At 34.0% G+C, this 72,089-nt stretch overlaps 5 protein-coding genes across 9 annotated transcripts; 2 read left to right on the forward strand and 3 right to left on the reverse strand.

Annotated features, from left to right (window-relative positions):
* The first annotated feature begins 6,540 nt into the window (after positions 1–6,540).
* LOC118062741 (ankyrin repeat-containing protein At5g02620) lies at positions 6,541–9,880 on the forward strand. Of its 2 annotated transcripts, none has more exons than XM_035076579.2 (4): positions 6,541–6,851; positions 7,156–7,732; positions 7,831–8,240; positions 8,648–9,880. In XM_035076579.2, exons 2-4 carry the CDS (start codon positions 7,393–7,395, stop codon positions 9,524–9,526), a joined length of 1,629 nt encoding a protein of 542 aa, XP_034932470.1. In that variant the 5' UTR covers positions 6,541–6,851; positions 7,156–7,392; the 3' UTR covers positions 9,527–9,880. The 2 variants fall into 2 exon arrangements, with proteins under 2 accessions (XP_034932470.1, XP_034932479.1); XM_035076588.2 differs by lacking the exon at positions 6,541–6,851 and adding an exon at positions 6,865–7,022.
* A 3,816-nt stretch (positions 9,881–13,696) lies between these two features.
* Positions 13,697–16,043, reverse strand: LOC118062752 (probable membrane-associated kinase regulator 4). The gene has a single exon (XM_035076598.2). It carries the CDS (start codon positions 15,101–15,103, stop codon positions 13,982–13,984), a length of 1,122 nt encoding a protein of 373 aa, XP_034932489.1. The 5' UTR covers positions 15,104–16,043; the 3' UTR covers positions 13,697–13,981.
* Positions 16,044–17,251: 1,208 nt separating this feature from the next.
* Positions 17,252–26,798, reverse strand: LOC118062761 (uncharacterized). Of its 2 annotated transcripts, none has more exons than XM_035076616.2 (19): positions 26,514–26,798; positions 26,170–26,385; positions 25,798–25,887; positions 25,480–25,532; positions 25,153–25,249; positions 24,086–24,159; positions 22,943–23,060; positions 22,598–22,708; positions 21,267–21,343; positions 20,626–20,692; positions 19,768–19,833; positions 19,346–19,453; positions 19,072–19,202; positions 18,808–18,874; positions 18,611–18,675; positions 18,442–18,535; positions 18,123–18,193; positions 17,655–18,036; positions 17,252–17,557 (listed from the first exon to the last, which is right to left on the reverse strand). In XM_035076616.2, exons 1-18 carry the CDS (start codon positions 26,538–26,540, stop codon positions 17,661–17,663), a joined length of 1,908 nt encoding a protein of 635 aa, XP_034932507.1. In that variant the 5' UTR covers positions 26,541–26,798; the 3' UTR covers positions 17,252–17,557; positions 17,655–17,660. The 2 variants fall into 2 exon arrangements, with proteins under 2 accessions (XP_034932507.1, XP_034932499.1); XM_035076608.2 differs by having other exon boundaries at positions 26,470–26,798.
* A 1,312-nt stretch (positions 26,799–28,110) lies between these two features.
* Positions 28,111–36,111, reverse strand: LOC118062778 (phosphatidate phosphatase PAH1). Of its 3 annotated transcripts, XM_035076635.2 has the most exons (12): positions 35,892–36,093; positions 33,949–35,439; positions 33,814–33,918; positions 33,112–33,698; positions 32,934–33,007; positions 30,718–30,802; positions 29,919–30,005; positions 29,638–29,710; positions 28,982–29,025; positions 28,750–28,878; positions 28,552–28,650; positions 28,111–28,386 (listed from the first exon to the last, which is right to left on the reverse strand). In XM_035076635.2, exons 2-12 carry the CDS (start codon positions 35,267–35,269, stop codon positions 28,330–28,332), a joined length of 2,661 nt encoding a protein of 886 aa, XP_034932526.1. In that variant the 5' UTR covers positions 35,270–35,439; positions 35,892–36,093; the 3' UTR covers positions 28,111–28,329. The 3 variants fall into 3 exon arrangements, with proteins under 3 accessions (XP_034932526.1, XP_034932515.1, XP_073261395.1); XM_035076624.2 differs by having other exon boundaries at positions 33,814–35,439; XM_073405294.1 differs by lacking the exons at positions 28,111–28,386; positions 28,552–28,650; positions 28,750–28,878; positions 28,982–29,025 and adding an exon at positions 29,053–29,569 and having other exon boundaries at positions 33,814–35,439; positions 35,892–36,111.
* A 27,047-nt stretch (positions 36,112–63,158) lies between these two features.
* LOC118062798 (protein CANDIDATE G-PROTEIN COUPLED RECEPTOR 7) lies at positions 63,159–64,984 on the forward strand. The gene has a single exon (XM_035076644.2). The coding sequence runs from the start codon at positions 63,308–63,310 to the stop codon at positions 64,631–64,633; it is 1,326 nt and encodes a 441-aa protein (XP_034932535.1). The 5' UTR covers positions 63,159–63,307; the 3' UTR covers positions 64,634–64,984.
* Positions 64,985–72,089: the final 7,105 nt, after the last annotated feature.

The raw sequence follows: 72,089 nt of genomic DNA on the forward strand, positions 1-72,089 counted from the left end.
TTGTCGATAACTTGGTACCAATAAAAATAGAGGAGACTCTGCTGAAATTTTTTTAAAAAAAGTTCCATAATTTTAGACATATCATTCAATAGTTGACATTAGTAAAGAAATGTTTGAGATTTCATGATATTATATTTGAGGATGTTACATTTTTTTTTTCCAATGCATACCATATCTTAGATGCAAGGATTATTACTGTAGTAAAAAATAGTTTTTTAATGGAAGTGACGACCAAAATGAAATACGAACTTCTTAGATACAGTTAATGTAAAGAATAGTTTTTTATTGATTGAAAACATAAATTAATATATAATTATTTTTGCATCTCTAACGACTTCAATTAGGTTAGAACATGTCATGTTACTATGATTTAAGACAAATTAATTCTATTTTAGGAATATATTAAGAAATGGTAAGGTATATACCAAAAAAATATTATAATAATTAGAATATAAGACATTAAATTACATTTTATGATGTAGTTAAGAAGTTTTTATTTTATCAATATTTTTTGTTCATCTTTTTTACTTCTGATTGTGTGATTGTAATTATATAGGCTAGTTAACAACTATGTTGAGCTTTGGTTTTTTTTTTTTATATATATAGAAAAAATATATATTTTTCTGAGGATGATGAACCAATTGTTCGTAAGATTTGGGAAGATAAAACTAGAAATGCTTTGAACCAGCAGTTGACATGAGCTCGTAAAAGAGCTATGTCTGATAGAAATACCACAAATATTATGGATTGCATTAATAAAGGTCCAATTTGGATACACAATGACAATTGGAATCAAATGATTAAAGAAATTTGGTTCACCCCAGAATTTCAAAGGAGATCAAAATCTACAAGAAATAATCGGCTAACTGAAACAGACGGTAAATTAAGCACTCATTCTGGAGGTACGGTGTCATTTGCATCATATCGAGCTAGCATGGTGAGGATTGTTTATATTTGTTATAATGGACTTCAAATTTTTATATTTATATCTTCTAATATTTTTTGTTTGTTGATAGCAAGAAAAAGCAGGTGGAAAAGAACCTTTATAGGATGATGTATTTTCAGTGTTGCATTAGAGTGCCAAGCAACCTAAAACATTCATAGATAACAAGTCTAAAAAAGTTGTTGTAGGTATTTTTTTTTAATGTAATTTAATATTATTTAAAATTTAAATGAATTTATTATTATATTTAATTGTATTGTAGGAGAATTACAAAAAAGAGATAATTTCAAGATATGGAGCTGATCGGGAAAATCATCCTTCATTTGATGGAGCAGCTTGGTGTGTGGCTATAAGAAGAGTTACAAAGGGTAGAATATATGATGCACCTGGTATGCTAAAATCCATGGTTAGTACGAGTGCTTCATCACAATCCTATACGATGGAGTCAACACCTTCTAGCTCATCAATTTAGGCATTGAAAGAGCGAATAAAGGAAAAAGATGGTCATATTTTTATCATTACAGCAGGAGATGACCTCAATTAAAAAATTTCTTAGTAATATGAGATACTAAGCTTGGGCATCAAATATGGACCAAGGTATGTCGGCACCTATGGCTTCATCTATGCCGTCACATGTGGCTCCACAGATGACGACACCTATGTATCTCCCGTCTAATCTAGTGTATCGACCTAGACCTCGACCACTATATACCGATCCCACCTTATGATAGTCAACATTGTTTTGGTTTGTTTCCACCACCACCCCAATCACCACTTTTATGATAGAACATATTTATTAAATTGTGACTTATCTATTTTGATGTAAGTTTTAATGAGATTTAAAAATTTATTATAAAATTTATTTTTATTTGCATTGTTATTTTTTATAAAAATATTTTATAGTATTAATTTATGTTCTTTATATATATTTATCTATAATTTTTTAAATATCTGTTGCTGATTTATATAATCAGCAACTGAATTTTAGCAACGAATAATCTGTTACTAAAAAATCAGCAATGGATAATCCGTTGTTAAAAAATTAGCATCTATTATTTGCATATGAAATTATCCGTTGCTAATTTCGTTGATGTGTTTTATCAGCAACATATTTTAATATTATCTGCAACAAACTTGTTAGTTGCTAATAGGCTTTTTTTTTTTGTAGTGACTGAAAATGTTTATATTTTTATTTTCTAATGAAACTAGAGTCCCATTAAAATTCATTTTATAACTTCACAAAACAACTGTGAAAGGTCAAGTATTTTTTTTTTAATCTTCTCATTTATTTGTTTTAAAATTAAGATATTTTTTCTTGTGGTCTGAAAACCCTCCGATGTTTAAGTTAAAACTGATGGTGTAGATAAGGAACCCGAGGACGTTTTCCTGTCTGTGTTTGCATAGCAAAGCTTAAACAAGATGAAGTTTTTTTACAACGAAGAAGATCACCCAAGGGCGAGTCCGTTTACCCTGGGAGTTCAAAGCAGTTTATGCAACTTAAAATCTATAAGAGCGTGGCTGTACAAAGATACGATAGTTAATGTGCTTGCCACAGAGAGGATATGTGTAGATTTCATAAACATCCCGAATCCATGGATTTAATAAAGAAGAACCCAGATTTCATACGTTCGTCGTCAGCAGTACGCTATACAAGGGATGATATATATATATATACCAGATGGTATTATGAACAGAATGCAGGAGCTTGGAACACTGCTCCGGCAGCCTGGTTCACGTTTCTTTCTCTGGTATCTTGTGCTGTGGCACCTCTCTAGCTATGTGTTGCCAAGAACTGAAGCAAGTTCGTATACAAAGTGTTACCTCTGTCATTTTAATCCTCAACAACTGTGTGTTAGGTTTTGCTTCCTAAAACCTAAAACTAACAAACAAGGTGGTTTTTTCTTAGCTTCGGAAAGGTATTTGACAGGGGAGTCTTCCATATGAAAGCTGCGATTTCTTGAGAAGTTCAAATCCGTAGATTACTGACTAAAGCTGAGGGCCATCAACAAGAAGGCAGCTAGCGTCAATCATGCACGAGCACGACAGGGTCGATGGAGTGTTTAAACTAATGGCATCGATCGGCATCCAAGTCAATGGCCATGAAAAAAAATAACCAACGAAAAAGCAATAACGGACGGTAGTGGTTAAGCCGTCCACATCTTGAAAAGGAGGGACCGTTTGATTAATTCGTTCTCGAGTGTGCCATTCGAAACACGAAGGGAGGCCTGCGTTATCTCGATAGCACTCTTTCGCAAAATCCAAAACTTAGTGCCTCCTGGTTTTTAATAATTTATTGCTCAAAACTACAACGTCGGTATGCTCACTTTTTTGTATTCATGAATAGTTTTAAACCCGGTCTCTTGTCCGACAGATCAACTCGAGACTCCAAACTGAATTATACTAAATTTTTAAAAAATAAAAAATGAGAAAAAATTTAAGTTGATTTGTGGTTATAACTCGTTAATTATTTATTTTTTTTAACAAAAATAATGTCATTTTGTTTTATATATAAAAAATTAAAAAATTAGACATCGATTTAGGATGACTTGATAGTTCCTACTTTGATATATCTTGCTTGTTTTTATATAATTTTTTTTTTATTTTTTTATGATTTAATGTCTTGTACGCTTTACAATCACGTTATTTTCATTTAAGTTTAAATTTTTATTTCAAATATTGAACCTTATTTAATGTAATAAATATTTTAAGTTATGAATTATTTTATTAGTTTTAGAATATTTGAAAGATTATAAAATTACAGTGAATTATATATATATATATATATACAAACAAAAATATTTTGTTTTGGGATATGTATGTCCGTGTCACGAACCTGAGATTTTGATAACCTTTTAAATATTTTTGTTTATTAAATACAATATTATTCTGGAATGAATTTTCTTTTAAAATTCAGATTTAAAATTTATTGGTTAAAATGAATTTCGACCGAATCATTTAATTGGAAATACCACAAGAAAGGGTAGCATAATTTAATTGGAAATACTTGATTAACTCTACTCGAACCTTTGAACATAATTAAGAGTTACATGTTTGATCTAATAAAAACAACATTGCGATTATTCTAATTTATATATAAACACACACCAGGTTACTCCCAATTCTGAAATTGATATTGATGTTCTGTATTGTTTTTCTTTCTTTATTTTATTATTATTATTTTTTAGATAGAAGCCCCATGGTCGGTCAACAACAAGAACTAGAAATTCAGGAAACATAATTAGTTGTTTGAAAAAGAAAATTAAGGCCTTTATCGGTTATAAGCAGAAACGACGAAACAAGAAAGAGAACGTCCGAAAAGCAACTATGAGCAGAAATTAGAAACTTGAAAGAATATTAACAGAAGTTTATATAATTATTAATTTTAAGGATTATAAAGTTAGTTAACGTATATATAAATTGATTTTTTTATATAATTATTAATTTTAAAATTTATGGGATTAATCGAGGTGCATATAAATTGATTCAAATATTTATATTAATAATAAAAAAATAAAAAAATAACCCTAAAGAATAGTTTAATAGATTAGAATTTGAGTTTGCTTTTTAATAATTACAAGTTTGAATTTTTTTGGATTTATTGGAGATTTATATAATTATTAATTTAAAATTTTATAAAATTAGTTAAGATATATGTAAATTGATTTAAATATTTATATTAATTAAAAAAAATCAAGAATGTTTTTTATTTTTTTGTTTTTTCTCCTTTTTGGTGAGAACATGTTGCCAACTTGCCACATGTTTTTTGATGAACAAAAAGACGATGGAGAAAGTTTAGTAAAATGGCATGTGAGTCACACAATTGAAGACAAGTGCGTACGTCCACGCGGCGCAGCATCTTTTCGGACATACACGTCTAATGAAGATTTCTTCTGATTTCAAATTTGCATCATTCGCTGAAGCCCAAACGCGTGTACGCACACACGCGGTTTCTCGAAATTGTTAATGGGAAACAAACTCTTAATTATCAGCTGTGATTTTCGTCCGTGATAATGATGGCGATGGCTTTTTTAAAAATATATTAAGATAATATTTTTTATTTTTCAAGTTTTTCAAAACTATTTAAAAATATACAAAGTTTAATTAATTTTTTTTTTAAATAAAGTTTTAAAAAAGAACTAACTGGAAGAGCTGGGTAGCAGTATTTTGTCACCACCGTTGCATCCGCCAAAGAACCAGCCATCGCCATGGAACCCACCTCCTCAGTGCGGCCGCCATGAGCCATTGACCCAACTTTAGGCTCGCTCAGTCAACTACTAATCTTAAGTGTGTTCGGTATTGAGGTAGCTGTTATGGTTATGATTTGAAAAAAATTATTTTATAAAAATTATTTTTAGTTGCGATTGGTTTGAAAAAATAGATGTTTGGTTAAAACTGTGGTTGAAATTGAGGTTGAAGAAAAAATAGTTTTAATGTGTTTGGTTAAGAATGCTTTTTGAAATTAAGGTTATAAAATAATTTTAAAAAAATATATATTAATATTGATGATTTTTAATTTAAATTTTATGGATTTAACTATTGCTATTACATCATGAAATAAATCACACTTAAAAAATTACTTTAACAAAAAACTATCTACAATTTCATTACGTACAAAATTCATCCGACAAGAACTATAAAATTAGATAAAATATTATCAAGAATAAAATTAAGATTACACTACAAGTAAATTTAATTCACCTTAAACTAATTTTTTAAAAAATATTGTTCACGTGAATAGTGCGAATGAAATCAATTAACTATACTAGTTTAAAAAAAAACACATGTTCAGCCAACAGTGGAGGCATGCTCCACTGTTCACTGAACAGTGGATGCATGCCTTCACTGTTTAAAAAAAAAAAACTGTTTGGTGAATGGTGGAGGTATTCTTCATTATTCTCTGAACAGTAACTTGCCATGTAAAAAACAGCAATTTATTACTTTTTATTTTTTTTTGTGTTTCAAACGCAATAAATTAAGAGACCCACATATAGTAAATAACTTTTTTTATTTAACCAAATACCGAGTAAACACGACCTTTACCTTATAGCCAAACGGGCTCTTATCGCCCTGCTTTCTAGTGGTCGCCGCAGTAATTATACAGTGCAGATGCAATTGCTCTCGACTTTTTCCGAGTTTTTGAGCGGTGAAGGAAAACTACTTTCAATGGGGCCCAGTCTTCGTCATCAACGACCCAGAAAAGCCATTCTTCTTTCATTTGGGTTTGCGTGATTGCTTTTCTTGTGGATCTCTCAGTTTACAAAAAAAAAAAAAAGGAAAAAAAAAAAAAAAAAAAAGAAAAAGAAAAAGAAAAAGAAGAGAATCTGATGGTTGTGATTGGTGCTGGGAACTTCATGTAGATGATAAATTTTTATCATGCACAGGCCTTACATCCCCACGTGTGGTGTTGGATTTAGGAGCATGGCCCACGTTTTTAACGGTTGGCATCAGTTTTGTAGAAAAATAAAAAAGTAATCGCTATATAACGACTCCCCAGCACTCCTCAAAAGACTTTAAGTGAGGGGAAAGTCAGCGGGGGAAAAAAGAGAGATGCATGAGGAAAAAGATTTAAAAAGACCAAAAATATTATTTTAAAATAAAAACAATAAAAAAATATCAAAATTGTCAAAAGCTGGATTTGAACACAAGAATGATATCCAAACTCCTCATAGTTTTTCCATTTTATTCTGTCCGGTCTTGTGCAGCAAAAAGAAGAGCATTTTGTTTTTCTAGTGTAGCCGCGTTATAAAAACAGGGTTGCTTGCACAGCCTGCACACCCGCCAACACCCTCTTGTCAATACCAGTAACTATCAACCTCTATTTTTAAAGAATTGTCGTTCTCCAAGTTTCTAAATCTTTACCTCGTCATCGCAAAGAAGATCGCTTTGTGTTTTCTGAATCCATTTTAAGGTGGGGTTTCTCAGTTTTTTTGTTCTTTCTAGAACACAAGAGTCAGAGAAACACTTTGTTTTTCAAAGCTCTGATAAGTTGTTTTTGGACCTTCTGAGTTGAACTGAAACCTTCCCATTTTTCTTTAGTTTTAGCAAGTTTCAAACTGGCAACAAGTTTTCAAAATCCAAGGTCCTTGTCTCTAGTTCATTTTTAATTTTCATGATTGCTCATGATGATAAACTATTGAAGTAGACAAGAGTTTGAATATGAACATGTATTTCAAGTGGACTCTTGGTTTAATATTGCTAAAATTTTGGTGCAGAATATTTCAAGAACATGATATGGATATCAAGCAATGAAGCTTGTAGCCGAGCCTTCCCACGTGCAAGCCCTTTCTGATCATCATTCTCGATCACACATACTGGTTGCCATGATTATTGATCTTCTTCATTCTTGAAAATTCGGGGCTTTGATCCTCAGATTTAAAGTCTAGAAGAAGGAACAAAGGGGTTTCTTGTTTTTGTTTCCCTTTAATTTTCGAATAATTCTTTTTTATGAAATGGAACCTCCGGCGAGGCAGCAAATCTTCCGGCAGAAGAAGATGACTAAACAGTTGACAGGAAAACGGGATGACACGCCGTTACATGCGGTGGTGAGAGATGGAAATTTGGAGTTAGTTATGGAAATGATTGCTGATAATCTTGGCGAAGCTGCAGAGATGACCCTGTTGTTGTCGAAACAGAACCAATCAGGAGAAACTGCTTTGTATGTTGCTTCAGATTGTGGTCATGTTTGCATAGTGAAGGAGCTGATTAAGTACTATGACACCGGTTTAGCTGGTCTTAAAGCAAGAAATGGTTATGATGCTTTTCACATAGCTGCCAAGCAAGGTGATCTGGGTAAGCACCGTTTTCAATTCTTGAAATTCCTTGCTAGAATTGATAATTGGAGTGGGATTAACGTCGGGTTAATTGTGTGCTCTGTTACTGTAATGCAGAAATTGTGGAAGTTCTTATGGAGGTCAACCCTGATCTTTCATTGACCTTTGATTCGTCAAATACCACTGCTCTGCACTCGGCTGCATCACAAGGGCATGTTGAAGTAGTGAATTTCCTGTTAGAGAAGTGCAGTGGCCTTGCTTTGATAGCTAAAAGTAATGGTAAAACTGCCTTGCATTCAGTGGCAAGGAATGGGCATTTAGAGATTTTGAAAGCCCTTTTGAGTAAAGAACCTGGACTTGCGAATAAGATTGATAAGAAAGGCCAGACGGCTCTCCATATGGCAGTTAAAGGGCAGAACGTGGAGCTCGTGGAGGAGCTGATCATGTCAGATCCTAGTTTGATGAACATGGTTGATCACAAAGGCAACAGTGCTTTGCATATTGCTAGCCGTAAGGGTAGAGATCAGGTATTCTAATTTACTTTCCATTCCTTTTAATACTATGAAGCCTTTCTTTTCCTGTTGCTTTGGTTACCAAATGTGAACTCAAGCTCATGGTCTGTTCGAGGAGAAATTGAGAATGATTTATAGCGACGTAGAAAAATGCTCTTTTATCTTTCCGAGGGAATAGTTTCTTCTGGTTCTTTGGCTTTTAGCTGCGTCTCAACTTGAGACCAATGTTTTACTTTATTTAGTACCAGTATCTATGTTCCAGACCTGATATCTTCTGCAATAAAAATGAATCAGCCTTTTTGTGATGTTACTGAATCTATATTTAGAGCAGAAGTCATCGTCATCTACCAAAGTTGCCAAAGGATCCTATCCTCTTTACAGAGTTGGGAAGTCTATGACGTTGGCGTTGCTGTTATTTGCAGATTGTTAGGAAGCTGCTTGACCAAAAGGGAATTGACAAAACAATTGTTAACAGATCCAGAGAAAGTGCTTTTGATACCGCTGAGAAAACTGGGCACTCAGGAATCGCCTCCGTATTACAAGAGCATGGAGTCTTATCTGCCAAATCCATGAAGACGAGTACAACTAACACAGCCAACCGAGAACTAAAGCAAACTGTGAGCGACATAAAGCATGAGGTTCACAACCAGCTAGAGACCACACGGCAAACACGAAAACGTGTTCAAGGTATAGCCAAGAGGCTCAACAAAGTGCACGCGGTAGGTCTCAACAATGCAATTAACTCAACCACAGTTGTAGCTGTCCTTATTGCCACTGTTGCGTTTGCTGCCATCTTCCAACTCCCTGGCCAGTTTGCTGATGACCCAGGTAATCTCGCTCCTGGACAATCTGCTGGAGAAGCAAGAATCGCTACCCAACCTGAGTTCATGATTTTCATCATATTTGACTCAATTGCTCTCTTTATATCAGTGGCTGTAGTGGTTGTTCAAACCTCTATTGTAGTTATAGAGAGAAAGGCAAAAAAACAACTAATGTCAGTGATCAACAAGCTAATGTGGCTGGCCTGTGTGATGATTTCAGTTGCATTTCTCGCACTGTCATATATTGTTGTGGGACATCATCAGAGGTGGCTGGCATATAGTGTAACAGCCATAGGGACAGTGATCATGGTAACAACAATTGGGACGATGAGTTATTGGGTAATTGCACAGAGAATTCAGACTTCCAGATTACGGAGCATACGGAGGTCGTCAATAAGCAGATCGCGGTCAGAGACATTGTCATTCATGGAAGAATCAGAGATTTTGGAAAATGACTATAAGAAACTCTATGCAATCTGAGACTCTGTCCTCTCTTTTTTAGGTCTTACATATAGATACTGTATTTTCCTCCTTGTATATATACTTTTTTTACTTGATTTCAGCCTTTCTCGCTGTCCACTGAAAGCAGGGAGCTGATAGATCTTCTGAAGATTTTGAAAGAAGAAGAGGGTGGTAACTTCTTCGTTTTGAAGTTTAGTTAATAAGAAACTAGTTAGTTGGTAAATGACCTCTGTACATTTTCCTGTGTCATTTTATCTTTCTTACATTCAAAAATCAACTCTGACTCAGAGATTGCTAAGAAGCTTTGGTACCTGCGGATGAACTAATGTAACCTCGTATGATATCGCCAACAATGGTTTGCTCTTTGGGACATTTACCATCTGTTCTAGCTCTAAACTTTCTGTGTGAGGTTTTTTATTCGCTAGCCACAGCACCATCCCTTACCTCTAGCTCTAAACTTTCGCCGTCATGTTATCAGTTGCTCTCTTCAAGCATTACCACCCAATTCAATGCCACGAGAAAACTATAGGAGGCTCATTGCCCCCATTTCACTCTCAGAAAACTACGAGGAAAACAAACCACAGGTTGTCCTATCTTAAGCCTGGATGTGATAAGTGAATTTGTTTCTGTGGTCAAATATTTTTCTTCATTTTTATGTACCAGGACTGGAGGGGATTCTGGTCAATGCTAAACAGTTGCTGACGGCGAGCCCTCATTTTTCTTTTGATTACTAAACAGATTCAGCCATCCTCACTTCCTGGTCTGTCACAAGGGCATCCTGCTGTTGAGATCAGATCAGACACCTTACATAAGCAGCAGAGCTGTCAAGTGATGTTCTGATTCTTGTTCTTTCCTCAGATTTTGCTACATCTGTATAATCCCTCGTACATTTCCAAGCCTATGCTACTCTTTGCGGTGAATAGTTACCGAAAGCTTTTGCTCAAATCATCTAAATGCAGTGGCCTCAAGGATGCCGGGAAATTCATACCAAACTCAAAGAACTAGTTTAAGATTTGTATAAAGCCTTGTTAAATATGAAAGCATGATTTGGAAAAGAATGGATTTCAAAACTGGAAGGTTGCTTGACATGAACTTCCTCCATGATAAAATCGTTTAAGATTCAATTTTAACCTCTATCTGAATGAGCTTAGTACTTTCAAAACAAGCAAATGCAAATACCATATAAATAGACTCTAATCTAGCAATATTCGGTGCATAGCTCCCATCCCTGTTGTCGTTAGTGGAGTCACTCCCCCATCACAGTCATCAACTCCTTAAGTGAGCTTTCCTCCTCAAATTCATCCATCAAGCCACTATTTTCCAACTTCTCCTAGTCTGAACTATCATCATCATTAGAAGTGATAGAGCTGTAATCTTTATCATCCAAAGTGGTAGCTTTTATTGCCTTTTTTTTCAAATCTCTTCTTCTTGTCATTCTTCCACATCTTCTTGGTAATGTGTCGATGACACTTAACATGACTCGATTTCTTAATCTTTAAGCAAATCATAGCATCCATTTGCTTCCGTCGCCCTTCTCGCTTCTTTCTTCTTTGAAGTCTTTTCTATTCCCGTGCTTCTTTTCTTCTTCTCCTTCAAGAACTTAGTAAATTTCCAGGTTATCAATGCAGTATCTTCATCATCATCACTGATACTATCATTATTCTTTTTAATACTTAAAGAGGATTTCAAAGCAGTGGTATTTTTCTTGGTAGATCATCACACACTTCAAGTTCCATGACCCTCCCTTCATGACCTATGAGTGAATTGTGTATGCATCTCCCTTATGCCTTCACTTGATTTCATCTCAAGCAATCCATACTCTCTAGTGAGATATGTCAATCTAGAACCCTTAACTTGACTAGTTCCTTTATGTGTGACCTCAAGTAACCCCGAGTCATCTTGCAATTTTGTGCCCTCGTAAACTCCATACTAGGCAAAGCATAAAAGAAGGCATTCATTTCCTTTGCATTACAATTATACGTCCCCTTTTTGCCAATCATTCCAATCGCTAATTGGTTTAGGGCAGTGTTTCCTTCTAAACTGGTCGTGGTAGGTCTAGCATAACTGTTCTCTGCAATGTCTTCAAGACTCAAGAAAAGTACTCATCCTAACCTTTCAATATGCATCATTTATCTCATAAAAAAAGTGCTTTTAAGTAGGGGTGTTTAAAAAAACCGAGTAACCGAAAAAACTGAGAAAATCAATGGAAAATTAACCGAAAAAACCGAATCGATATGAAAAACCGATTAAATCGATTACTAAAACAAGAAATCTTTCCGGTTCAGTTTTACCACTGAAACCGATGAACCGAACCGGTTTACCCATAAAATAAAGTTATAAACAAACTAGTATAAATAGTACAGTAAGTAAACCTAAACCTAAATGAGATTACAATTTATTTTTGAAGCCGCCGCCCACACCAACAAAAGTCTTATCTTCTTCTTCCTTTCCCCTTTAATTTTTATTTTCTCTGCCTCTTGCCCCCGCATCTGTCTCTTCTCTAGCCGATCAGTAAGTAAATAACTCACACATCCGCATCCATCTAGTATACTTGCAGCCGTAAACAAACCTGAATAAAATCTTCACGTGCAGCAGAAAAAGTAAAAGAGGTAAAGTTTACTGTTTATCAATACTTGGGTATCTTCTTCTTTTATATATATATAAGAGCCATCTGCAAAAATAGCCCTCCTTGACCCTCGAGAACTTGTTGTTTGAAACAGTCCTTTTAAAGAAGCAATTGGGGACCGTGTCATGTAGATTTGACAGTTCAACTATCATCAATGCTCATCTCAACTGGAATAAATTTCTTTGAAGCCTTGGCACTAGCCCTAGTTTGTAATGGCCCTTGTTCTTGAATGCTAAAAATTAAGGCTAAAGGATATGATTAGAAATGAAAATAGGGTCGCTTAGTGTATAATTATCATACAAGATTAAGCCAAATATTTTGTATTTCTTCTTTTTTATTTGATCAACCCTCTGTTTCTACTCGGCTATCATCCAACAAATTTGAAGTTTTCTCTTGTGAAGAACTAGGCACTCAATCTTAGACCATGAAAACAGTGTAAGCCAATATTATTTCAATTTCAATGGAGTACGCTCTGTTTAATGTAAGGCTAAGCCAATTAAAAAAAACAAAAAAAAAAACCCATATATGATAGGATTAGGTTTCTCGGTTTTTTCCTAAAAAAACCGGATTTAGAAAAAAATCGGATTTAACCGAACCGGACTTGTTTGGTTTGAACCGGTTTTCGGTCCGGTTCGGTTAATTTTTTACAAAAATACTGTAATTCGGTTCGGTTGGTTTTTTAAGCCTAAACCGAACCGAACTGAACCGTGAACACCCCTAGCTTTAAGTGTCATGATATTAACTCCTAAGTAGTTAAACCAGAAATAAGAGCCTTTGCTCTGCTGCCACATCGAGCTTCTCAAAATGCTCCATTGAATCTCCTTTAAAATTGTTGAGGTTAGTATAATAAATCCTCGCAGAATGAATATCTTCTTACACGGCAGTGTGGTAGCGGTTGCTTTTCAAATAGTTTTTCGTGCTGAAATACATGCAAATGATGTTTTTTTATTTTTTAAAAATTATTTTTGACATCAGCACATCAAAACGATCTAAAAAGTACAAACCGAACTCAATTTTAGCAAAAAAAAAAAAACATTTTTAAAATTTGATGAAACGCAGGTACAAACGCAATGCGTCAATGAAGAGCACACATATCTCACTTTCTTAAAGCAGATTCAAGCCTTCTGTGATTACAAGTTATATTATTGAAACTAAATTGTTGTGACAACTTCAACCATCAGGTTTATGAAACTCATGTAGGATGTATTCACTGAATGATTGTCATTTTCTGGGAAGAATATTTAGTGAAATGAGCGTTTCAAAATACCCTTTCCCTCTCTCTTTGTCCCTCGATTAGGTGATCAACTTTATCAATATCACCTAGGGATCATGACCCCATAAATTGGCTTCATTGGAGTAGAATTCAAGGTGGTTTGGCTCATTGCAAGCCTTAGTGCATAATTCCAAAAAGCCCACGGCAATTCATCATTAGGAAGAATGCCTTTAGAGAAGCATCTCACTTTTAGCTCAAGCCCACGCAAGGCCAGCTCAATCAAAAGGAAAGAGTGGAGAAGAAAAATCCTCAAGCCTAATTAGATTGCAAATCTTGGATTCATCTCACTCTAGATAATTTCATAATTCATGCAAGTACAATGAAACTAGAGATCAGGCCTGGAATATTGATTTTAAAAGTAAATCCTCTATTAAAGATGGGGGGGTCATATTGTTCTTTCCAACGGGAACTACAGTGGATGATCTACATTAAAAAAAAAAAAAAAAAAAACAATTGAAAAACCTGATAATCACACTGCTATAACCGAGACCCACTTTGAAAAGTTCAACTTGACATGAGATATGGCATCTCAATGACCCCCTCTTATTGTGAATTTTAAGGACTTCTAAACTAATTATGTGCTGCGTAGCCTAGGCGTCTCTTGATCCCCACGAGCTGCAATTACTGAAGCAGACAATGAACAGACTCCAACTTCACTTGAACTCTTTCTTGAACTAAACAACTGATGTGACCTTTTACAATGAGCAATTGCTTCCGTAATTGAACTCTCAAACTCTGAATTTGAACTGCCACTTCTCTTGAGCAACTGTAAGTCACAGAACCCATTTGAACTAAATGAAAAGGATGAAGATGAAGAAGACAAACCAGATGAAGATGTGGATGAAGATGAAAAGGATGAAGACTTGGTTGCAGAATGCCATTGAATTGCCCCAGAGAAAGACCTCCTTTGGCAACGAAAACCATCTTCAGCCATCTCTTTCTCAAAGCTTCTCTTGAGAGTGTTTGATATCCTGCATCTGTCATTATCAATATTCCCAAAAGGACTCTTCTTCGGTACTTTCATGTACTTATTCAAACAGTCTTGGCCGTTTGAAACAGTTTCATCTTCTGCATTGCATGCCGCTTTAGCACAGGACTCGTCTGTGCAACCAGACTTTTTAAACAAAGACTTTAGATATGCTCTTGAAGCCTTGAGTTTGAGACCAAGCGAGGATTGCTTTAGCTTCTTAGTCCAAGACTTCTTTTGATGATCTCCGAGGAAACAGTTAGCTTCAGGTGGCCATTCAAAGAAATATTCATCTGGGTTTAGTTCACTACTAACCCTGCAAGATTCTGATGGAGAGATATTGCAAGATTCCAATGGGGTATTGATGTCAGTGGAAGGTGCAGTGGAGCTAGTGGTGAAGGGAAGGACATGGTTTTCTTCAAAGGCTGATTCTTTTTTACTGTTTAAGGTGGTGGTGGTGGGGTTTTGGAGGAGCTTTTGAACCATTAGCAAGCGAGGAGGGAGATGAAGAGGGAGGAGTTTTCCCTTGTAGAAGAGTTCATCAGCTGGGGACGTTGTGGCTTCTCTACCATGAGAAACTGAAGACATTTGGAACTCAAACTCTCTGCTCTGTGGTGAAGAGCTATTGGAGTAACAAATGAAGTTCGAAGTGGAGCTCAATTCCATTTCAATGCAGTCATCATCTGCATGAATACACGAAGATTGGTTTGTGGCCATTTCATGTAGCATACTGTCTAAGAACTCTTTGTGTCTGTGTTTTTGAGTGAAAGATGCTTATGGGGAGGTGAGCTTGGTGGGGGAAGAAAGGGGGCAGAGCATACTTTAAAGTGCGGATGGTGCCAAGTTAGAAAATAAAATTTTATAGCAAGGAATTGTCAGGTTTTCTTCTTTTTTTATTTTTCCTCTTAGAGTATCTTGAATGGTTCCAAATAAGAAAATGCAGAAAAGATTTTGGATTTTTACTTTAATAGCTGATTGCATTGATGCTCCTCTTTCGTCGTCAAAATTTATGTGGATCGTATGCGGTTATTCTTCCTCTTTAGGGAGAGGGGGGGGGGGTCAAAGATGGTAGCTCTTTACTGGGAAAAATAAAGGTTACCTTGTATAAATTACACATTGTTGGTCCTTTATACTCGATTTCTACATTAAAATCACAGTATTTCATCTTTGTAATGTTTATACTATGGTGTTAATTATGGAGGGCAATGTTTCTGCATCTTATCCCTTAGCTTGCCAACTTTTTTTCTTCTTTTTGGCCTGATAGAAGTAGAACAAAAGCATGAGTTCATATTCTATGATGGAAGTGACCAGTTTATTTTGACATTTAGTGAGCTTAGGTAGAGCTTGTACAATCTTGTCAAATTGCAATAATGCGTGGAGTGTAGCTGAGTGGATGGCCATGCTGGAGCACCCCATGTATGTTCTTTTTAGCCATTCATGCATGAATCATCGACTGCTGTTAGTGGTACAGAGGGTGAGAATCTACCGCTACAGGAGAAGATGTTGACAGTGGCCTTGTTTTTGTCTGAGAAAATGGTGCTGTGCTGACTAGAAACAGCAAATAGATCAAGACCCAGATGGAATCTTTGAAGTACAACTCTCGCATTATGTTTTGCGTTTTGGTCAGGATGGTGTATCTACTTGGGAATCCTCAATGGATTACGAACGCACTCCTTCATTCACAGAAACCCTATACTATTATTATTATTATTATATTTATGGATGCTCTGGTGAATTTAAAGATTTCTCAATTAATTTTATGATATTTTAAAATTAGTAATTATATAAGTTTTAAGTGGTTTTTAAAGTATATAACACTTAAAATGATAATTTTTGAAAAAGTAAATTTAAAACTTAATAAGTTATACTATATCTTATAAGGTTACTACTACTACTATTATTGTTATAATATATGTATATAAATTTGAGATCTCTTGTAACAAAATATGATACATAACAAGGGGCTAGTAATCACTTCTTTTTCTTTTTCTTTTTTCTTTTTTAATGTGATGTCAAGTTAATTAATTTATATGCATATCAATTAATTTTATACATCATGAAGTAAACAAGTATAAAAATCTCTAATAATACTGAAAAAAACTCAAACTCATGACTATAAAAAACTCAATATTTAACCTGCAAGCTGGTAGGTTTCTTCAGCGAGCTTGCTTGTAAGACAAAAGCAACTCTCTCCTTGAATTCTAAATTATAGCAGCAAACTTCCATGTCAACCCTCTTTTTTTCTTTTCTTTTTGAAGTTAATATCCAAGCTTTTCCTCGATCACTTTTTAATTAAACCTTTCAGATACTATATTTCCTCAACCACGTGATGCTCCTCTGACCACCACATTCAAAGTTGTGTGGGCACATGTTCGCTCGCCCACCTTTTCTGAAAGTGGCTCTTTCACAGTGATGAGACTTAGCTGTGAGGTGCAAATGTCATGATTGGTTAGCTGCAAATCAAAGATAAAGCCCAGTGGCCTGTCACTTTTGGACACTGCCTTCCCAACTGGATTTTAAGGTGCCACTCAATTCCTCCTCTTTTGGGCAACAGACCCTCTTATTGTACCGTTAAAATTTCAATCCATCATGATTCAGGAGATCCTCCTGCCAATGATTGTACCGTAAAACAAAGTGCAGTGAATCTCAAGGTCCACTTCCAGCCACCATCAACAGCCCCATTACTCGCCGGACTAGGCTGCAATGGCTGGCCATCCGCCTCTTTTTGAGGACCCTTGCGTCTCCCCGTATATCAGCAGGAACAGGAGGTTGCAACTTCCAATAACCCAATTTTCCCAATATCAGCAGGAACATAATGTTTTTTAAAAAATAAAAAAACAAAAACATGATTGTGAAGTCCAAACGGTGTAAAATTAATTAAAATACTCGGAAAGGGCATTCATATTAATAATAATAATAATAAATAAATAACAGATGTTTTTCTTTACCAGGGTCGCTAAATTACATAGCCTTAGCAGAGTGTCCTCCACTGTAAAAAGAAGGAAAGAATCGTACGGATATTTCAGTGTCATGATTACATTTGTTTAGGGTATCTACTATCTACATTTCGGCATCAAAGGGAGGATTTACATTCTTCCGGTGTGATATTTCAGTGCCTGCTCTCAATTAACTCGAATCAGCAGAGTGTCATCAGACATTCAGAAGTCATATAGCACTCCCTTCCTATTAAAAAGGAAAAACAAGATTTCATTATCCAAAGTATATCAAATGATACCTTGTTATAAAATTATGATACTGAAGAAATCCACTTGACAGTAACCTCGGTCTATTCCTTGCTGGTCAGCTGCTTGGGATTTACTTCCTTTTCAAGCTCATCGAATTCCCACTCACCGATGTCCTCTGTTGCGTATCCTTCCTCGTCCTTCCCGAGATCGGAACCTAACTTTTCCAGGTCTGCCTGTGTGACTACATTTCCTCTCTTAACAGGGGGTGGTCCGCTTCCATTTGCTTCTTTCTTTCCTGGAGCCTCAAATGTCTGTTTGGAAGAAGAGGATGGATCTACACGGGGGCTATCACTGGACTGTGAGTGTGATTGTTGCGTCGGATTCTCAACTTCCAGGACTGGTCTCTGGATGGATTTAATTTCCTCTTCCATTTTTTCCACAGCACTAAATAGCTCTTTGACCCTGTCGTCGTTTTTCCTGAAGTGTACGTACCATTTCCCATTTTAAGTGGTTGATCAATGCATCGAATGAGGGAGCATGTGTAAAGAGAAAGGTTACTGCACCTGTATACGCCTTCATAGTTGGTATAAAACTGCTTTTTCATCGCATCCACTGCATTTGTGATGGTCAAAATCTGGCAGGACAAAGAATGGCATGGCTTTAATTAGATGAAACTTCAGTAGATCGGGAACAACGCAGGGAAGGAGATCAATCTAGCAAGAAGAAATGCTAGAATGGAGAGAGGATTTTGAGGACAATAAATGTGGGAAAACAGTATTTATATGAACTAGAAAATAGGGAAATAAAACTGAGCATTTGATATTGAAACATAGAAGGAGTTTGTCAGATATTATCAAAGCAAACCCATAAAAACATCCATACCTTGGATTCAAGCTCCAGAAATCCCTCTTCAAGATTTTTTCTATGGTTTATTGCTTTTGACCCTTCATCCTTTATGATAGGTGCTATTTCTGACCTGTTGCAGAATAACAGTTTGAGACTTCTCTGAACTAAGTGATAAAAATTCCAAAGAATCATCATAGCATAATACCCTTGAGAAGAATGCAAGTCTGCCACAAGCCCTTTCATACGGATGACTGAAGGCCCCAACTGTTCCTGATGAGAGGTTCAATTTTTGCATGTCAACAACAATGTTTAAAACCAATTTCACAGCTAAATAGATTTAATGGAAATTATAAAACTATAGTTGAAGAAGTCATACAGGAGCAATGAATATATTAACAATACCTTGTAAGCAGAGAGGAGATGAACACTCAAATTCACAAAATGATCACCATATCTCTCCAAGTCGCCACTTCAACATGCATGTGCAGAAAATAATCAACAAGAAACAAATGACAAAAAGATTTGACACAACAGTATGGGCACTTTAGTAATACGGGAAAAAAATAGGAAAAACTAATCAGATCTTTTTGTTTTGAAATGCGTCTATCCTACAAAAGCATAAGTATCAATCTCAATAGCAAATCAGTAGAGAGAATTTATACATACTTGACCTGATTCTCCTTCTGCTCTGTGTCTGTAGTCTGGAGAACCCAGGTAGCATCTAGAAAATTAATCCAAGAATTAACAACATCTGCCTCTGCCCGACAGGACGTAATCGACTTTGCTAGCTCATCTTCCTACGATTACAAAACATGCTCAATATGATATAATAAGAAGATTCCTCATAGGCTCTGTAATTTTCTTCTGGGAAACTCAAGTAGTTTAAAAGTTCTATCATGTACAAAATATGGTTCTTCTGACAAGGGAAGATCAGCTATACCTTGGCTTTCAGGTGCATCAGAATCTGATTGCTGGCTTCATCAAAGTTCTCTCTCTCTTCCCTGGCATTGTGAATACGTGCCCGTGATGAATTCAATGAGGTATTGACCTACAATAAATGCCAGAAACGGTTAGAATCCCAGAAAAAATAGGATAGAGATCCTACAGAGTTGACGTCACAGTGTGAACCAATTCTCCCATTGACATTACCAATTCAACTTCACAGTTTAAACACACATAAGCAAGAATACAAGTTACGTATCCATGCTGAAGAAAGCACATCAGATAATCATGAATATGAAAGGTAAACTGCAACAGGGAATAAATGAGACTCCACTGAATAATTCCAGGAATGATGATATCATCCAGAACTGCATGACATTTTTATTAATAGACTAGCAAAAATATTCAGATGAAGGATACCTTCTTTAATTCAGCTTCAAGTTCACCTTTTTGCTTTTCCATTTCTCTAATCTCCACTGACAATTCCTAGAAAAATGCAATGTGACATGTTTAATAATATTCCTGGCAACAAAATAAATCAAACAATGACAAACTTTGTCCCAAGACATAGGCCATGCAAAACTTCATGAGAGATCATAAAATTCCTCAACAATATGAAAAGAAAAAGAAAAAAGAAAATCAGAATATTGTATATCAGAACTTTTCTCAGATATGGAATAATTGGATATCTTGTTTTACTATATTTTCTTGCTAAGAATATAACTCTTAAAACTGAAAGCAGGATTGTTGAAATGGAGATGCACAACTGTGAGTGCTATACAATCAAAAGTCCGTCTGAAATTGAACTTTTAAAAATTGAAATTAGGCTGCTTAAGCTCATGGTAGTAAATGTTGGACAGTGAAGGAGCACATGCCCAAAAAATCAGTCTAGCTCTGTTGAAAATAATAAGATCCATATCAAAATAAAGAATGAAGGGTTCCATAGAAAAGTGGAGGGATTGGAGGAGGCAACCATGGAGGTAAATAGAGGAATTGTTACATCTAAGACGAAGAATAATTGGATTGAGGGGACAAGGGAAACCATAAACAGTGAGAGCCAAAGAAGTAAAAGAACGGATCTAGAATCACTCCTGCATTGTCCTGAACAAAACGGAGGCAAGGATTCATGTTTCAAATTCCAGTGCCATGATGCGTAATAGTAATCTAATTTTTTTTTCTCTAGGATGACAGCTACTTAAGTTGAAAAGTTTTAAAGATTTGCTATCAATTTTCTTCATTTTAATAAAAAGTGACATTATTTCCTTGGAGGAAAGGTACCTTCTCAAGCTGACTAATCTCATCACCTTTAGCCACACGAAAGTTGAGTGCGTCTTCTTTTTGTGTCCTGCATAAACATTGAGAAAGAAATAAAAAATGAAAAAAATTAAAGTAATAAACAATAGCAATAGGAAATTCCGGGAAGGTTAGAACCAAAGCATCAGAGAAAAGCCAATTATTATTTATTTTCAAACTATCCATGTTCCTTTCAATTGTCAATAAGCATATTAGTAATGCACTGGCCAATACCCCGAAAAATAAATCATTCTAGATGTTCCATAACTAACCATGAAAAAGAATACTATAGGAAAATAAACATGATGAAAATGCAATACAGGACAGCACTTTAATTATACATTGCATATTGACTTAACAGCATGTTAAAATCCATGAAGAGTTCATTTTTTCAGCAATAAGCAAACGTCCACTCACGGTCACAGTTGTGGGGAACACTTTCTATAAATTTAGAACCCAAGGCACCCAACTTTGCAGAGTGACAGTTCTTGTCCATCCTCCCCCTCCCCACAAAAGAAGCAGTAAAAGTAGATGCAAATACACAAAATGCAGAAACATAGATTACATCCCATTTGCCCACACATGCATGAACATACTAAAAAAAAATTCTGAGATGCTAAATGAACCTTTGTTCTAAAATGCGCTTTTCAGCTTTTGAGGTCGAGTTAAGAAGAGATTCTGATAAAATTTTCAATTTATCAACCTGCAAAATAAGTGTATAGTGGATTATTAAGAATACAGTAGCAGGAGTTGATAGGCTAGAAATAAACTGAAACAAAACCCAGAAAATAAAAATAGAATTGAACTGTGCCAATTTGTATTATCTCTTCAATTCATAACTAAAAATAGACGAGACTGCTAATATGATTTAAAATTCTTTCAAAACAAAACATTTTACAATCTCTTTGAGAAACATTAGGCATTGAGGATGAAATAAAAATGTTTAAACTCATCCCTTAATATCATTACAATTACCAGTAGAAATTGTATTTGGTCTAAAGGATTTTTGGAAAATTGTGGTATTTTTCACCTTGTTGATTTGTGTTGAAAAAACTGCTTCAAGAAACAATATGAAATCCAGTGTAAGTTCCATGACCAGAGGAAGTGCCACGAGGGATTAGGTAACATTTCTGATTCACTATCTTCTGTTTCTAGTAAATTTTTCTATAGTTAAGATTATTCATATGCATAATAGGCCATTTGAGATATTAGATTGGTCCTAAAATTATCAACAGTAACAGAATATTAACACTAGGTAAGAAATAAAAATCTCAGTTAGGATTTGCATGACATTCCTGCCTCATCTATGCCAAACATGCTCGTCGTATAATAGGCTTGCCTCTGGGTGTTTAAACAGACAGGTTTGTAAAGCTATGATTTCAGCTTCAAACTTCACAGGTTGCAGAAAGGTAGCAGTAAGTTCTAACACTGCAGCAGCTATTAAGGAACAGAAGACCATGCAGAAACAACTTAAATGAATGAAACATGCTGAATTATCACCTGGTAAGAGGTTACCAAGGAACATTGCTTAGACTAGAAAATAGTGTCTCTAGCATTTCTTGTGTCCTTCAGATGCGTAGGTGTAAGTACTTTCAACTCCTATTTTTTTTTATTCTAGGGGTAAGAGAAGGGTCAAACACTCAACAACCAATGTGAACTCTTTGCTCTCTATCAATTGCTGTACTTTCAACTTCTCTAATGAAAGATATCTTGGGGATAAGCACATAAAATTATTGCTAGCAAGCATTAGAAGTTATGAGATCTGTATGCAGAATATGCCTCCATAAAAGCACTAAAAGAACAGCTTGGTTCAGTCTCTGGTGCATACCAGGAACCATTAGAAGTAATGCCAAAGTGTGACAATTTGTTCCTAGAAAAACCTCTCTGAAAACTAAATGTTATTCTGGAAGGAAATAAAAGGCCCAGTCAGGTTAGATTAATCACTAAGAATCCATACCTTCTCCACATGCATTTCTGGAGAATCCCCATTTCTCAAAGATTTCTTCTTTAGTAATAGTGCCTCCAATGTGGAACATAGTTGAATTTGTCCAAGTTTTTCTTCTACAGCCTGAGCAAAAATTGAACGTCAGTTTCTGTGATCAAGGATGTAAATTCTAAAATCAAATAAATCAATTAAAGTCAGTCCTGAAGTTACAGTTACGTTTTTTAGTGAAAACCCAGAACCTTAAAATTACAAAAATCTTTAAGCTCTCTTCACACAACTACTATCAGACTAGTGTACAACAAATGACATGCGGAATCTGTTTGTACATGGAAAATTGTGAATGTAGGATCAGCCTACCTCCATTGTCAAAGCAGTTGTTTCTTCAGAAGAGTTTCCGCTAGCTTCATTGGAAAGCTGATTGAGTGCCTTTGATTTCTCAAGTTTCTCCATTATGTTGTGGGCTTCAGCATCTATTCTGAGTGCAGAGAACACAATAAAAAACATTAATAAAAAAAATCATTTCTAAATGAAATCAATGCAAGGAACCAATGCAATTATGATTTGTAAATGAAGCTTAACTTCCAACAGATTAAACATGCAGAAAAACGACCAGAGACCCATACTCTATGCCCATATATTTGTATAGATATTGTATATAGAAGATAACTTTAAATGAATACTGATCAGAAAATGAAAGACTAAGCACACGGATAAATGAACAGTGATCCACATTATACATACAACTCTTTTCTGGAAATAGGACATATAAGTTCAAACTTGGTCAAAAATGTTATCAAGTCAAAAAAGTTACTTCAAAAGTTCGCTTTCCTAGTTGAAGCTGAGTCTACTCGAAAGTAATGATTGTTTATAGCCTCAAATTTCATAAGTGAAGACAGATGAACAGATTTCAAGCTCCACGATGCAAATGATTTGTGAGTTTTTAATAAGGATAATAATAAAAAAAAAAAAAAAGGAGGAAATTTTAATCCACAATGCAAATAACTCATTCAAAACTTCTCTTACAATAAATTTGAAAAAAAAAAAAACTAATTAAATCAACAAAATAAAACTTAAAAAGCACAGTAAACTCATGCTAGGTGCTAACAATACCAACAAAAAAGAAGAGCACCGCCGATCTTTCTTTGTGCTGTGCCAACTCCAAAGTATATTAGTAAACTAGTGAGAAATTAAATATGGATGGATGCATAAATCTGAAGGGTAAGAAGAGTGGGAAAGAGGAGAGTTGGGATCTTTCCAAAGTTGAGATAGCAGGTTTGGATCATAACTGTCTGAAAGATGAGACACTATTCATAATCACTTTCTGCCTAACATGTGAATAAAGGTGCGTGTGGAAGGGCGCATGCAGTATAGAGGAAGCCAAGGGTATGACACCCAACCCAATTCACAATATCAGCTTCTGCAATAGACAATGAACGAATCTAGAAAGTTTTTATTTTTGAAGACTCACATTCAAATCTAAGATACAACATCCTGAATTACCTTGCAATATCAGCATTTATTTTCAGCCCTGAAATTGCACTTTGAGCATATTGGAGCAACTCCTCTCGCTTTACCTAGACAGAGAGAAAAGGGGGAGGGAGTCATGTTGATCATAAAATTTCACTTGGAAATCTGCAACCTATTAATCAAACTTCTTATAGAACAAAAGGTATCCCTAACTTTATCCAAGCATATATTATATAGAAAAGCCAAAGGTTATGCTGGATCATCTTATACTAACAAATAAATAACCATGAGGGTGTCTGCAGAATTAAACAGGAGATAATTGTACCCTTATCATAATCACTTTAGAAAAGAAATCCAAGGAATAAGCTGCTATTTCCTGATGAGTAAAACCCGAGAATTAAAGTAAAAGGAACAACCTTGCTACAAAAGGATGGTAAGTTGTAAAGAATACATAGACCAAAAAAAAAAGGTAGAATAAGTAGTTAAAGATCTCTAAGACTTTCAAAATTATGAGAAGAAAGTCAAAATAAATCATCGATAAAGCCACCAGGCGGTCAAGATACCTCATAACCAAGATTAAGCCTATGCAAGGAAGCTCACTTTCTTAGAAAGTTTAGCTGTCTGTCACTCTGTATCCTCTATCTGAAAATAATGCAGGAGAGACAGAGGAACTGAGTTTCAAACTAAACATCCTCCCTTACCAAGGTAATGCCTAAAATACTGATCTCCCTTGAATGAAGCCAACTTTAGACGATTAAAAAGTGAACCAAAGGAACTTCATATTGATGGATACAATTTAAACCCATCATTATAATCAATGGAGCAGATACTTGCAAGGAAAAAGATAGAAGAAGCAAACAATACATCTGTTAACTTGTAACAATGAGAGCAATGGGATGTAAAACATAAGTGCTCTATTTATTACTTATCAGCAAATTTTCCATATTTTCATGATTATGGCGCAGAACTTGATAAAAAAGTCCTTCATGAACCCAATCCAATCCAGTAGATAATGATGAAATGAGTATGCAACTCTTAACATAAAACAAACGAACATTTACAAGAGTATAATAAAGTCTTGTGTGTATATGGATATATACCAGTACTTCATCCTCATAGGTGGTGAATGCTGTTGCCAAATCTTGTATGCTGCTCATCACTGCCTTGTGTACTTCCTTCCCTCCTGCAAGACACAGCCTGTATATAAACCAAACCAAAAGGATGTTTACATGAAGTTCTGTGCATAGCACTGAAAGTGAAAGGGCATTTAAAGCGCATTTTCTCTTCATTGTGACAACTTGACTGACTCGACAAGCCATAGCCCTAAGCTAGCTGCATTCAGCTTTTCTCCACATTAACAAAATGAAATTTCAAGCAACTACTTAAACAAGACATAAATAGAAAATTACGAGAGTGGGAGGAATCACCCAAATATCTCCAAAAGCAATGAAACTTCTTCCTCATTCGGCGCTTCAAGAATCTGAGTCATACAAAACAGTTAACCTGCGGTTAAACTCAATGGATCAGCAAATACAAAGCCCGGCTAAATAAATGTAAACCAAAATGACACTAAGATTTAAAGCAAAAGATTGACAGGTTCCAAAGGCATTAAATTTGTCCTTTTACATAGCAAATTAATAGCACAATATACCCAGATCACCTTTTGTGCCAACCAACTACTATATGTCATGTTTATACAGCAGAAAACAGCAATAGGATTACGAACAAGCAAACCGAGTGCTTACCATGGACAATGTAATCCCTTCAAGAGCTTGACTATAAAGAAAAACCTCTCGAAAATCCATCGTCCCAAGATCAGGATCCACATAATAAACCTGTGCAAAGTTATGTAACAATCTTGAAAATAAGAAACCAATCCCAACTTCAATAGAAAAAATAAATACTAAATATTTTGGGAAAAAAGTAAAAATAAAAATAAAAATAACCATCAAACCTCTATCTCACCAAAATAGATAATGCAAATCCATTCTAATTACGACACAAGTTTTATACATTCACAGCATGCCAATGGACAGACAAGATTTCTCCATGCAACAATTAAATTTTAAATTTCAAGAGAAATGAGATGAATGCTAACTATATAGGAAGATGCTCACAATGGTAGGTTTTTTAGGAGAATCCTTTAAGGAGTCATCAGCATGATGCTCATAAGTAGGAGATGAAGAAAACATTCTTTCTCTATCAGTTTCTTTAAGAGCAACAAGCCATCTTCTCAATAACTGCACTCTCTCTTCACCTCTACATGACACGGATACATCCTCTAATCTTTTAGCTGTTAGCCTCAAACTCTGCAAACTCCTTGATGACGCTCCCTACACCATCCAAAATCAAATATTAATGAATACACATCCAATTAAAAAAAAAAAAACAAACAAACATGAATAATTATATATTACAATGCGGTCTTGGATTATTTTGGCTCCTTCAGAAACGGCATTACCGGCGTGAAGGACGACGGAGTCTGCATAACCGCGGACGGTGCGTGTAATGTTAGTCTTTCCACCGACTTCTACCGCTCTGTTAACGGCGGTTCTTATCCACGACATTACTATTTACAACGTGATGGTGTTTTCGCTGCGTTCGGATTGGTGATGATGATGGTGTTATTACAATTGGATTTGTAATTTGGGGTTAGCATCAAGGTAAATGAAGGAGAAGGGAAGGAGTCAAGGGAGTTTTGCGCGTCTTTGGTCCTCTCCTTTCGGTTTGCTTGGTTTTGATTTACTATATTGTCCTTTCCCACAGACTTTGACTTTCATTTTCTATTTCTGTTAATGAAAAACTATTTATTTATTTTTATATTCCTGAAGAATGCATGTAGCTGTGCAAAGTTATGGCTCCGCTTATTGGTGACTGCTTGGCCGCACCTCTCTCGTCTCGCATGTGCTCTTACGGAGTACGAGCATACATAATAATCTTTAATTAAATGATTAGACTACGGTTTTGAACCTATATTTATCATTGTAGACTTTTTTTATTGTGATAAAAAAAAAAATCTTCTTATTGATATGATAAAGAAATCTCTCCTCATCAAGAATATATAACTGGTTTACATCTGTTTACGATAATAAAAAAATATATTTTAAAAGTATGATCATTTTTATTATTTTTAAAACTTTTTAGTTTGAAAATATATTAAAATAATAATTTTATATTTTAAAAAAATTATTTTTAACATCAGCATATCAAAATAATTTAAAAATATAAAAAAAATTCATTTAATACTATATTGAAATGTAATTTTAATCGACATGTAGAAAATGTTGAGTTTAATATGGTGTATTTGAAAATAAGTTGATAGCTTCTTTTTTTTTTTTTTTTTTTTTTTACATGAACAAGCAATTTATTATTACCATGACTTTAATAAAAGCACACCCTCTATATATTCTTGGTCAATAATTTGGAAACTTGGATGCCAATTCTCTTTATGGAATACGATTTGACTTGTTCGTGCTAGTTATTCTCATAAGAATCTCATTTGTTTCAACTTTTCTACCATTGGAAACATTTCTCGATTTGTTTTCAATTAAAATAATTTAGTTTATGTGTCAAATACTTATAACGGGAGGAAATATTTTGCCCGTAAATAAGAGGAAATTAGCTCGATTTATTTATACATTATAATCATAGTCTCAATTCTCAAATATGTCCCTATAAGTCTAATTGCTCTTAATTATCTTTGCATATGACCACTTTCCAATCTATTTTTTTATTAAATAATTTCATCAGAACTGAAACCCAACCCAATTTATTAAAATATCTAGCATGAAAAGATAGAGAGAATTTTTACAATAAGTAACCTTTTTTCATTAAAATTTATTTGAAAAGAGTTTTATTTAAAAAATAAAAAAAAAAAAAAAACACAAAACAAGATCCCATTTACCTACTAGTTTTACTCGTTCATCTAGCCCAATCCTCCTGCCCCAAGGACATATATCATGAGCCTCTCTCCTAAACATGGAATGTGAAAGAGAAGACCACAAATAATGCAAGAGCCATTTCCGATTGCAACTCAAAAAGCGACCATGGAAAAACACTATCATCAAAATTACAGAAGCTTTTTATTATTATTAATAAGGGGCTTTTTTCGAGCACCTCTTACTTCCAATACAAGATGAATTGCTTACGAATCATACTTCTGGCTATGAAATTGGAACAAATGGAAGAATCTTGATCGTATCTGTACTTTCGTGGACATTTCAATCCACTTTTCATCCTGTTAGTGACGAGGGAACCATCTCTCTGTAAGGCATAGACTAGAACTCAATCTCGGGCAATGGCACCTTCCAAAAATTCCATGAGTTATAATCTTCCTGCAGATATATGAGTCGAGGTCATTCAAGATATTTGTGGAGTAAAACAGAATTTTGGGCATTTAAACAAACACTCATCCTGTCTTGACACTTTTTTTATTTCTTTTATTTTCACCCTTTTCAAACAGCACAATGTGTTCTTAAAGTTCACTTGAGAATGCTTACCTGCTCAGCTGACGATGTAGGGGGGAACATATCATTGACCAGCGTGTGTAATGATGTGTAGGACTTCACATCGATGCGATGACTAATGGCCACCTCACCCTGTCAGTTTATGAGAACTTATTACCAATCAAAAAGAAAAGGAAGTAAATCGCAGATGGAAGACCACCAAAAAGGAATGTCAGTAATAAAAATCCAAACCTTTGGGTTTATAATAAAAATTTTGCCCTTCGGAATCCCAATTTTCCTGTAACTAAGCTCATCGGTATCTCTATTCCCGAAGCCCGCATAGAACGGGTTGTAATCAGAAGGAAAGAGTCTTTTAATGTCCTACGGAACATGAAATTCAGGGCATACTGTAAGTTTGGGATGAAATGCAAATGCTTAATAAAAGAGATTCTATGTCCATGGTGGTTTTCCCTTTTAGGATTACCTCTAGGCACGCAATCTTGAACTCATGAGGAGCTCTTCTTATGACTGATAACCATGCAATGCAAGAACAAATTTCAGAGAGGAGTCAGAATATCATTTAAATGGGAAAAAAGATGTGGAATATCAAGTACATAGGAGATGCAGACTAAGTCAAGCTGGCAGCCTGGATACAAATTAAAATCACAAAGTAATAAGAATTTTCCACCAGCGGGTCAATGATGCAATTGTGAAAGGACCAACTGCTGCATGCTCTCAAATGCTGGTGGCTCACCGGAGCAAGGTTCATAAGATGCATATTCTCGAAGTAACTTAACTAAAATGTACAGTTAGCCACATCTGAAAGTGCAGATACTTTATTAGTCGCAAAAAAGGAAAAATTCATTTTATTTTTACTTTTCTTTTATCTTAGCTATTCTTCTCTTTCACTTTGGAAAAACAAGATATGCAATGCTGTCCTTGATGTCCATTTGTAGTGGATTCGTGCACTTTAAAACCCATTTAAGTGCACCGCACAAACATATACATATTTCAACATTTAGCCTTGGTAAATTCCAGGATTTCCTCTTTATGAAGCTGGAATCATCAGTGCCTGTATCAAGAAATTAATTTGAAGACCAAGCAATTCCATAGAACGGATAATTTTTAAAAAGACCTTACCTTCCCGGTACAATGAGGGAAACAATCCATCAGGTGAAATAACAACAGGTCCATTTGGTAGGGTTTTTCCATCCTGTAAGCAGAATAAAAATTCACTAATCAGTAAAATGCAGTGCAATAGAGCAGCATCATAACTATAACCTCTGCAAAACCCAGTCTAAAGCAACAGAAGAGACAGACTGCACAACAGGGTACAGACAGTGACCAGGAGCCAATGATGTGATATCATCCATGAAACAATAAGTAAACAAGGAAACAATAAACCCAAATAACATTTATACCTGCTTTACGTTGAAAAGGAAACTTCTGGTTAGATACGCCTGAACAATTGCACGTGCACTCAGAAACAATAGCTGATATCCATTCTCCTGCAGAAATGCGGAATTCAATATTTGATGTCCATTTACTGGAAAAAACCTATTTGTTCATAAACATGCCAGCTGCAATTCAATGAAATAAAACATGGAACAAGTCCAACCACCATTCCTACCGATAGCATTTGTTGTGAAAAAAAATGCAAGTTAACAGAAGAATCAACAGATTAAATTACTAAAGCTTAATTGGCAAGTATGTGCTGTCTGCATGAATTACTTTTCACTGTTCACTATTACTGATTGAAGTAGCAAGCCATATATGCATGAAATATGTCCCTCTAAAAATTGATATTTAGAATTTCTGCCTACAAAATAAACAAACAACAAAGAAATTCAATCTAACATAAGGAGGATCGACTAAAGAAAGAGGATTATAAAGGGGTAAGCAGATGTTATGCCTCGTTTTTGCTCTTAAATAGGTTTGGCCCAAATAATTGATCCATGTAGCAGACCCATGGTAGTTTGAGATTGATGCTCAGTTTTGCTCGACATTAGATGATGACACGTAGCATGAATGTTCTTATACCACATTAAGAAATTCATTTAGCCAAAATACTTTAATCCATACAGAACAAAAGGAAAGGCAGTCTTCTTCACTTTCAGAGGCGTACAGCTAATATAGTTACACATTGGCAGAGCATTGAAGAATCATTTTGCAAATAAATTTAGCAACCACTGGTTAGCAATATCACAAGGAAAATAATACCTTAATGGCACAAAAAAGTTTAGCAACTCCAGATTGTGTCCAATCCTTTCCAACCAGGGGCATGAATTGACCCAAAACATCAGACCTGGCAAGAATTATCAAATTAATACCCCAAAATCAAATCTATGATTAACTGAAAACCATAGAGGAAAATAGTTTACAGTTGATCAGTTTGTACTGTAAAACCATTGCTAAGAATGCTTGTGGATGCTTTATTATAAAATTAATAATGGAGGATGAGCTTTTTATTCCCATGAGAAATAAAATTTTCTGTTTTGTCACCTTAACCGTGCCATGTTAGCTTGAGACAGTAAGACTAGACTCCATTCAGAAAGTGATGAAAGGTTTCGTAATGTAATTTCATTAAGATCTAGCACAGAGAGAAACACATTCAAAATTGGCGAAGACCATGCCCAAACTCATTGCATTAAGTCTCCACAATTCAGTCAATTTTAATGATACATTCAAAAACATGATGCCCACAAGAATTGCTCAGCTGATGGTTACAGGTTGACACATGACTGGTGAACTTAAGATTAGGATAAAGTACACAAGCCAAGATATGATAAAGTTGTTGGTAGTCCAAGGGTATCCATTGCTCATAGTTTTGATGAATTAAACTAATAATTGGTTATTGATCATTCCCTGGACGTTGTGTTGCTATAGGTACATTATTATGTATAACTTCTCAAGAATGATGATTGATACGTCTTGAAGTTGAGCATAACATATAACTAAATTGGTGGAATATCATGCTTCAAGATTAGTCTTAGGTGGTTGTCAAATGTGGCTCAAGTCTTTTTATGGACTAATTTAACTCTAGAAATCAACTTCCTATACCCAAAAGACAACCTAGAAAATTTGGCAACAAAATTCACTAAAACACCTCGTGTCCACACCTAAAAAGCCTGAGACCTCTGGTACACCAAATGGCTATACCACACAAATTCCAAAGGCCTCATATAAACCAAATGGCATGTCACATATATACAAGTCAACCATACCGGGTACAGTATTCCAAAGACAACCGGTAAAATAAACAACCATGCCAAATAAAGTTTTCCTTAAGACCTGTGGTATACCAAATGTTATTCCTTGCATTGTGACTGACCTCCTTATCATTTGAGTGATTTGAAATTGTTCTGTATCTTGTGCTCAAGTGTGTGAGAGTTGTACCTAGCTTGTCTATATACCAAAATTGGAATTACCTTGTTCTTACACCAATATTTGAATTGGAAATAACCTTATCTCTTTTTTGCCAACTAGGACAAACAAGTTAAGCACTTCAAATCTCTTACTATGCAGCCACCCTCACTTCATGGATGACATATTTTTTATATCATCTTGCTTGAACCATGTGGTATACCAGACTTCCAAAATTCAAAATTCTTGGCCAATTCTCTCTTACTCTAAACGGATAACTAGCCACTTTTTCCTATAAATAGACCTCTCCTTACACTTATAAGATTGTTGCAATCATTGGGCTATAATTCCTATTCTTACATAATCATATTCTTTCTACTTTGAGCTTACTCTTGATTATTCTCTTACACATTGATTGCACCTCCTACCTCATGTAAAAAGAATTAGATTACACCTACCAAGACTTGAGAATTTCTTTGTAATCTATTCTTATGTGTGTTGTTTTCATTCTTTTATAGTGAAACTTATTGTTAAAGTGTAAATGGTCCTATAACTTGGTTGTGAGCTTTTGTGTGAGCTTGTTTAGGTTCCGGTATATATATCTGGAAAAAACCACCTATGGTTTGTCCTTGAGTTGTGGAAAGCGGTTGGTTTCAATCTTTGTCCATTAAAAAGATTGGTTGGATTTGATCTTAATCCCAGTGTAAAAAGAATCAATTGTAAGGGTTTGAATCTTGAACCTGCAAAAGGATTCGTTGGCCTAACCCATGAAATAGGACGTGAGTGATAGTGGAAGCCCAAGCTTACCGCTTGGGAAGTGGAGTGGGTGGTTAGTGTCAAACTACTATAAAATCCATGTGCAATCTCTCTTCCCTATCTCTTTATTTTTTTGCACTAGTATTAACTTCTTGTTGCCGTGTGGATTGTATGGATAAACAAGTGGTTGCCGTGTGTGTTGGAATATTTGTTGAGGTGTTTCAAGCTTCCAGTTGTTATAGCCTCATTAAATTTAAGCAAGCTGCAGCATCCAAAATTCAAGTAATGTAATTCATGCTGGGATGTCAGAGCCTTACCTGGTAATTGTTCCATCCACATCTGAAATCACTATCCTCGCATTCCACTTCCATAAGTAGATATGACAATCAACCTGTTAAAACTGAATGTTACTTAGCAGCTGAAATCGGGTAGCATGAATTGCTAATTGCTATCATTTTTATATTTTAAGATTTTATATGCTACATATGAACCAACCTGTTGTGTACCTAGAACCCTAGTAGAGAAACTGAATGTTATCAAATTTTGACCATCTTTCAGATTCAATGATGCTATCTGCTCACTAGTTGGAACATTTGTCCTTAAAAACTGCTTGTGAGGAGACTCAGAACCACCACAGGATGCTGAAGTTGATTCAACATTTGAGTTTTGCACTCCAGATTCAGAATCAACAAATAACTCTTCACTTGATGAGTTACTGATTGTCTTAACCCTTCTAAATGGGATTGGCCAAAGCCTCCATCTGCGGCTAGATGGTGCGGAAGTAATCCCAGCATCATCATCCCTTTGCTCAAGTGTCTCATCCAGTTCCACAGGAATTGCATCTTTGGGCTCAGCAGGTAAATCCAAACCAAATGCAGCCATTCCAAGCACAATAGGAGCAGCCTTTTCCCACGTGAAGTACTTCTCTCTGTATCTGATTATTAAATTTTCATTCCTGATAATTGATGTTGCAGAGTTTTTAAATTCCTCAGCAGATATGCGATGTGCTACAAACACTTCAGCAGCAGACTCCAAGCCCATACCTGAATGGAGTTCCTTTCCACAGAGGGAGATCTCAAACCCTACAAAAGTTAGGATGAAAGAAAAAGGTAAAACAGAAGCTTCACACTCTACATAGACCAAGCTCAAACTACAGTTACTGACTTCAAGATTCAGAAGACAACAATTAACTCTTACCTTTGCTTGAACAAGCTTCGCACTCTATTTGTGGTTTCACAGTCTCGCTTTTACTGGACTCGTCTTCAGGAACAGGTCCTTGCAGGCTATTATCCAACTCTTCACCTACTGTGGACATGTGATAAGACTCTTCACCCTTCTCATCTGAACTGTTACCAATTCTAACAGAAGTACATGTGCTGTCAGCACCTATATGTTCTGTCCTTGAAGCATTTTTCTCTGCTGCTTTGAGCTCAACCTCCACAGTAGGTGATCCATGGAGGCCACTAGAATCAGAATTACAGCCATTATCTGTGAGTTCAACAAGATCTCCATTAGTAGTTTGATCAACTGCTGGAGGACTACAAGGAGACTCCTCATGTGAATCTTTTTGCACCTCAGGTGAAGTATCTGTTTCCTCGGGATCAGCAATTCCACCTGGTTTGGCCATTTCCGGTAACGCCAAGCAGCTTTTGAAAACCTCTTCCCTATTTATCCTAACAGATGCATCTGAATGCACCAGAAGATCTCCTTCTGACCTAGGAATGTCCTGAATTTCTTGACTTTGACATAAAAGCTCCTTGTCACCTTCAGAAACTTCCGGTTGGCGAGCATTATCACCATTATTTACACTGTAAGCATTATCAGATGCAAAATTAGACACAGATGCATTTAGCTTAGTGATGTAATCAGCAGCCCATGCATCATCACCTAAATTAAACTCCTCAGTGTCATCACCTGGGCCCAGATGGAACTGAGGGATGCATAATTGCACACTCTCGGTATTCTGTTCTGATTCCAATACAGGGGCTGTCAGGACATGACCATCCACGCTCACCAAGATCACTTCTGAATCTGAACCTTGTGAAACAGCAGGATGCTCACCATCTAAACCATTGTATATATCAGAAGCATACTCTGATAACTCAACTGAATCATCCATAGAGGCTTGCTCATCTTGAAAATCATAATACCTGCGGTCACCATCAGATTCTGCCCTTTGAAGTTGGGCTGCACCTGATGAATTCTCTTCCTCTCGCAACTGAATCACCCTAGAATCAGAAACACTATGCCCAAGCCTAGATATTCCAACAACATTGTTATCACTGACATCACTAAAACCAACACTGACACCTTCATTTGACATTGTCATGCTATTAGAATCCTTTATCACCCCATTTGCCTCACTTCCTTTACCAGGCTGAACCTCCTTTATGAAATAAGCTTCGCCTGAATTATCAAGATACATGTGAAAATTCGCTTCAACACCATTGACATTTATGCGGACAATCTTCTCTGCTCCCTTAAGAACACCCTGAAATTTACCAAATCGAACATACCATGGGGTACTTCGAAATGTCCCATCCTGCTGCTGTACCACAATCACATCCACAGCCCCGCCAAAAGGATGAAAAGGGGTCACAACTGAGTACATACCCTGAGAAATTAAACTACCTACTTTCCCAACAACATTCATCTGGTCAAATCCACTGATAACCTCAAGAATCACAATGTGCCAATAAATCCTCCTTAAGATCACTGCCTGATCTTCTTTATTCTCTTTTCAATTCAAGATTCCGATAAAATCGAATATGCATAATTCCCTCCAAGGAATGGAATGATAAATGTTCTTTTATTATGCAGAATCTGCATTCAATTTAATAAATTCCAAGTAAATAAAGCATAAACTAACAAAAACAAAAAAAAATCCCTTGAAGGAGCATATAATCCAATTTTCCATTTGGATTTTGGCTATTGAGAAATAAAAATGGCATAAAAACAACTCCGTTAACAATCACAAAGAAAGAATCTTGAATAACTAAAAAGATTCCAAAATTCATCGATTTCTCCGCAGCCGAACGAAACATAAAATTTGATTCTCCCTCCAATTAAACAAATCAAATATAATTAAAAACTAAAACTACAGCAGGCAATCAAGTTAAAAAAAGAAAGAAGGAAAATAAAGCTACAGAAAAATTCTTGAAATGAACTTACAGATTCAAAATTTGTGAAAAAAAAAAAAAAGGGTCTCCTTAGAATCAATCAATCTCACAGCTCGAGAAAAAATGGAGCCAATTTGAGCAGTTAAAAATTATTACCTGTATCGCAGAAGTTTATTTAATTTTCGAATTTTTCTTCTTCTTCTTCTTTTCTCTTGTGTTCAATGTCCTTTTACAGATAACATTCTTGGCGGCTTCGAAGTCTAGACTTGTTTTTGGAGGATTTATATAATTTCTTTTATTTTGTTTTTTAGGAAAGCAAAGAATACTAAGTTGGAAAAAGAATTCAGAAAAATCGACATGTCCAGTCAATAAATAGGTAATCCTGACTTGAAATTGTGCAGTGGGTCTGTATTTTCATTTAAATTACGAGGATGGTCCCTTGGATGATGAGTTATAAGACGATAAGAGTCGGGGTATTTTCAGGAATTTGTGTTTAATTTAATATTTAGTTTTGTTTTTCGAGTGAGTTATTATGGTAAGCCGGTAGATAGACGTCTCTTGATTTGAATGAGGCTGTCGCCGGACCACCGCCTCGTTGCTGTCGAAGTCAACAGTATTTATTAGATAAGAGAAATTATAATATTATATAATCGTGGATTTGACATCTTTTCTAACCACATGAATTTAAGAAATTCTCGAAATTATAGAATTTTAGGATTTATGAGTAATTTTTATAATAAGTTTTTTTATTAATATGAGAAAGAAAATGGTAACTCTCAATGTATCTAATGACTTCTATAGAAAACTTAAATCTAGAATTTAAATTTAAAATTCTCAAAAATATTTTTTTTTTGTGAAAAGTATATATTTTTTAATGCAGTTTTTTAAAAAATCAAATATTTATAGTAATTATTTAGTTTAGGGATTTTTTTATTTTTTTCTATTTAGCATTGTTATGCTTTTCTAGTTTTCTCATTTGAAAGAGAATAATTTTTTTTTGTTTGATATTAATAAGCTTTTTTAGTTTTTACATATAAAAAAAGATTGCAATAGTTTTTGGAAAATAAGATTTTAATAAATAAAAAATCGAATATTTGGTATCTTTTTATGGTGTTCTTTATCTTCAAGAACTTTGACTTTCAGTAAACTCCTTTTATTGTTTGTTTTTCCTTGCTTTAAGGGATATCAAAGCTACTTAGTGGGTTTGTTTTTGAAAAGAGATTTTTTAATAAATTATTTTTTAAATTTTTTTATATTTATTTATCATTAAAAAAGTTAGTCAACGGAAAAATACTTTTGGTCAATAAAAAACACTTTCCGGTCAAAACAAATTTGATTTGGTTACCAGAAAAAGTATTTTCCTTTTATTTTGGGCAGAAAACACTTTCTGGTAATTGTGAAAAAATTAAAAATATAATATTATTTGCTAATTATATCAAATTTATAATATAGTTTGTTTGAATATTTGTTTTTCAATTTATCCTTTAGAATTTAATTTTTATATTAACTTCGATCCTTATTTTTATAATTGTTATATAATTTTCCCTTATCATTTTAATTGAAATTTTTCATCTATCAAATTTGGTCCTCATTCTTTTGATTGTTACTTATTTTATTTGAAATAATTTATAAAAATGTTAATTAGTATTATTATAATTTCTTCATCTTTTAATTTTTTATATTTTAGATTTGATCTATATTATTTTGATTATTATTTATTTTATTTGAGATAATTTATGAAATTATATTTTATTTCAATTTAATTCTCATTCAACTTTTTAACTTGTAAGATTTATTTTTTATTATTTTAATAAACTTGAAAAATAAAACATTAATAAGTTATTTTCTAGCTTATTTTCCAGCTTATTTTCCATAACATAACCAAACACTAGAAAGTGTTTTCCAACTTATTTTTCATTATATTACCAAATATCAAAAAATAATTCACTTTTCTGGAATTCATTTTCTAAAAAAAACTATTTTTTAGCAAACAAACGATACCTTAGTAAATATTAAAGTGTAATAATTTTTTATGGTAAAATATTATATATTCTTATTAGAAATTTAAAAAGATATGACCGGTCACCCTACATAAAGATACTAAAAGGTTGTTTGGAATTATTGAAATTAAATTTAATTTTAGAAGTTAAATTTTTTTTGTGTTTGAAATTGTTTTTAAAAATAAAAATTCAAATCATAAAAAAATGCAAAAACAAATAAAAGAGTGCAAAATCAAATATTTTTAAAATTAATAATGAAAAACATATTCCAAAAATATTCATCAACACCTATTTTTTTCAAATGATCCATTGCCCTCGTTGTCTTTTGCTTTGTTCTTTTGATAAAATCTAGCACATTTTTACTAGAGAAGTAAAAAAACATAAAAACGTTGTAGATGAATGTAATTTTTTTTCACAATAACAAAGATTTGGTAATTAATGATTTATTATTCTTAGATAGTTTTAAAAACTATTTACAAAAATAAATACTTAAAAATAATTTTAACATTATAAAGTTTTTTGTTAGCATTTAGAAGCAACCAGATCATTAACTCGCGCTATACCATGAGTTGGGTTAAATTTTTTTTTGAATGTCAAAAAAATTTAAGCACCGCTAACATGTTTTTTAAGAGAAAAAAATAAAAACTAATCATGAATTCAAAAATGTGATCAAACAACATGAGACGATGGTGTATTAAACGATATTAAAAAAAATTAGGACAACAACAACAGGATTAACTTGAGTTTTATTAAGCCAACCATCTAAACTCGCAATTTAGGTCATAAAACTATGATATCCCCATAAAAAAAAAATCGTAACAAACTATGAAGATTAATTTTCAGTCAACCAAATGATGAGTGATGAGATTGATAAAAAGAAATATTCAATTAAAAAAAAAATAAAAAAAATTCAAGTTTAACCTGTCAAACCTACAATCTAGCTCATGCACCTAATTAGATTTAATTTTTTTCTAAAATCTTTTCATTTAATTATATGATAGTCAGACACATGAGACTCTTTTGTATCGTATAACATTTTTCTTTTAAGAACATATAAGACATGCATGCGAGATTGAAATAACAAAAGCAAGTCTATTTTTTAAAAATTAAATAATAAAAAGAGACCTTTAAATAAAAAAGAATAACATGCTTTTTTAATAACTGAAAAATACATTAAATAACAAAAAAAAAAAAACAAATAGGCTGGGTGCTTAGGCTAGCCCCACATGCAAGCTAGGCCTTCTTTTATATTTTTCCTGATAGTTGAGGGCAAACAACACATTGTATGCTTTTTATATATATAAAAAAAAGTCTCCACTCTCTCAATGTCTTTTTTTAAAAAAATGTTACAAATGATGTATTGTCTGCAGCCTGAGTCCAACGATTGAAGGGTCACCAAAAAATTAGGGAAAAGGGTATTCTACAACAAAAAATCTATTTACAATCATTTTTTTTTTTACCCTAAAAATGCTTAAAAAAACAACCTAGAGACCTCAGCAAACCTGTTTATGCCTTTAAATAACCCAAAATCCAATCCAAAAAAAAATAAAAAAAAATTAACTTGAAACCCAAAAACTTCTTATGTTCAAATCTACTTTCTCATGCAATTTGAAGGTAAAAGAACACCAAATGAAACTCCACTCATTGAATGGAATATACCAACACTAATATTGACAATTTTGGTGTTTGGTATTAGTATCAACCAAGATTTTTTGTAACACCACGTAAAATATAAATGTTATAAGATACCTCGAGCCTTTAATTTAAGAAAAGAGAATGATTTATTTTTTTTTACATTTAATATCAGTAATCCATGTTATCATTTTGATCTCATGGTTAAATTTAATTCGTTATTTAACACATTCATATACATTACATAAATCATACAATTATGATATATGTTTTCTAGTTCCTACTGAAATTTCAGCAATCTTCTCTGTCCAGGTCACTAAACAGTGCTTCTTTCCTTAGGATATCTATAAAGGAAAAGATAGAATTCTAAATTCTTATAGGCTACCATTATTCTTAAAAGTTGGGCCTCTGATGATATATTCAACTCATAATCAAATTATCGTGATAACATATATATTCTTGTTGCTTATACACATATCATGAACACTTTATTCAACCTTTCGGAATCTTAACCTCATTTTATTGCTAATACACATATCATAAACACTTGATTCAACCTTTCGGAATCTTAACCTCATTTTAACGTTACTAGTAACAACTCATCACCACATAATCCCCATCAATCCAATGTTGTTAAAGTCGTGAGTTGACTCGTAAAATCATATGTTAAAATGTATATAACATGTAATATTAGGTTAAAAACTCGAAAACCAGCAAACTCGGTCAAATCAGTAAAATCAGATCAATTTTATGAGCTTGACAAAAGTTTAAAAATTTATTGACTCTTTGACTCTAAGTCTTGATATTCCCTAGTCCCAGTCTTCCCTTTTCCCTTTGCTTTTTCTCAAATCTCAAATTCTCAACCCTAGCAAGCTAACACTAGCAGCATGGCTAGTTCCACAACTTCTTATCTCTCTCTCTCTCTTTTTCAAAACACATATTTTTTTGTTTTCTTTGTTTGCCTTTGATCTAATTGTCTCCACTCTCTATCTTCTGAACCAGTTGTTTGTAGAAACCAAATCAGTCCAAACCCTGTATTTTTTATGACTAATGCTTCTTCAATAGGTGGCTTTAATGTAGTCAATAGAAGAGGACAAGTTTTGCTTGCCACTGTAAATGAAACAACAATTGTGCCTTTCATTAGTGGCCAGGTTTGCTTGCTGGATTCTCTTTTTCTATCATGTTTTATTATACGAAAGAGGGCCATCAATCTTGTTGCTACCCAATTTTTGACCCATGTTTTTTATATATTTTCAAAAAATCCAAAAATAGAGAAAAACAAAGAAAATCCAAAAAATATGTTTTTTAATATATTTTCGTCATTTTAGCATTTTCAACGTCGTCTAAAAAGAATTTAATTTTTCAAAGGATTTTCAAACGCGTTCGACTTTTCACGCGTCGTTTTTAAAATCATTGATTTTCCTCATCGAGTCGACGTTGATATTGCTCGTTTTCAAAAAAATACAAAAAAAAAAAAAAAAAAAACAAGAAAAATCAAATTTTACAAAAAAGAAAGTTTAAGGGACCAATTTTGAAAACTTGGCAATATTTTTTGCCTATAAATACTGGTTTCCAACACTTACAATGAGGGGGGGGCATTTTTGACACATTCAGAAAAAACACAAAAACCCTAAAAACCCACTTTTTCTCCTCACTCAGAAAAAACCAGCCGGCGGCGCCTCCCCTACTGGTTTTGAATTTTTATTCCCCGGGGTCCTTGGATTTTCCTCTCCCAGAACCAGAGAGCCAAGGACCCCCACCATTTCTCATCCCACTCTCGGCTGTTTCTCCCTTTCTTCTCCTTCGGCGACTCATCCTTCAGAAACCAGAGCCGGCTTATTCCTCCCTTTCCACTTTCAAAACAGCAGCCCCAGTCGGTTTTGAATTTTTTCTTTCAACCCGACAGCCCCTTCTTCATCTCAGAACCACAAAACCCTCATCTTTCCCCCGCAGACCAGTGAGCCGACCACTTATTTTTTCCCTTGGCTTTGCTAAACAAACAGGAGAGCATCGGAATGATCTCTCTCTCTCTCGGCCATGATTTCCATCGTTTCCAACCGCCCATCATTTGGGCAAACCAGCGGCGTCTCCGCAGACCCAGCTCCTTCTCCCAGCGGCGGCCGAACAGCAGCGCCGGGGCAACATTCTCCACCTCCTCCGGACCATCAACGCCGTCCTCCAACAGCAGCAGCTCCTCCACAGCAGCACCCGATCTCCCCGCAACTGAAGAACCCAGCGACGACCACAGCGGCGCCCGAACAGCAGCGCCATCAACATCGTCTTCTTCTCCCTTAGCAGACGGTCACCAGCAACGGCGAAGCAGCACCGACAGATCAGCCGCCTCCCTACCTCCCCCCGATCTCTTCCTCGCCATCGACACCGGAGGTTCCTCCAGTAGCAGCCGACACACGGCGCCCACAGACCCACCTCCAGAACAGCCCTGCAGTGGCCACCGCAGCCGGCCATCACCGATCTGCAGCCGGCGAAAGAAGAGGACAGATCTGCAAGAAAAAAAAAAACAGATCTAAAAATGAAATCAAAAACTTAAAATCAACTGCCTTGTGTGTATCTTTGGGTCTTTGCAGGTGACGGTGACCCCACCGCCGGCGTGGGAAGAAGAGAGGAAGACGTGACCGACCCCCCTGTTTCTTCGGTGTTCCATGTGGCGGCGCGTGAACCCACGCGCCACCAGTGATGGTGGTGCGTGGGGAGACGCGCCGTCGGTGCTCTGCTGTCCTTTGCCTTCACAGAAGTGGTTCCAACATTGTTAAGGAATTTTTGAAATGGCTGTTTTGTAGTTTTAGAATTGTTTAATGTAATTTTTGCTTAATGTAATTTTTGTTAGTTTTGAGTTTTTGTACTTTGTAAATGATGTAAAAGAAAAGAAAAGAAAAGAAAAGAAAAGGAAAAAGAGAAAGAGAAAGTGATAATAAAAACAAAAAAAAAGAAAAAAAAGAAATGCTTGTGTGTGCTTGTATGTTTGTTTTTTATTTATTTATGTTATTGAATTAAAAATTAAAAAAGGATAAAAAGAATTATTTTTTAATTTAAATATGGTTAAATATCTCAAGGACAAATAAAATCAAGTTGTATTTTCCATGAAAATATGAGGACAAGTTTCTACATATATTCGGGGATTTAATAACTGATTTATTCAAGCCTAAGAATTTAATTAATATTTTAAATTTTCAAATCACATCAGAACACGAAGCAGCTTACCTCAGGTAGGGTGTGTTAGGGGTGCTGATACCTTCCCTAACACACAAACCAGTCCCTTACCCGCGATCTCTGACAAGACCAGTACAATCCGGTTTTCCTAGTAGCCCTCAATGAATTACTAGGTGGCGACTCCCTCGAACGAATTCAAAGCAAACGCAACAAACGATGAAAAATCGCCAGCCGATTGCCGCGCGCTGATTATTTTTTTTGGGGTGCGACAGAATGGCGACTCCACTGGGGAAGGTATTGTTTTCAACTTTATCGGACTAAGCTTTGTGTTTTGATGTGTTTAAGTTTTTTTTTTTTGTACTTTGTTTTATTTTATTTGTGTTTTATTCATGCATTGTATATAATTCTCTCATGCATCACAAGTTTTAATTTTATTTTTTTAAGCACACACCTGCTTTAAGTTAGGTGGGGGACTAGCAGCTTACCTTATGACTTGAGTCAAGGTTGAAGTTTGTGTAAACCCCAACTCTTCGTTGAGTGCTTAGACTGGTAATAGTTGGACACGTGCCAACCAATTACCTGCTGGGCCTCTATATTGCCTTTACGAGGGCAATCACTGGGACAACAAGAGACCCTTTTAGAGACCAAGTAGCAAACCTACCCTGTCTCACGTAAAATAAATAGAACTTGTCCTTAAGTTGTATGTGTTATCGTTGTTTGCATCTGGGCAAAATCACGATTCTTGTTCCATCATACAAGAGTTACGACCATATTGTCACCCCTCGAAGGGCGAGTTCATCATATAGATTACATGTTCATACATTTATCATGCATGAACCGGGTTGAAAGGTAGGTCCCCTGTACAAGTTGTGCTGCAAGTGATTGAAGAAAGATGATGAAAGTGAAGAAATGTGTCAGATAGAGGCTCATTATCAGATTAAGGTTGAGAGCATCGAAGGTGAAGTAGCTGGACTCAGATCTGCTCGAACAAGTGTTGAGCATCAAATGGAAAGAGAATGTCTGTATAGGCTTCTATAGGAACACTGCTTGTTCACATCCAATTGAAGCTATATCTCTCCTTTTCAGTCATGAACAACCGCAACAATGCCTTCAGTCATCAACTAATGACAACTCTGATTCCTGTCCAGTTGCGCTGTTAAGTATTCATCGCCTCCACATCATCTAATGGAACCCAATGACTACTAGCCTCTTGTACATGGTGCATTAGTCTTCTTTGAAGCTACCCCAATTATGACCTCAATTCCATTTCAGCAGCACAAGATGTTGGTCTGAAAAACCATGATTAGACACTGAACTTCTACGTGGCAGAGCTCTCTCTACAAAAATCCATTTATGGCTCTGCAAATTGGGAATGCAAGAGGGGATTTATAAGTTGCATATGCTACAAATATTTCTCTCATCAGTTTCAACACGAAGACATCTTAGTAGGTTGAAGAGCCAGACCTGGTCTGGAAAATATGAGCAGACTTCAAACTTCAACGTAGCAGAGCTCTCTCGGCAGGAATCTGTTTGTGGATCCGCAAGTGGGAAATCCAAGAAGGAATACAGTAGTTTCAGATCATCTATGATTTCTCTCCAACAATGTCAGTATTAAAACACAAAAGTAGAGAGAAGAGACATGCCTAGACTAACAAACATGAAGAATACTGAAAACTTCAACAGAGCAGGACTTCCTCTATTGGTGCTTGTTTGTTGCACCGTTCGAGAGGAATCCAAAAAGAAGAAATAGAGGAGATTCATGTCCATCATTTTCTCCCATAAAAGAGATAAGACATGATTCCACACGTCGGTAGTGGCGATACTACAAGTTTCTGGGCGCTGCCAAGATTACCAAGCTGTTGGAAAGTTTTCTAACAATCCGCAGCCAACCACAACAACATTGGAAGATTGAAATGATGTTGTGAGGATTTGCCGAAGAATTGAACAAGCTATGAAGAGAGGAAAGATTGAAGGATCTGCCATGGATTCCAGAACAATGATGAGAGGTGAATCAGGAGATGACTTTGACGGTGTGAAACCTTAATTATGTGGTCTAGCCAGGTTTCACGGTAGCATCAATTGCTCAAATGTCTTTGCCAAGATTGACATTCCTCTACCACTTAAGTTTGTCGACCAGCATCTGCCAGATTCCAGAATTTTGCTTGACTTCGACAAATCCCATGCAACCACCAATTTCTAGGTGGTATAATCCAGACAAGAGATGTGATGTCATGGTGGGGTCCTCAACCATTTCAAGTGAACAGTTTCAAGAATTGCAAGAATTGAGTCTGAAAGTTGGTGAGCAAGAGACAAGTGGAGTCGGTGAAGGAGGGTGTCATTGGCTATATTGTCCCCGAACATCTTAGAATGACATGTTGATCGAAAGTGCTTGGCAAAAACGCAAATATTGCCAGAAAAGCTGATTCAAGAATGGTGATGAACAATCAATCATATTGTTTTGGAATTCTGCATTTTGTTTTGGGATCACATCTCATCCTTCAACGAAACATGCCTTGCTTTTATCTTTTTGTTGTTTTGAAATCAATAGATGTTTAACATTTTATTCTGACAAAATATTTTGATCAAACTCCAACATACGATAAAGGTTAATCAATCTGGAAGATTAAAAGTGTTTTGATGGCAGAAATGACTCGATTCTTGTTGAAATGACATGACGTGACCAAACAATTTTGAACTCATACCTTTTGAAAATGAACCACACATCATATAGCTAAGTTTTAGCAGTATGCATAATGACATATAGTGGATTCAATAGTTATGGACTCGTGAATCATGACTCTTACAAGTCCAAATCATTCATTGGATGAGGTCAAAATTTATCAGTTCTAACTGACCTTGCTTGAAATGAGAAAAGGCCATCTTTGATATCCCTTCACTTTCTAAAGGTTATATCCCTTGTAGTCCCATTTTGAGCTGAATAGAATATTCTTTTCATGAAAACCCTGACTAGGATCACACCCCATACTGGGGATAGATGAGAGATATGTTGGAGACATTGATATAATTAATGGATAAAAAGGAAGGCTTAGAACAAAAGTCCAATGATTGAAAGAGAGCTAGAAGAAGACACATAGACTGGGGGCATATAAGAAAGTTTTGAGGAAGGCTATGATGAAAAAAAAATGAAAAAAAAAAGGAGAAGAAGTTGAAATTGCCTTCACTTAAAGACAAGTCGAAGATAAAGGAAAGAAAACGCCTATCATGTCTATGACAAGCAAAAGCAATTTCAATCAAGGACACAACAAAAGTCAATACCAGAAAAAAAGACTAAGCTATAAACGTGACTTTTGGTGTCCATTATAAAGCCTCTGATGTTATCAGATGATTAAGGTTGGTTATTCATCAAGGAAATGTGGATTTGCATTATGACTTATGTTAAGAAAAGTCTAAACTTTGAGGTTAACAAGGTTATATGTCGTTTCCTCTACAAAGACAACAATAGAAAAGAGTTGATGAATAGTTGATGTTGATCCTAGGTCTTTGAAACCCTCAAACACCTTTTGAGCCTGTGAAATTCCTTTCTTTCATAGCCATGAACCATAGCCTGCATTACGTGCTTTTAAAAGCCCTTTTTAATCAAGCAAGAAATTTGAACCGATAAATGGCGCTCTCAAAACTTAAAGAGCTTTTCCATAAGGGTCGTGACTTCATGAATTAAACTACTGGTTATTATGCATGCTGATAAAATAAATGCTAAGAAAAGAAACAACTTTTCTTGATAAAGCCTGAGCATCTTGTTTTTGAAATTCACAAAAATGTCACCTCATCACAGACCATCAAATGATACACCCAATATCAAGGATTCAAATTGATACAAAGAACCATGGAAAAAGCCATTTTAATCCTACAACGGGTCGATTTCTGTTTTCAAAATACAAGACAATCAAAGGACTGTGTATTTCGAATAACGTGTGTTGGGTCTTTGATCAAAAAGCTTGATTTTCAAAAGATTTCCAAAAAAGGACATCTCTGATTTCATTTCAACAAACTAGACTTTGAATAGACATGATCTTTGAAATATGAGAGTTGATTCCAGAACAAGGAAGATTATCAAACACAGAAGAACATTGATTGAGTATGCAAAATCGTTGATAGAAATGACATTGAAGTCCTCGACACTCCTTGAAAAGTTGAGCAGCTGGGGGCAATACAGTGGACCTTAAGAAGGAAAACAAACAGTATCCAGATCAGCTGGGGGCAAAGAAAGAATCAGATGATGAGTCATCAAAGTCCCGGAAAGTTATGATTATCATCTGACAATGACAAAGGAAAACATCATTGAGTATAAACTGATGAACGAGCATTCATGTCATTGCTTGGGGCAATGTTGTTCAAAGACAATCCATGATTCAGTGAACTTCAGCAGCAATTGATGAGCAACGCTGCACTTGAAGGATATTTTTCATATCTCCATCTTGGGTCACCCTCTGAAACATGGCTATGACTCCTAACAGATGTTATCGGGTGAGTGCATTTGAATGAACATCGAACATATGCACACCACCAAGACTGACTGTGGAACAATGATGCACTTGAAGGACAATCTCATATTGTCATCCTTTGAAACATGGTTATCGACAGACGTTACCCACGCAACTGCATTGAATGAATGTCAGAAAGGCACCCACCCCGAAGACTGACTGTGTGGGACAATTTGTTTTGAAGCCAGATGAGCACTTCACCGCATGAGTATGGGTGATAGAAGTAGCATCATTGATGAGGCCGAGGCATTTCTTTTCACAATCTGATTAGAAGAGTTGAAAGGAGTCTATGAGAAGAGCACTGAGCATACAACCATGAGCCTTTGTACTGCAAGCTATGAGATGCATGATTGGATGACTGAATGAGTTCCAAGAAGGCTGATGATAACATGTACTTAAAGAGTACTGTTTCAAATAGAGGCAAGTTCATGACTGATTAACAATTGTGATGGTATTGGCATGATGCACACAATCAATCAGAGGATAATTTCTCAGAAGAAGCCAGGAGAAAATCCTTCATGATGAATCAAGCAGTACCACACTTGGGGGCAGGGTCAAGCTTGATGAACGATGCAAGCAGTAATTGTCGAAGACAGCCCGGGTTGGGCACTACATTTACAGCTGAGTGGATGGCTTGCACATGAATGAGCCAATGCATCGAAAGAGCAAGGAAAGCTTTGGAATGAAAACAAAGGCACCCTATGACGATGGAGCATCAAAGAGGGGGGGACCTATATTTCAAAACAGGTAAGGATGCATGCATGTCATCTAACCTAAAAAAAAAAAAAAAAAAATTTGCACATATTTTTGAATTGTTACAGGAAAATCCTTAATGAGGTCCAGCAAGATGGTGGAAAAAGAAAGAAGCATTGTGGTGATGATAATAAAGAATCAGTTTTGATCATGGAATAAAAGGGAAGATGGGATGAACCTTACCATTAGGAAAATCCCAAAGAAATGAAAAGATCAACCTTGCAATCGGGAAGCCTCGAGTTTTCAACTCTTGCAGTCAGGAAACACCGAGTTTTCAAATCCTATGATCGGGAATTATCAGGAAGCACCAAGTTTTCCAGCCCTTCTTCTGTCATCCCCTCAGGACTTCGCCAGGTAAGTCCTATTTTTCACACTTGTCATATCATATTTTTTCCATCTGGGTAGGTCGCCCATCATAATAAGACCGTTCTTCATATTTTTTCCATCCGGGTAGGTCACCCATGACAATGAGACCGCAATTTTCCACATTTTTTCCATATTGGGTTCGTCACCCATACAATGAGACCATCATTTTTCTAGGGTCGGTCACCCATACAATGAGACCAGCATTTTTCTTGGGTCGGTCACCCGTACAATGAGACCAGCATTTTTCCAGGGTTAGTCACCCGTACAATGAGACCAGCATTTTTCTAGGGTTCGTCACCCGTACAATGAGACCAGCATTTTTCTAGGGTTCGTCACCCGTACAATGAGACCAGCACTAGGGTTCGTCACCCGTACAATGAGACCAGCAGCACTAGGGTTTGTCACCCGTACAATGAGACCAGCATTTTTCTAGGGTTAGTCACCCGTACAATGAGACCAGAATGAGGTCGCCAGATGGGATCTCATGTAGCTTTGGTTAAAGGGAATCGCCAGATGGGATTTCAGGTTAACCGAGTTACACAGTTTAGTTCCAGTTGAATGAGGTCGCCAGATGGGATCTCATGTAGCTTTGGTTAAAGGGAATCGCCAGACGGGATTTCAGGTTAACCGAGTTACGTAATATTTTCGTTCCAGTTGAATGAGGTCGTCAGATGGGATCTCAGGTAAACCCAATGTGTGGGCAGGTCGCCCGTGAAAATAGACTATTAGGAGAGTGTGGGTCGGTCGCCCGTGAAAATAGACTAGGGTGAGTATGTGTGCGCAGGTCGCCCAAGATAATGAAATCATTTTCCTTTTGTTTTCCTTACAAAGCTTACTATGCAAAATTTTGAGGATTTTCGCTTCGTAAGCATTGTAAAGAGGGGGCATCTGTTGCTACCCAATTTTTGACCCATGTTGTTTATATATTTTCAAAAAATCCAAAAATAGAGAAAAACAAAGAAAATCCAAAAAATATGTTTTTTAATATATTTTCGTCATTTTAGCATTTTCAACGTCGTCTAAAAAGAATTTAATTTTTCAAAGGATTTTCAAACGCGTTCGACTTTTCACGCGTCGTTTTTAAAATCATTGATTTTCCTCATCGAGTCGACGTTGATATTGCTCGTTTTCAAAAAAATACAAAAAAAAAAAAAAAACAAGAAAAATCAAATTTTACAAAAAAGAAAGTTAAGGGACCAATTTTGAAAACTTGGCAATATTTTTTGCCTATAAATACTGGTTTCCAACACTTACAATGAGGGGGGGCATTTTTGACACATTCAGAAAAAAACACAAAAAACCCTAAAACCCACCTTTTCTCCCTCACTCAGAAAAAACCAGCCGGCGGGCCTCCCCTACTGGTTTTGAATTTTTATTCCCCGGGGTCCTTGGATTTTCCTCTCCCAGAACCAGAGAGCCAAGGACCCCCACCATTTCTCATCCCACTCTCGGCTGTTTCTCCCTTTCTTCTCCTTCGGCGACTCATCCTTCAGAAACCAGAGCCGGCTTCTTCCTCCCTTTCCACTTTCAAAAACAGCAGCCCCCAGTCGGTTTGAATTTTTTCTTCAACCCGACAGCCCCTTCTTCATCTCAGAACCACAAAACCCTCATCTTTCCCCCGCAGACCAGTGAGCCGACCACTTATTTTTTCCCTTGGCTTTGCTAAACAAACAGGAGAGCATCGGAATGATCTCTCTCTCTCGGCCATGATTTCCATCGTTTCCAACCGCCCATCATTTGGGCAAACCAGCGGCGTCTCCGCAGACCCAGCTCCTTCTCCCAGCGGCGGCCGAACAGCAGCGCCGGGGCAACATTCTCCACCTCCTCCGGACCATCAACGCCGTCCTCCAACAGCAGCAGCTCCTCCACAGCAGCACCCGATCTCCCCGCAACTGAAGAACCCAGCGACGACCACAGCGGCGCCCGAACAGCAGCGCCATCAACATCGTCTTCTTCTCCCTTAGCAGACGGTCACCAGCAACGGCGAAGCAGCACCGACAGATCAGCCGCCTCCCTACCTCCCCCCGATCTCTTCCTCGCCATCGACACCGGAGGTTCCTCCAGTAGCAGCCGACACACGGCGCCCACAGACCCACCTCCAGAACAGCCCTGCAGTGGCCACCGCAGCCGGCCATCACCGATCTGCAGCCGGCGAAAGAAGAGGACAGATCTGCAAGAAAAAAAAAAACAGATCTAAAAATGAAATCAAAAACTTAAAATCAATTGCCTTGTGTGTATCTTTGGGTCTTTGCAGGTGACGGTGACCCCACCGCCGGCGTGGGAAGAAGAGAGGAAGACGTGACCGACCCCCCTGTTTCTTCGGTGTTCCATGTGGCGGCGCGTGAACCCACGCGCCACCAGTGATGGTGGTGCGTGGGGAGACGCGCCGCCGGTGCTCTGCTGTCCTTTGCCTTCACAGAAGTGGTTCCAGCACTGTTAAGGAATTTTTGAAATGGCTGTTTTGTAGTTTTAGAATTGTTTAATGTAATTTTTGCTTAATGTAATTTTTGTTAGTTTTTGAAGTTTTTGTACTTTGTAAATGATGTAAAAGAAAAGAAAAAGAAAAGAAAAGAAAAGGAAAAAGAGAAAGAGAAAGTGATAATAAAAACAAAAAAAAAAAAAAAGAAATGCTTGTGTGTGCTTGTATGTTTGTTTTTTTATTTATTTATGTTATTGAATTAAAAATTAAAAAAGGATAAAAAGAATTATTTGTTAATTTAAATATGGTTAAATATCTCAAGGACAAATAAAATCAAGTTGTATTTTCCATGAAAATATGAGGACAAGTTTCTACATATATTCGGGATTTAATAACTGATTTATTCAAGCCTAAGAATTTAATTAATATTTTAAATTTTCAAATCACATCAGAACACGAAGCAGCTTACCTCAGGTAGGGTGTGTTAGGGGTGCTGATACCTTCCCTAACCACAACCAGTCCCTTACCCGCGATCTCTGACAAGACCAGTACATCCGGTTTCCTAGTAGCCCTCAATGAATTACTAGGTGGCGACTCCCTCGAACGAATTCAAAGCAAACGCAACAAACGATGAAAAATCGCCAGCCGATTGCCGCGCGCTGATTATTTTTTTTGGGGTGCGACAAATCTTATATCATTTTTTGGTGGTTTGGCAGTTAAATAATCTTAAACTTGCTGTTAATCTTGTAAAAAGAGAAAATCTTCCTAGTGTTGAAAATCTAGTAAACATATTATTTTATGTTAATCTTTTCTTCTTTCGCCTCATCCTTGAGATTAATCGAGTTAATCTTCCTGGTACTGCAATAGGTTATTGTACTCAGTATTTGCTGTGACAAGTAAAAAGAAGAAAGCGTAATCAAACATTAACTTGACATACATACAAAAAAAATTATGTGGTTAAGAATCATGAATAAAAATTACCTGCATCCTGTCTGAATTGGTCAATAGCAGAAACTATAGCATTATAGAGATCAAGAATTACAAATGTGCTTTTTTTTCCATCATCAGTGTTCAATTTTTCCACTCCTTTTTGTAATACCTGGTTGTGAATCTTGGCGTTTTTGTTGGATTCTTCATCACAATTATGATATGAGTTTCTCAACTTATAGTTGCATACCAAAAAAGAATAAAAGTTTTTGTGAGCAGATTATTAATAGATTATGGAATATTTTGCTAGCTAGCATAGGATATCAACTATATACCATGCATTAAACTAAGATTTTGAGATTGCAATTATTTCTTGTACATATATCCTTTCATATATGTGTGTATATATATTGATTCCCACATATTCTTGCATTTCAATATACATAAATAAATGAATATAAAGCCTATGTACTTTTAAGAGAGAGAGAGAGAGAGAGATGATAAGCTAGAAAAAACTATAAATAAAAAAGAATATCTGCAAGTTTTATATGGAGTTATGTGACCTACAAGATGGAATTGGATCAAAGAATTAGCTTGTTACAAGTATTATCCTATGTGTGATATCTTCCGACTATGACCTGCATCTGTTTATTTAACCCAAAAAGAATAAACATTGATAACTCTTCTAGATGCATCTGCCTAAATATGAAAAGGACTAGGATAGCAAAAGAAAACAAGAAGAAGAAAGGAAATGAGAAAGAAAAAGGAAAGGTAGGCAATGTTTGACACAAATCACAAGTTTATTACCATATAAACTTGAATATCCATCCTTTATGGAAGTCAATTGTAATTTTCCTAGTGTTAAGAAAAGGGACTGTAAATGAACATCACTTGTTCCAACAACATTTGTGATCAACACCAAATTAAAGTAAAAATGCTTGTTTGGAGTTTGGACCAGAACAAAGCATATTAATGAGATGAGCTAAATCTATTTGGTAATGATGGATACTATATTGCTTCAATGTATGAGCTAGAAGATCATAACTAGTCACTGTATAAATAATCTATAAGCATATGGAATATTACAATATTAAAAATCAAGTTAATTATAATGTCAAATAATTTGATAGAAAATTCTGAAAGCTAACAATGTCAAATAATTTGATAGAAAATTATGAAAGCTGACATGTTTTATGTTTTGCTTTCATACCTTTTACTTTGGTTGTTAGATGTATGTTTTGTTATTGATTTAATAATAATGCAAAGATTTTATAGAATTTAATCATAGGTGTCTCAGTCATGGACATGAGGGCGTGCCAACAAGAACACTGTTGGGATATCGACAGTATGCATAGGCAGAGGCAGATTCAGCAGTAATGTATAACGTGGGTGTGCGAACATCGACAGTGTGTTTGGCACAGCTTCATACTTGGATAAAAGGTTGTCCAAGACGTGCAGAAGCACAACTTGATTGGTAGAGACGGCTCAACTGATTGGCTTGAAGGTCTGTGAGGTAATAGACTAAGGGAAGTTACAAAGGGGCAGGTGGAGGCAGTTTTTCGGCAATTACTATTGTCCAAATTAACCAGTTGTATAGATTTGTCTAGAGGTAACTGTTTTATATGTAACTTCCATATTCTCTTGTGATAAAAGAGAACTAATTAGGTGTAGCCTGTAAGCAGAATTGTGCATGGCGCGTAACTAGTTTTGTATATCCTTTGTTTTGGAATTAATAAAGGTTGGGAGTGTTTTCCTGTAAACTGTGTTTGTGATTCTAAATTCTAAGATTTGTGTTGCTATTGATTGTCCATTGCTATTGATTGTCCATTGCTTGAAAGGATTCGGGGAAAGTTCCTTGGGTGTGTGAAACACCTTAGTGGATAGGCTAAACACGAGTTGAAATTGTGAGGAATGCTTAGTCTAGTGTAGAACTAGACTGTCGCGCTGGGAGTAAAATATTGTCAAAAATTTTATCTTCATGTCAATAGGCATGTATGCTTTTTATTTTTTTATTTTTTGTCCAACTCTTTGCACTATACATCCTTGTTGGTGCATATATTAATTCTTGAACTGTAGGATACAAGAATTCAAAAAAAATTCAGTGCAAGTATTGTTAGAAAATTTTTAGTAGAGGCATTTACTGTTTCAAACATCATTTGGCTTGCACTCGAAAGGATGTTGAGCCATGCCAGTAAGTAGTAGAAGATGTAAAAAAGATGATATTGAATGTTTTGGATCAAGAAGTAACTAAGAAGAAAACACAGGCTTTCCAATATATTGGAAAAGTTAAAAGATAATGATGAAGGGAATGAAATTAGCTTAGTGGACAAGGGAAAAAGAGCAACAAATGGGAGTGGAAATACACAAATTACTATCAATCAACTACTAAAAAAGGATCTTAAAGAAGAAGCATGTCAACAAATTACAAGGTTTTTCTACACTAAAGTGATTCCATTTAACTATGTGAAAAACTCTAAGTTTGTTAAGGCACTTGAATTGGTTGCAAAGCATGAGCCATGTTTTAAGCCTCCATCTTACCATGATATTAAAGAGAAGTTTTTTAAGTAAGAAGTAGATCACATGATGAAGTTGCTTTAGGAGTACAAGCTAGAATGGAAAAAAAAAAATAGGTTGCTCAATAATGTCTGATGGATGGACTGATAAGAAAAGGCATTCTATTTGTAATTTTTTTGGTTAATAGTCCTAAATGGATAATTTTTTTTTTTTATCATCGGTAGATACCTCTAATATATCCAAGACTACAGGTAAGGTATTTGAGATGTTGGATGCTATTATGAAGAGTATTGGAGAGGAAAATATGGTGCAAGTAATCACTGATAATGTTGTAAATTATAAGGCATCAAGACAATTATTGATGGGAAAGAGAAAAGGATTGTTTTGGAAACCATATGTTGCCCATTGTATTGACTTGATATTGGAAGATTTTGAGAAAAAAAACTAGAGGTTTATTAAGTAACTATTGCTAAGAGGAGGAGAATCATCTCATACATATATTTAAGAACTATTCTTATTTTCATGTTAAGATACTTTACAAAAGGAAAAGATTTGATTATGCCTCTTACCACTAGATTTGCTACTACATACTTGACTCTTGGATGTTTGAGTGATTATAAAATATAGTTGATGACAATGTTTACTTCCATCTACTGGAGGTCATGTAGGTTTTCAAAAATAGAAGAAAGGAAGTGAATTCAAAGTTGTGTTCTGGACAACAAGTTTTGATATGATGTCACTATATGTATTAAGACAACATATTCTCTTATTAAATTTCTTCGATTAGCTGATTCATATAAGAAACTAACTATGAGTTTTATATATGAAACAATGGATCAAACAAAAGAGAAAATACAAATGAATTTTGGTTTTGTGAAAAAAGATACCGATTATCTATCTTGCTAGTTATTTATTTACTAATATCAGTTGATACATAATGTTTATTTCACTTTTCTATTATTTAATTTAATATTGATGATAATATTATTATTTTTATTTTGTAGTTATATACCTATATGGAATATTATTGATGTAAGATTGGAACTTCAACTTCACATACCTTTACATACAACAACTTATTATTTGAATCCTCATTATCATTACAATCCTAATTTTAAAGTTAATGCCAACATTAAAATTGAATTATATTAATGCTTAGAAATGATGGTGTCTAATGCAAGTGAAAGGTGCAAAATTGACTTACAACTTAATTCTTTCAAGGATGCAAAGGGTTGTTTCGTATTGAGGCTACCAAGATAGCAAGGGATAAAAAAAACTCCAGCTAAATGGCAGGGTTCTTATAAGGATGAGTTTTTATAGCTATAAAAGTTTGTAATTCGAGTTCTAAGCTTGACTTGTAGTTCATCTGAATGTGAGCAAAACTGGAGTGCATTTGAGATGGTAATTTTTTTTTTTTAATTTTAATGTTTTTATATTTGATATGAATCTTATATGTTATCAATTTGAATTGCTTACATAGGTTTATACGAAACAAAGAAATTGTTTGCACTAGAAAAAAATGAATGACTTGGTATTTGCAATGTGCAATTTGAAATTGAATGATAACCAAGTCAAAAAGTAAACTAATGTTTTTGTGAAGTTTTAGATGATTTCTCATTTGATGATGATTGCATAACCAGGGAAGAAAAACATGATGATTCATCAAATTTTGATTTGCTTGGTGTCATTGATATTTGTAACACGAAGAAAAAATAGTAAAGAAGATTAAAGTTATGATGAAGAAAATTTTAATGATGCTGAAATGGAGTGTCATGGAACTGAAGATGATTTAGAAATTTAGAACTATGTCAATCCAGATAATTCAAGGAGTTTGAAGTTAAATATTGTTGACAATATTGGTGTTGATGTTAATAGTAGGAGTAGAACTAATATTTATAATATTGGTGTTGGTATTACTAGTAGCAGTAATAATCCTTTAGATACTAATGGTTTTGATGAATGTTTTAGGAACAACGAGGAAGATAAATGCAATGGGGTTGTTTTTAGTTTACATAATACACCAACAAATTATTTGTTTTAGGTTTGTTAATTTTTAGTTAATGAAATTATATTGACATAATTGTATTATATTGTATTTTTAAGTTATTTAACCATGTATGAGTTTTTATTTAAACTATGTATGTTAAGGTATTTGAACATTTGTATTATTTATTTCACATTTATTTTAATTGTGTTATATTATTATTTACTATTTGACTAGAATTGTAAATATATAATTAGTTAAAATATTTTACTTATAATTTTATTATTTTACAATTCGATTTTACGATTATAGTTTATATTTTATATTATGGGTCGTGTCAAAAAAGTATTTTTGACAACCTCACATCAATTCATAACAATTACATTAATAATAGAATTAAATATTATGGTCAAAAAGTAAAATGTGCAATCGTAGAATTCAATCTTAAAACATGATTGTTAAACCCAAATCATATGACTTTTAATTAATGCTATACATAAATCAATCAATAGAAAAAATATTGGATTATATATATATATATATATATATATATATATATATATATATATATATTCATAATTATTATCGAAGTCTAAGTAAAATACAAAGTAGACAAATGACCACTCTTGTTTGGACTGTGAAGATTCTGTAACAAATACACATAAGCGTAAATATTTAAATTTAAATGTATTTTTTTTAGCATATTAATAATTTCACTTTATCTTACTTATTGCTCATATTCTTTAAAAAAAAGTTCGTGCAACACATTAGTTATCATAACAGAATAATTTTTTTTATTTTATTCATATCACCATTTTTGCCTTCCTACAAGCACACAACTAGATCATTAATATCATTTCTAAATTTAGCCCTCAAAATATTTTCCACCTATGATTATTTTACCCTTTTCTAATGGTAACACCAACATTTTAGTTGTTACACAATTATATAATTTACTCTACTTTAGTAGCTTACTACATTCATTTCACACCATTGACAACCACCATCAAGAATAGATCATGATCCTGATGACTATATGTTCATTATCCATTGAGCATCAATCACCACCCATACTTTAAGTTAACTACATTTATTAAATCATTTTAATGCCTCACTCGTGGTTCATGACATTTATACATGTGTTACTCCTCTTTAGAAATAAAAGTTCATGTTCTTTGCTAGTTCCCACCCCGTCTCTTTTCTTTTTTGACATATTTAACCTTTTACATGCATGTATTATCACAAATTAGTAAAATAGCTTTTGACTATACTTTTTAGTCAAACTCAATACCTTTAACTTTGACTTTAAGTTACTAATAGTGTCTTTTAAAATAAAATTTTAAACATGATTTGAAATCATTTATCTAATTAATTATTATTATTCTATTTCTTAATCGGACCTTAAAATTCTTTAATCCAATTCTATAATCCTAACCTTTCATAGAAAATAACCATGCACACTATTCCATTCTATTCATCATTCTAGCATGTAGTTCAAATAAATATATAACATCTCACTTTTTCATGTATGCATATAATTTTCATTACAACTCTAATATTATATTCCAACTATTTATATCGACCCCTCATATGAACATTGAATTTCAAATAAACGTATAACATCCAATACAAACTTTGCATTTCTATGTTATCTATTATATTATTTTTCCACAACATAATTATTTAATAATATAATAAAAATAATAACTATTTAAGAAATAGTTAAAAAATTTAAGAGTCGAGGTGTCAAACACCTACCTTGATCCTAAGTGTGTCCTACCACTCCTAAATATTGTTCTGATCAAACAACCTTTTTCTATTCCATCAAAGACACAGCTCATCATGAACATATGAACTATCATAGGATCTCCATTCCAATTTCCCATTCAATTTATATTTTCAAGCCAATAATAAAGAAATTCATATGAGTAATGCACATCTTGAAAAATCCAAACCTTTCACATATTCAAATTATATCCATCTATTTCTACATAAAACATAACCAATATTTAAACACGTATACCACAAAAACAACATTTACCAATAAGTTGAAACATTCATGATGCAATCTATGAGTATTCCTTTATTGTTTTAATATATTTTCATATAATCACATACTTTCAATCATAACTTAACAATTTATAGTTCATAAATTCAATTTAAATCTCCTACTATGACTTTAGCTGAATCTATCAGAAAAAAGAGGCATGAGTTTTATTTTAAATTTGTTAACAATCCTATCAAACTCAATCATTAACATTTCATCTAACACAATTCAATGCAATTATTACAACAATTACATCAACCAAATCAACCTCTTTTTTTCTTAGTCAAGACTACCCTTTGAAGAGTCAATGGTTCTATTTTAAGATTTCATATGATTAAAATAGCATATATATAATTTATATCAACCAACTCATAATTAATTCATTTTAATCAAGAATTTAAGCAAAATTCAAACTGTTTTCATTTTATAGTTGATCAAATATGTGTTCAAAGGAAAACATGCTTTTACTTTCAAATTTTTTCATTATTCCACATTACCCATTAATTTTATATGCTTAATAACACAACTTATAACAAGTGTGGCATCAATAACTTATCATCCAATAAAACACTAAGTTTAATCACAAATCCATAAATTAGCATTCATGAAAATCATGCAAGAACTTATTAAAACTAAAAACAAGGGTTTATCATCACTTACCTACATCAAACCAAAAAGAGATTCCAAGGTTTCCAACCTTTTTCTTCCCCTCCCTCTTCAAACTCTCGATTCTCTCTCTAGCTACCACATTTTTTCTCTCTTATTTCTTATAAATCCTTCCTTTCACTTTTTTTCTTTCATCATTTCATTTAATCCCTTTATTTTTAGTGAATTTCCTAAGAAAATTTTGAGAAAATAAAGGAGAGAAGCTCCCTCTCTCTCCAAAAACATCCATGGATGCTGGAAACAGCCTCTTGTAAGCTAATTTATGTCTAATTATAGTTTTGCTCTTCATTTAATGTCCCTTGTATTTTCGTGTAAATTATATGGTTGTTACCTAAATCATAAGTCTTTATTCTAAACTCCGAATGACTTGCAAATTCAACCCTAGGTAGGACATCAAGTCAAAAGACTCCGTATAAAATTCTAGCCGAATCCAACAACTGGATTGAGAGTTATACTTGATATTGTAAGACTAGTTAGTTTGTTATTTTTTTCATTATAAATCTGAATTTTGTTATTTAGCTCTTTCATAAATCGTATCAATTATTTTACTGAATACCTGAGATCATTTTTTTATCCCCAAATATATATTTATTTACTAATTATTTAATTTATGGACTTATTATTGTTTCACAGTAACATTACTAATTTTTAATTGGGGTTTACACCAATTTGCATGTAGTTCTTTCTTAACTTTTTATTCATCATTTCTATTGTAATTCTTGGATTTATTTTTCCATCCAACAAAACCCATTAATTTTAAATTTTCATAATTCTTCCATCCAATAAAACTTGTTGCCGATTTCGCCAACTTTATGAATTTTTAACTAAATTTCTTAGTCCTCATTTTATTTTAACTTCAAAAACATCTTTAAATTCAGTTTGTGGATATTATCCCTTTCAACACACATAAAATTATTATCATTCTCATTATTTCTCCATTTCATTTTATCATGAGTTTTCATTAGTTGTCAAAGTCTTATTATCTTCGACTTTTTATGCAAAAGTTTACATTTTCTCTCTCCACCATTGTAATCCGACGATTCTCTCTCTCATCTCTCAAACTAAAGACTAAAAAAATAAAAATAATAAATGTTGGACCAAAATTAAATTTAGAAAGCTATAGAGATTGAAAATTTATCAATTAGAAAATAGGAGAGTGAAATTTAACTTTTCGCTCTAATTTTGAAAAAAAAAAAAAACCACCTAGTTTCTCTGTCTTTTTTCACTTTGGTTCCTTTACTTTTGATCTTTCCCTTTGTCAATAAATTGATAGCAATTGGCAACAAACTTAGCCACAAAGGATCAATCGAAGAGAAAAACAGTTTGAGTACTAAAATTAAATAGAAACACTATTTGAATCTACGGTGATTTGTGAGATGCTACTCAATACACGAGTGTACAATAAAAACTACTCCATACTTGGTCTTTTTTTGTTAATAAAGTACTAACATTGAATATTTAATTGTTAATAATCTTTCCTTTCTTAGCTTATGTTAATTTTCAACTTTTGATACTAACCAAATTCTTCAACATATTTTAAAAGTTTGATTCCGTATTCTATAATTCATCACTTAATTTTATTCTTTTTTTTACATAAATTTAGAATTAAATTTAAAATAATAAAACTCATCATTTAAAATTTATCAATGTGCGCACAATCAATCAAAGAAAGTTTGAACTATCATGTATATTTGTGTATTCTATAACACTTATACACTCATTATTGACTCTTTCAATCATTTTTTATTAAATAAATATTTAATTGTGTTTGTTTTTTTCACTATTCACATTGAAAAGGTAAGTTTAACTTTAAATATAAAACACACACATATTATTAAATACTACATACACATTAATCTTTTATTTTTGCGAAAAAAAAAATGGCTTGTTTTTTTATGTAGGCTTTATATATTTTATTACTTTACACTTGGTCTATTTATTGTTATATTTTTTTGTTTTTATCTTCATTCTTTTGTAATTTCCCCTAATTGTTTCTTAAAAACTATTATTTCTTATTCTTGATAATTGAAATATTTACCACTTTATACTTGTAGGCCCACACATTTGGATCATTTTTCCACTTTGTTAATAGGATGAATGACACTCTATACTTGCAAGCTCATATGTCTGGGCCCCCTTTTTTTTTTTCCTTCCTTTATTAATGGGGTAGACAACATGTCATTTATTCTTTTTCAAAATAAATCAAGTGCGCGAGCCTGGCTTTTTGAGCCTAGTAGCGCCTAATCTCTTTTTTCTTTTTATTTTCTTAATAGATACTTTTTATAATATGTATTTTTTAAAATAATTTTTAAATTTATATTTCAATTAATATTCATTTTCTCTGATTTTGATATTGTTTATTTGGCTTGTTTTTAAATAGTAGTTTTTTTTTTTTTGTATAAATAACATTTTTAGATTTCTTGATTAAGAGAATCATGATATAGTGAATGCACTCACAATATTGTCTTTTTTTTTTCTTCTACTATGTTAAAAATTAACCAGAGATCCTACACATTTTTATTAACATATATGGTCATCATTTTATTTTATTATATATAAGTATTAACTTTTCAATTCATAGTTATGTTTTTTTACTCAAAGTCAAAAAAATATGTAAACAACACCTACATATTTATTGTTTTGCGTTAGAAAAAACATTATTTGACATGTAACGAGGTGAGTCAATTGATGTGTTCATATTTGTTTTTCATTTATTAGCACCAAATAGTTTTTAGTTCATTTAATTAAATGTGTGGATAATCTTTTTAATTTATATTTATGATTTTCTTAATTAAAAATAAATTGAAAAAAATTGCATATTTTTTTATTAGAAAAAATTTATTCAACACGCGATGAATCACATGTGAAAGAGTTAGTAGCATACTCATTAGCATCATATAGTATGCATCCACTAACAATAATTCATAGTGTCATCGCATGGTTAATGTATATGTTTGAAGCTTGAAATCATAATAACTATCTAATGTGTTTATGCATCATTGCATAATTCATTTTAAAATATATATATTAAATTATAAATTCAAACGAATTAAAATAACAATAAAATCAATTTTGTTGTAAGTAAAGAAATGCATTACAAGTTAAATTGATATAATTTTAGTTGCTAAATATTATTCATATTTTAAAACATTTTATTTGTAGTATATGTGGGAATCCAAAGTGTACTGAAATATTTGATTTAACAAAAAAAAATTATCCTTAAACTTAACAATAATAAAACTCATCATTTTTTTTGTATTTTCTTTATATAGTTTTATCTTGATCTTTATGATTTGAGTTGCGAGCTTAACATGATGACTTTGGGCTATTTCTGTTTATTTTTAGGTTACTTTTTTAATTTGAATTTTGTATTTTTTTTTCAATTTATTTTATATGGGGTTGTCATAATGTCATGACAACAGTCATAAGTTTGACATGTTGACTTAGGTTGACCTAATTTATTTTTTATTTTTATTTTTATTTTTTAATTGAATATTGTTTTCTAGTTTCTCCCTCCAACAACTTAATCTTCTTATTTTTTTTTATAGTATGTTTTTTTAATTTTATTATTCAATATTAGGTTGTTTGGGAATTGGAGTTCATGATTTGTTTTTAATTTGCTTTATATGGAGTTATCATGATTTTATGGATTTTTTTTATTTCAACCTTTGAAATTTGATATGTTGGAAATAAAGCTTTTTTTATTTTATTTTATTTTCTCTTATGAAGTTTTTTTGATCTTATAATCCAAGTCCTGAATTTAACAAGTTAGCCTGAGCTGATTTGATTTTTTCTCTTTTTTTATTTGTTTTTCTTTTCAATTTCATCCTTCAACATTAAATTAGTAGGAAATTAAGCTTCATGATCTCTTTTTTCTTTATATAGAGTTATCCTAATATTATGATCCTTGTTGCGAGTTTAACAGGTTAATTTAGGTTGACTCTAGCATTATTTTTTGTCCTATTTTTTGTTTAATATTTATTTTTTTTAATTTTATCCTTCAATATTGGGTTGATTATGAATTGATCTTCATATTTTATTTTTATTTATTTTCCATAAGATTATTATAATTTTATGATCTAAGACACATATTTGACAATTTAATTTGGATAGATCCAATATATTAATGTCCATGTATTTGAAAAATAATTATTTAATATATTATTGTATTAATATATTCAAAAAAAATATAATATCCACGATATTTAAAGTCATAATTATTTTTTTTATATTATAAAATACATATGCTTATATACTTTTTTGTCATAATTGCCCGCGCGCCAACAATCTAATTGAAAACTAAAAACAGTTTATAATTTCCCTGGAATGGGCCTTTCCAGGAACTACTGTTGAAAATTGGGCCTGACTATCAAAACGACTTTCAGGCTTTTAGCATCAAGTAGGTCATCATTTTTTTTATAAACGACGTCGAATACACGAATCCTCTATTCCTCTTAACCGGCAAGATCTGTCTCAACGACCTGCCACCATTTAGCATCGAATCCACCTCCTCAAGAAAACTCTCTAGTCTTTCCTCCTCCTCCTCCTCCTCCTCCACCACCACCACCACCAAAACCAACAGCCTCCTCTCAAAATGAATAAACCACCGCATCTCCTCCTCCCTGTCGTCCTCCTGGTCCTCCTCTCCGTCCTCTCCCTCTCCACCGCCGAGATCAAAACTCTATCAATCACCAACGACGCACGCGCCATGATCCTCTTCGAAAAATTCGGCTTCACGCCAACTGGACACGTGACAATCTCCGTGCATTCCGTCTCCGTTGCCTCTTCTGTCAACGCTCCAAATCCCGTCTCTTCACGCCTTGGTTTTTTTCTCCTTTCCGAAGAATCTCTCCTTCAGGTCATCCTCGAGATCCAAGAAAACCCTAACTTCTGCGTTCTCGATTCTCACTACATTCTATCTCTCTTCACTTTCCGAGATCTCTCACCGCCTCCGCTCTCGTCTTTTAACCAATCTTATCCAGTCACTGCTCCAAATGAGTACTCACTCTTCTTCGCCAATTGCGCGCCGGAAACGCGCGTGTCCATGTACGTAAAGACTCAGGTGTATAATTTAGACCGCGACGGGTCTAAGGATTATCTTTCTGCAGGGTTAACGCAACTGCCTTCGTTATTCTTTCTTTATTTCCTTGCTTATGCTGCATTTTTAGGGTTATGGATTTATGTTTGTTATAACAATAAAAGATCTGTTCACCGGATCCATTTATTGATGGGTGGGTTGTTACTTATGAAGGCTCTTAATTTGATTTGTGCCGCTGAGGATAAGCATTATGTGAAGGTTACCGGGACTCCACACGGTTGGGATGTGTTGTTTTACATTTTCCAGTTTATTCGTGTGGTTTTGTTGTTCACTGTTATAGTTTTGATTGGGACTGGTTGGTCATTTTTGAAGCCGTTTTTGCAAGAGAAGGAGAAGAAGGTGCTGATGGTTGTGATTCCACTTCAGGTCTTGGCTAATATAGCTTCCGTTGTGATTGGTGAAACTGGTCCCTTTATTAAGGATTGGGTAACTTGGAATCAGGTGTTTTTATTGGTTGATATTATTTGTTGTTGCGCTATTATCTTCCCAATCGTGTGGTCGATTAGGTCGTTGAGAGAGAATTCGAAGACGGATGGGAAGGCTGCTAGGAATCTGGCGAAATTGCAGTTATTTAGACAGTTTTATATTGTGGTTATTGGGTACTTGTATTTCACAAGGATTGTAGTGTTTGCATTGAAGACGATTGCAGCTTACAAGTATCAGTGGGTGAGCAATGCTGCTGAGGAGACTGCTAGTTTGTTGTTTTATGTGGTGATATTTTATATGTTCAGGCCCGTGGAGAAGAATGAGTACTTTGTTCTTGACGAGGAGGAGGAGGAAGCTGCAGAGTTGGCTTTGAGGGATGAAGAATTTGAGCTTTGAAATGGATAGGAAGTGGTTGGTGATTTCACTGCCGCAAATGCAATGTTTTGCTGGTGGTTTACTGGATGTGCTGAAAAAGATTGTTGGGACAGGTCTGACACTGCAGCTGCTACTCGTTTATTATCTTTAGGTTTTTTTTCAAACTCGTTTTCCTGCTATAGAAACTTTGATTTTACTGAGTAGTGGCTGTATTTTTGGTTAATGGATCTTCCTTGTTTTAAGTTGATAATTACCTGTGCACTTTATAAGTTGTGTCAAAATGAAATGTCATGCATTCTGTTATTATGGAACTAGCTAATGGCTTTGTTCTAAATGATATGTTAATTGATACCATTCCTGTTTAGTATTTCATATTATTGAGCTCTTGTGGCCCCTAAACTGTACACTTTGATGTTTTCTGTTCACATCATAAGGATGATTGCACTGAAACCACATGTTTATTTTTTACAGTTTTTTGTTTTCCCATAGTAGTTGCTGCACATTTCTGGCATATATTTTCCAATGGTTGGAATTTTATTATGAAGATAATGGACCCCCCCCCCCCCAAGTTGGGGTGGATATTGTTAGCATTGTGGATTTTGTTGTTACTAGTTCTGAATGAAAATTTACTGATAGGTAAATCAGGTTCTTATAACATTATCCTTCAAAAATGGAAAAGAAGTTGGCATGTCTTTGAAACTGGAAACTATCACCAATGTTCTATAAAACCCTGAAGCAATTAGGTTTGATTGAATCAGGGTTTCCCTGCTTACAAAAGAAATGTGTATGATCTGAGTTTTCTTGAAATAAGATTATTATTTACATGTATCTGTGTTCGCACACGCGCATCCTAGGAACCAGAAGCTTTATGGGTCGCTGTTGTCTATCTGAAAGAAGCAAATCATAGCATTATCTTTAATGGATTCCAAAGAGTTATTTATCTGGTGTTTTGAAGAGTTGTTTATTGATGTATAGAGCCAAGCCAAAGTACATTATTTGAAGTCTTTACTTTAGGAGAAGTCCTGTTCCTGCCTCTGTAGTTACTTATGGCGCTGAAGAAGCAAAAAAAGAAAGAAAAAAGAATGCTTCATGACGACTCTCCTAGTTTTAGTTTTTATACTTGAAAAGCAATTTCATTACGAATTTGCTTTCCCAGCTGCTATTAGCTGCCTGGGGCAATTAGGCTTGTTGTATGCTTAACTTTTCCGAGCTTGCATCATCCTTAGTTCTTAATTGTTAGGATGCCTTGAATTTTAAGCTTTCCCAGTGTCAATTCCCAAGCACGGTGGTTTGAAAGCAGTCATTGCGAGTGATGCATAATAGCCCTGACGCCCAGCAAACGTGCATCAACTCTTGACTTGCTATGGGATGTGGCTTTCATGTCTGGTTGTCTAGCAGGCTATGTGACACACAGATAGCCATTGGATTGATGATTTGCTGTCACCAAGAAATGTCCAGAGTAGATGGTGTAGTGTTGTTTATAAGCTGTGCGTTAAAAAAAAAAAAAAAAAAGAGTGCTATACAGAGGTAGACAGTGAAATGCGTTGTGCATGGCTTAGCTTGTCGCTTGTCTTTTGTCTTTTGTCTTATGCATACAAGCTAAGCTGTTCATGTTGAAGACAATTTCTGCACTCTTAAAGTTCCAAAGGGATTATCTGAGATCTTTCCGTTCATGTTGTAGAATAATGGAAACCAACCATAACTGTAATTTTCATAGCTGTCTTTACTCAAAACGGAACGGATAGATATAGATTAACATATCTTATCTCATGTGACAAGAAGCCCTTAATTTTATTTTTTAATTGTATGGAATAATTTTTTTTTTGTAAAAACAGTAATAATTTAAATTTTATTGGAATAAAATAATTTGTTATTATGATTCCTTTTTTGTTAATAATTGTTTTCTATAAAAAAAATATAACTTCTTTGTTTTATGTTCTTTGTTTAATAAAAATAAAAAACAATAAGAGCAAATATAAAAAAACTGGATGATTTAAAAGATGAATAGAAAATGTATTTCTCAAATTAAAACTCATTTATCTTATTAATAAGCTCCATTATCTGTTGCCATTTTTTACTAGAATATTGTTGTTTTTTAGATAATATCTTACCATAATCATAAAATAAGTTTTTAATTAAAAAATAATAATTTGAGCAACCTATTAAAAAATATAAAATAATATATTGCTTGTGCGTTGTTACCATAAACTTTTTGGCGGTGTTTTTAAATAGGGTCATGTTCAGCAAGTCAGGAGACCTTCCAACTCGACCTTTTGTCTTGTATGGATTTTAAATTAAGCTTAGTATGTGTTTGATATAATGTAATTCAGTTAACTAGTTAAAACTTGATTTAATTAAATATTTTTTTCAAGATAATAATATTTAAACTTTTTATTTTTTTAAATATTAAGACAATGATACTTTAAATTAATTAGTCATACTCATAACTCAATGTATAGATTCAATTGAGTTTAATAATTTTATTTTTAAAATTTTATTTTTATTTAACTATATAATTATAAAAATGTAGGGAAGCCACTGAATAAAATTTAAAGGGAATATATCTATAAAGTAGACACCTTAGATTCGGATGACAAATATGCATTGTCCACTAAAAAAAACTCCTTTTTTTTTTTTTTTTTTTAATTTTATCCATAGTTGTTTTTTTATTTTTTATAAAAAGCAATGACGCATTCATGCAATGGTTCAAGACATCGTCTCCAACTTTTGTATTTTAATTGCAGCACGAATTAATTTCTTTCTACGCTGAAATTCCTTGTAATTTAAGAGTACAATATTCCAGTTTAGCCCCTCACTGTGTCTGCCTGGCACTATTTACCTTATTACCTTATCTTGGGCTGAGCCTTGTAGCAGGTGGCCTCAACCTTAGTTTAGATATTGGCACATCATGTTTGTATTGGATCGTTCATTGGAGTGGACTACCCCCAAACAGGCCTTGCTCCAGCAGAGCCCAACCCGATTACATTGGCTGCCAATCCAATTTGGAATTTGGCACGTGCTATGCAGATCAATTTATTATCAAACAAAAAAAAAATCCAAACATTATTAATATGATTTCTAAACAAAGAATTTAACCATAAATTCAAAATTCAAAGAATATTGGATGATATATTTTTTAAATATTAAAATGTTGAAAAATTGAAAAAATATCCTTTTGAGATATTGAAACGACAAAATAATTTATCAACTTTAGTTAACTAATTAAACTCATAACTCAAATCAATAAACCGCAATAACCCTATACAAAACAAATCAAAATGGATTATGAATTTTAATTTCCAACCAAGCAAATGTTAAAAAATGAAACTGATAAAAAAAAAAAAAATAAAACAAAAAAAAGCTCAAGTAAGTTCGGGTTAACCTACAATCTAGGTTAGACACCACATCGAATTCAATAAGTTTTTATCAATGAGATCATTTTTTATTTAATTATACGACAATTATCTGCATGGGACCTTTTTTTGTATAAAATAATTTTTTTTTCTTAAAAAAAAAACATGATATCATTGGATTAAAATAAAAGAAGCAAACTCAATTTTTTAAAATTAAATAACAAAAAAGATTTATTTTTAAAAATTAAATAAGAATAAAATTTAATTAAATAACAGAGGATGGATTTAAAAAAAAATAAAAATTAAAGGACTAAAATAACATCAAAAAACAAACAGACATGCTAGGCACGTAGTAGTGATATACCAAAAGCATGCTCAATCTTTTTTTAACTTAAATAACAAATTGATTGATTTTTTTTCAAAGTTCAAGGTAAAAAAAATGCATTAAATAAGAAATAAAAAAAAAATCAGCATACCAAGTGCGTGGGTCTCAACAAAAAAGCCTAGATGTGTGGGTCATCTAGCCCAGGCCTATGCGTCTGGGCTTAATTTGTTTTAGTAATAGGGTGTGCGATGCATTAGTTGCCCATTATGTTTTAAAATGTTTTTGCAGATGACACATCAATTGTAACTCAGATTCTAACAACCAGAGGGTCACCAAAAAATCAAGTTAAGGGTGTTTTACACCCAAAAACACATTTTCAACCATTTGATGCCTTAGAAAAACCTAAAAATAACCCAAAGACCTCAGTGAACCTGTTTGTGCTATCAAATAACTCAAAAATTGATCAAAAAACAAAAAGTTAATTCGAAACTAAAAAATTTATCGGTGTTAGATCTACCTTATAAGGCAATTTCAAGGTGAAATAATAGCCAAATGAAACTAATCTTATCTAATAGAACATGGTGACACCAAAATGGTTGATTTTGGTGTCATTTGAGATTTTTTTCTTTTACCACTAGAATTTGAGAACTCTATCTCATTACAAGATTTAATAGTTTTACCGACGGAATTTTTTCGTCGGCGTAAGACATATATTCCATCGGTAATTAATTTATCGACGAAATCACGGACGGATAATTTCCGTCGGTGAATCTTTCGTAGGTAATTTTTTGTCCGTTGGTAATTCTGTTGGTAATAATATTACTGAAGGATTTACTGGTGGAACAGATGCGTCGGTAAATCCGTCGGTAATTATTTAAAAACATTTTAAAAAAAATTCATTTTATAAAATTATAAAATAATTAAATTAACATAAATCAACATTGAATAATATATACTCAAAATACTTGGAAAAAAGAATAAGAAAATCAACTCAAACAAATTTGCAACAAATAAATAAAACAAAAAAATTAATTCAACTAAAAAAAATTCATATGAAAAAATGAAGTTGCAATTGCTAAAAATTTAAAAATCCTATAAATAAATCAACTAAAAATTGATCTCATATGAAAAAAAAAATAAAAAATCTCACAACAACATTTATACAATTATTAAGAACAAAATCAATTAAAATTAAATAAAAAAAAATATAGTGAAAAATCATGAAAAAAAAAGAAGAAGAAAGATCTTACCTTAATATACTTGCAAGTGAAGCTAAGGAAAAAAAATTCATGAAGCATATTAATTAAAAAAAACTAAGAGGATAAAAGAAGAAAGAAGAAGAAGACATACCCGAGCATGGAGGAAAAGAGAAGGAGATGAGGAGAGAAAAGAAGAGAAAGAAATAGATATTGATGTTTTTTACATATAGTGAAGAAGAAGAAGAAGAAGAAGAGAAGAAGAGAAGAAGAAGAAGAAGTAGTAGAAGAAGAAAAAGAAATAATGAGTCTGTCTCTTGTGAAATAAGTGGATTCAGGTTTTTTATTGGGGCGCGTTACCGATGGATTTACCGACGGATAATTGAATATTAATATTTTTTAATTATTCCGTCGGTAATTTTGTCGGTAATATTTAATTTAAATTTTCAATTTCATAAAAAGTTTTCAGAAACCGCCAAAAATTACCGATGATTTTTCAATTCGTCGGTGATTTCGTCTGTAATATTTAAATGAAAATTTTAAATCAATTGAATTTTTTTAGAAAACCGCCAAAACACGCCGACGCATTTTCAATTCGTCGGTGATTTTGTCCGTAAAGTAAAACAATTAACAGTGCAATTGGAAGATGAACAGTTCTGGAGCTCTCTGTAAAATACCAATGGAATTTTTCCGTCGGTAATTCTCTTTGTAATTGACATGATGAGCAGTGTTCACAGTTTACCGACGGATTTACCGACGGAAAAATTCCATCGGTAATTCCGTTGGTAAAAAATGACACATCATCTTTTTTTTTTTGCTTTGTTTTAAATTTTTTTTTTCCCACGGTAATTCCCTCGGTATATATCGAGGGAATCTTTCCATCGATACAATCCCTCGGAAATATTTCTGTCGGTAAAATCCCTCGGAAATTTACCGACGGAAATATTCCCTCGGTATTTTTGTTTGTATTTATTGATTTTCTGGTAGTGTCTCTTCTCAAACTAGAATATAAAAAGTATAGAAAATGAGTTTTAAGAACAAGATTGAAGTTTAAAAAATTATAGAGACTGAAAATCTATAAATGAAAAAATAAAAGGATTAAAGTTATCTTTTTACACTGATTTTGAAAAAGTCACCTAATTTCTTTGTCATTTCTTTTTCTCTCTTTCCTACCATTCATCAAGAAATTGGAAACTATTGGCTTTAGTTTGGCCATAAAATAAAACCAAAAGCCTTTTAGTTTGTTTTTAATAGTTGCCTTGTTGGTGAAAGTTACTTGGATTGATTTTCCTTGTGTAAAAAGTAAGGGTGATCATTTTTGGTTCGATTTAATTTTTACCCAAAAAATATAACAAAAAAAAAAAGAGACCCAAAACCGAACTGAAACCGGCCCACACTGACCAGTTTCGGTCCGGTTTTTTATCCAAAAAACTTGAAAAACCTATATGCATTTTTTAGGGCTTTTTTGGATTTATCAGCACAGTGTCACCATGAAAAAACTGAAGCTTCTCCACTATAGTAGGATGCATAACAACCACAGACTTATCATCATTGGTTGCCTCGTCAACAACAAGATGATTGGCAGACTTCTTTCGCTCTAAAATAGCAGTTGAAAAATTTTTCTTACTATTTTTCCTATAATTATTTACGCATAAACAAGTTTGGTTACCGCATAGTGAAGACATTAAATCAAAACCCAGTACAAAAGCTCAACGAGCATATAGTGCAATGAATCCATTCTTGATTCTTTCAAAACACAATCAAGGCAAATAAGCTCATAAGAATAAACCAAACAAGTAACAATAATCATTCTTCAAAAAAAAAAAACAAAAAACCTCATATATTACAAAAGTTAGGGGTTTTCTGTTTATTTATAAACAAACTAACAATTACATCATAAGCAAAAGAAAAAAAATAGATAAAACTTGAAACATACGGGTCAGTGGAAGAGGAGGGCTGGCTAGAGCTTGGATCCTCCATTGATTTTGAGATTTTGTTAAGGTTAATGAAATTGAGAGTGGTTGTCTAAATTTAAATGTTTGGTTTGCCTGTATTCTTCTCTCCTGGGCTGGGGGTGTAAATATTTATATTATATATTTAGAGTGTTGGAGGCAGACATTGTTTAGGGTTAGCAGAGAGGGAAAAGGGGCGGCGGGTGTTTTTGCTTTGGCAGTTTGTTAGGGTTAGGCGAGAGGAGGCTTAAGTTTCTATTTATACTAGTGGAAGTGGTGCTTACTGATTAGGGACTTTTTCTTTAACCGGTTTGGTTCGGTCCGGGTTAACTGGTTTTTGCACTACAAAACCAAAAATCGAACCGAATCAGGATTTTTTCTAAATATTCTAATCGTTTTTTTTCTCGGTTTGGTTTTTCGGTTAATTTTTTATCGGTTTTGTCAGTTTATTCGATTTATCAATTTTTTTGAACACCCATAATAAATAGGGTTTCTATTTTTACCTTTTCGTATAAAGTAAGAAGAAAACAAAAGCTAAGGTTTAGTAAAAGAAAATCCAGCACCATTACAAAAGAGATGCCACAACAAATCAGTAAGAGTATAATGTAAATGCATAAATGCACTAGACTAATTAGCACCTCGTTTTGTATG

Source organism: Populus alba, chromosome 16 (assembly GCF_005239225.2).
Source record: "Populus alba chromosome 16, ASM523922v2, whole genome shotgun sequence".
Classification (NCBI taxonomy): Eukaryota; Viridiplantae; Streptophyta; class Magnoliopsida; order Malpighiales; family Salicaceae; genus Populus; species Populus alba.

Excerpts from the sequence above, each read along its gene's own strand:
- LOC118062741 (XM_035076579.2), top strand. The coding sequence starts at position 7,393 with ATGGAACCTCCGGCGAGGCAGCAAATCTTCCGGCAGAAGAAGATGACT. Across the intron at positions 7,733-7,830 it reads TGCCAAGCAAGGTGATCTGG|AAATTGTGGAAGTTCTTATG; the intron begins GTAAGCACCGTT and ends ACTGTAATGCAG. Across the intron at positions 8,241-8,647 it reads GCCGTAAGGGTAGAGATCAG|ATTGTTAGGAAGCTGCTTGA; the intron begins GTATTCTAATTT and ends TGTTATTTGCAG.
- LOC118062752 (XM_035076598.2), bottom strand. The coding sequence starts at position 15,103 with ATGCTACATGAAATGGCCACAAACCAATCTTCGTGTATTCATGCAGAT.
- LOC118062761 (XM_035076608.2), bottom strand. The coding sequence starts at position 26,619 with ATGTCGTGGATAAGAACCGCCGTTAACAGAGCGGTAGAAGTCGGTGGA. Across the intron at positions 26,386-26,469 it reads AAATAATCCAAGACCGCATT|GGAGCGTCATCAAGGAGTTT; the intron begins GTAATATATAAT and ends TGGATGGTGTAG. Across the intron at positions 18,037-18,122 it reads AACTATGAAGGCGTATACAG|GAAAAACGACGACAGGGTCA; the intron begins GTGCAGTAACCT and ends CGTACACTTCAG.
- LOC118062778 (XM_035076624.2), bottom strand. The coding sequence starts at position 35,269 with ATGAATGTTGTTGGGAAAGTAGGTAGTTTAATTTCTCAGGGTATGTAC. Across the intron at positions 33,008-33,111 it reads GGGTTCTAGGTACACAACAG|GTTGATTGTCATATCTACTT; the intron begins GTTGGTTCATAT and ends CAGTTTTAACAG. Across the intron at positions 28,879-28,981 it reads TCAAGATTGCGTGCCTAGAG|GACATTAAAAGACTCTTTCC; the intron begins GTAATCCTAAAA and ends CATGTTCCGTAG.
- LOC118062798 (XM_035076644.2), top strand. The coding sequence starts at position 63,308 with ATGAATAAACCACCGCATCTCCTCCTCCCTGTCGTCCTCCTGGTCCTC.